The sequence below is a fragment of the Gossypium hirsutum genome, chromosome A01 (assembly GCF_007990345.1).
Source record: "Gossypium hirsutum isolate 1008001.06 chromosome A01, Gossypium_hirsutum_v2.1, whole genome shotgun sequence".
In the NCBI taxonomy this organism is placed as follows: Eukaryota; Viridiplantae; Streptophyta; class Magnoliopsida; order Malvales; family Malvaceae; genus Gossypium; species Gossypium hirsutum.
The window spans coordinates 18,151,229-18,223,317 of record NC_053424.1 but is presented as its reverse complement, the minus strand read 5'-3'; the positions used below and the strand labels follow the sequence as shown (position 1 = coordinate 18,223,317).

The 72,089-nt window shown below is 32.7% G+C and overlaps 1 protein-coding gene, 1 long non-coding RNA gene and 1 other non-coding gene across 6 annotated transcripts; 2 read left to right on the top strand and 1 right to left on the bottom strand.

The window, feature by feature from the left end:
• The first annotated feature begins 33,799 nt into the window (after window positions 1-33,799).
• On the top strand, window positions 33,800-33,906 carry LOC121206707 (small nucleolar RNA R71). Its single transcript, XR_005901867.1, has one exon. It is a non-coding gene; the product is annotated as a small nucleolar RNA R71 (small nucleolar RNA).
• Window positions 33,907-37,085: 3,179 nt separating this feature from the next.
• LOC121229411 (uncharacterized) lies at window positions 37,086-39,276 on the top strand. Its single transcript, XR_005927152.1, has 2 exons — window positions 37,086-37,504; window positions 38,479-39,276. It is a non-coding gene; the product is annotated as an uncharacterized lncRNA (long non-coding RNA).
• A 5,395-nt stretch (window positions 39,277-44,671) lies between these two features.
• Window positions 44,672-50,879, bottom strand: LOC107916812 (ent-kaur-16-ene synthase, chloroplastic). 4 transcript variants are annotated; one of them, XM_016846187.2, is made up of 14 exons: window positions 50,626-50,879; window positions 50,380-50,435; window positions 49,990-50,275; window positions 49,739-49,919; window positions 49,266-49,474; window positions 49,058-49,178; window positions 46,894-46,991; window positions 46,578-46,801; window positions 46,348-46,460; window positions 46,149-46,247; window positions 45,782-45,997; window positions 45,517-45,658; window positions 45,115-45,360; window positions 44,672-45,023 (listed from the first exon to the last, which is right to left on the bottom strand). In XM_016846187.2, the coding sequence occupies exons 1-14, from the start codon at window positions 50,669-50,671 to the stop codon at window positions 44,718-44,720; spliced, it is 2,343 nt and encodes a 780-aa protein (XP_016701676.2). In that variant the 5' UTR covers window positions 50,672-50,879; the 3' UTR covers window positions 44,672-44,717. The 4 variants fall into 4 exon arrangements, with proteins under 4 accessions (XP_016701676.2, XP_040969489.1, XP_040969513.1 ...); XM_041113555.1 differs by having other exon boundaries at window positions 46,578-46,798; window positions 50,626-50,877; XM_041113579.1 differs by having other exon boundaries at window positions 49,314-49,474; window positions 50,626-50,877.
• Between the last annotated feature and the right edge of the window lie 21,210 nt (window positions 50,880-72,089).

Genomic DNA, 72,089 nt, shown 5'->3' with positions numbered 1-72,089 from the left:
TTGATAAGTACAGACATGAGCTAGAAAGATATCGGATTGACCGAAAGATTGTTTAATTTTCGCAACATCACAATTAGCGAAAAAGGTTAATTTTGGTAAAATGATCTATCCTGGTATGATGTCGAGAAATATATTGATTGAAATTCCCTCATGAATTGGTTTTCTTAGTAAAGGGAATATTATGGAATTTGGGACAGCAGAAATAGTTAAAGGAATAATGTTCGAAATATGAAATGTCCAAGCATGGTAATTACAGTGAACAGTTTGTGATTGTCTCTATTGACATGGTATGAGACTATCTGACACCGAAAATATTATTGGGGCTATCTAATCCCTGATGAATTCTTATATTATGAAAATGTTCCCTGATCTTAACGTTAGACAAATGTGTTGTCAGTCTGATTGGATTATAATCTGTATGGTTTTGTTTTTCTCTAGTATTTTGTCATATTCCGCCTGTTGGGAATCGATGAGAAATTGCGTATGGTGCCGTGATTCTATTTCTACCGATCATTGCTCTAATTGATTTTATATATTTGAGAAGCATATAGTTCCGGCCGTATTTGTTGTTAGTGGTTTGGAATGATGTTATTCTGGATTTTTTTTTTGAAAAAAAAATTAGGGTCTTTCATATTTTTATGAGCTTGGTTCTCAGTCTTCTGATGCAGTGCTGTAAATGGGATTTCCTTATCATGGATTTCTCTATCTTGGGTTTTCTGGATATTTTATCTTGTAACTTGTTGATCATGACTTGCACTTAGAGCACAACCTCCAACTTGTGATTAATGTATATAAAGAACAAGTATGACTATACCTCTGATTTGATCCTGATAATGGGGTGAAATTTCAAGTCCCAATGTGTATAGTGGATTTCATTTCTCAAGTAAGTTAATCAAAGTTAATGTATTCAGTTGAGGTATCAGTATTACTTATGTTAATGCATTTTTCTGGTCTTCGATTGGCATGATGAGTGAATTTGGAATGATGCATGTTGAATCGTTCTGTTGACTAGAAGAGAAAATTTCTTGAAATATCAATTACGGATGAATAAGTTCGACTTGATTGTTCAATCTGTATGGAATATATGTCTAGAATTTAATGAGATGTGCATGCTTGAGAATAAGATTTTATTTCTTCACGGGTAAAAAGACAAATAGTTTAATTAAGAAGTGTATGTTTCCTAGAAGAATCGTATGCAATAAGAAGATCTGATATTGATAATATGAAGATAATCTGGGTATTAAAAAAATGCTAAAATGATCATTGTTTATCTTTGAGTACAAATTCTTGAAATGTTGAAAGTTTAAAGATGTATAGCAAGAATCATCAGAATTATTTTTGCTGTTTGGGAATTAGAATGGAAATAGAAAAGGTTAATATGGATTTTTTTGTCTGGATCATTCCTGTCCTTGAAAGAAGAAAGTGATATGTAGCGTTGTTAAACGTTATGAAATGTGTAAATTCTGCTGGTATACCCGAATGTCTGCTCACCAGATTCATAAAATTTCGTGTCTTTATGAATTTTGGATATCATGGAATTTTAGTCTCCTCTAATCAGATTGAGATCTGAGTTTCATATATGATTTCTTTGGAAAGCCAGAAGAGGCTTGAAATAAAAAGTAACTGAGGGTTGCATTGACAAATAATTGGACTGTGTGAAATTATAAAGAGTATGAGGTTGAGATGAACTGACTAGTTTTACTATTTGAATCTGAAAAGATTCGGGTGCGAATGTATATGTAACATGATGGTATGGATCGGACTTTTGAGTACATGAGCTTTCTGGTGGAGATTAAGTTTCAGTAAAAGTATTGTAAAGTGAATACCACTTATGATTTTTGTATGTAAAATTCAAATAGATAGGTAGTAAAAGTTTAGCCTGAGTGAAAGTTCTTTGACATCAATTATAGGATTGAGGAATCCAAGTGAAAAACCAAAACCATTTTTCTGGTGAGATTTTCGGGGACAAAAATCCCTAAAGGGGGGAGAAATGAACATCCTAATTGTGGGCTTAGTCGGAACAGTGGTTCCGGGACCACAAATCTAATGAGGAAAATTTCATTTTTATTATATTTTTATAGTCTATGATTTCACGTAATGATTTCGTGAAAAAATTCGTTCGAAAATTTCGACGTTTGGGCACTTAATTTAGTAAAAAGGACTAAATTGTAAAAAGTACAAAAGTTGAGTTTTACATGTTAGAGGTGTCCAATTTTCATGAAATTTTAAATGGGAGGTCCTTAAATGATAATTAAACCATTGTATAACTTCTTGGACAAAAGTGGCCTTAGTTGGGTAAATTTTGAAAGAATAGTAAAAAGGGTATTTTGGTCATTTAGGGGTAAAATGAACTAAAAGACAAATTTTAAACCCCAAATGTGTCCCTTTCTTCTTGCTACAGTAGAATGTACCAAGAGTAGCCATGGTTAGGGTTTGGCCAAGCTTCCAAGCTTAATAATCAAGGAAATCGAGATTTGGGCTTAAATCGGGAAAATACAAGGTTATGGGCTAGAATGGTAAATTGCCATTTCTGGATCCGAGGTAAGTTCGCGTGATTTAATAAGCCTATTATTCATGTTATTATTGATATACATGAAATATAATTTGTTATAATTGTATTGAATTTGATGTTAATAGAAATTTGATGGAATAAGATATTTAAAAGAAATGGGTGATTACCGAGAATATGAGATCTTGCATATGATTGTCCTGTTTGCATGAGTGGTTGTGCTAAGAGATAGCACAGCTACGTACTCGAAACTCATGAGTACATGTTTGACATGTGAAATGAAATGGACTTGTGAAGAGAGTGCAAATGAAATAAGTTTTAGTATTGTTCAATTAATGGGCACAAGCAGTGATTTGTGGTTGATGAATTGAGATTAAATGAGAAAATCTCGGTTGAACATTCGGAATGAAAAAACGTGGTGCTAAGTGGATATACCACGGTTATACGTGTAACGTGGTGCTAAGTGGATATACCACGATTACACATATTGATACATGTAACGTGGTGCTAAGTGGATATGCCACGGTTACATATATTGATTCATTAACGTGGTGCTCAGTGGATATACCACGGTTAAACATGTAACGTGGTGCTAAGTGGATATGCCACGGTTACATATATTGATTCATTAGCGTGGTGCTAAGTGGATATACCACGGTTAAACATGTAACATGGTGCTAAGTGAATATGCCATGGTTATACATGTTACTTTGAAAAGTGGCACTAAGTGCGTATGCCACAATTACATGTTAGCCCAATAATGTGGATCTATGTGCTAAAATCACCGGTTATACATGTTTCGGATGTTATTTTTAGATGGTTTTGATGGTTAATTTTTGGTGTTTAATGAATAATGGTGGGATTCAGAGTGCTATAGTTGTGAGGGTTATCAAAGCGGCAATCAGGTGTGTGAAAACGACCCTAAAACTCGATAGAAGTTTGATAAATCGTGAAACATGGGGTTGTTTTCCTAAACTGCCTAGTGCCACACGACCATGTGTCAGGCTGTGTGGTAGACCGTGTACACCACACAAAGCTTTTTACGGTAATAAATGTTGAACACCATTGTATTGGATTGAGCTTAGCGAGAATAAGATTCACAGGATCGATTTAATTAAAGAGACTGAACAGAAAGTGAAAGTGATTCACAACAGTTTGAAAGCAGCATCAGATAGACAGAAATCATATGTAGACTTAAGACGGAAAGATATTGAGCTTCAGATCTGGGATAAAGTGTTTTTGAAAGTATCTCCGTGGAAGAAAATACTTCGATTCGTTCGTAAAGGGAAATTGAGCCCAAGGTTCATCGGACCGTATGAGATTATCGAGCGAGTTGGACTAGTTGCTTATCGGCTAGCATTACCGTCTGAGTTAGAAAAGATACATAATGTATTTCATGTATCGATGCTTCGACGATATAGATCTGATCCCTCGCATGTTATTTCCTCGACAGAAGTTGAGATTCAGTCTGATATGGCATACAGTGAAGAACCGATTCGAATTCTAGCTTGTGAAATCAAAGAGCTGAGAAATAAGAAAATTTCGTTAGTGAAAGTATTTTTGCATAGAAATGGGATTGAAGAAGCTACGAAGGAACTCGAGAATGCTATGAGAAAGTAATATCCAAACCTATTCACTGGTAAGATTTTCGAAGATGAAAATCCCTAAGGAGGGAGAGTTGTAACAGCCATATTTTAGCTAAATCAGAAATATGGTTTCGGAACCACAAATCCGAGGTCATAAAATTATTTTAATACTATTTTTGGTGTTTACAACATGTGAATATGTATACGTGAAAATTTTGTGAGCCAGTTTTATCGTTTAAATGGTTAATTTGAGAAAAAGGTCTAAATCGCGTAAAATGCAAAAATTGCATTCCACTTGTTAAAAGTGCTTAATTGCCATGGTTATTAAATGAAAGGTCCATATGTTGTAATTAGACCATGGATAGTGGGAATGGACGTAAATGGGCATTAAATGGATAATATTAAATGTTTTATAATAAGGTTAATTTGGTAATTTAGTTAATAAGTTCTAATAAAATAAAACAAAGTAAAATGTGGCTTCATTATCATCATCTAATTCGACTAGCTTGTTCTTTGATTAAGGTATGTATTGTTCTCGATTTTTGATTATTTCTACGTTTTTGTGATTGTTGCTTCGTGTTCTAGCTAGCCCATGTCTCAAATTTTGAATTGGTTGATGAATTTGTGATTTTCCATTAATGAATGTTTGGGCTTTGTGATAGATGATAATGAAAAATGAATAATTGTTGATAGTTTTACATGTTTTGTAAAGTGATTTTGAGTAAAAATGTCAATTAGGGATTAAATTGAGAAATTATGAAATGCTATGGTTAAAAGTGTGAAAAAAATATGGGCTGTTATGAAGCTATAGAGAATTCGGCTAAGCATGGGCCATATTGAATTTTTGTGAATTTTGTGTTTATTGAAATAGGGACTAAATTGTAAGAAATGTGAAAGTTTAGGGCCAAAGGTAAATAGGCTTAAATATATGTTTTTGGATGAAATTGAATGTGTTGATGAATAAAAGAGTTAATTTTGAATGTATATAGATCAAGAACGAAAGAAAATGGAGTTAGATATGGGAAAATCAAAAGTTGACGAATAGTCGATTCAGTCCATTTATCCCAAATACGAGGTAAGTTCATATGCAAATAAATGTCTTTGCAATGAATTATATATGTTTTATTATGATTGAATTGCTATAAATGTGAACGAGCAAATACGAGCAAGTATCGACAAAGTTACGACATTTGAAAGTCCCATACGCACCTTAGGAATAGCATAGGATACGTATGTCATGACATTAGGCTCATCAAGATATGATTACATGTAAGACCATGTCTGGGACATTGACATTGTATTAAGATTACGTGTAAGACCATGTCTGGGACATTGGCATCGTTAATCGATTTCGTGTAAGACCCTGTCTGGGGCAGTGGCAACGATATATGATTACATGTAAAACCATATTTGGGATATGGCATTATTCGAGCTTATGTGATTTCTGAGTATCCTTAATGATTCCGAATGGTTCAACGGGCAAAGCCAAGTCGAGAATGAATGTGTGAATGAGCTAAGTGACTCAGGTACGTATGAAGTTCATACAAGTATTGAAAACAAAGGAATTGATGAAATTATATGAGAATGTGAATAAGTAATCACTGTGAAAGGTTTGTGTATTCATATGTGCTTATTAATAAATTACTTACTTGATGAATTCAATTATGATATTGAAAATGGGTACAATGAGAAAGGTTTGAGAACTTGAACGTGTTTAGCTATGTTTAGAACATTTGAATTTATATGCATATGTTTATATGATGGCTTTATTGGTATATGGCTTACTAAGCTTTTAAAGCTTACTTTGTGTGTTCTTTCCATGTTTTATAGATTATCGAAGCTAGCTTGGGCTCGGGGATCCTTGAGAAACGTCATCACACTATCAATCAACTCGTTGGTACTTTTGAAGCTTTGTATATATGGTATATGGCATGTATAGGCTAGTGTCATTTTGATATGTCTTGAGTTATGAAAGTAGCCATTAGATTTGGCTTACAAATGATTTAAATGTTGGTGTGGTTATGGCCATTTAAATTGGCTTGAATTATGGGTTTAATATGTGATACATGAGATGTATATAATGCCTTATGTGTCGGCTTGTTTTGGTATGGTATGTGGTTGTTATTTTGGTTTGTTGTAAATTAGAGTATTAAGATTGGAATGATGATATGTAGTGGCTTGATTATGTGATGTTGAAATAGTAAGTTTTGTGGCATGAAATAGGTGATAAGGTGATGATGAAATGCATTTAGAAGTTATGTAAGTTTAATGACTTTGGTATATTGTTTTGTTATGAATTTGATTGAGAATTTAAGTAGTGAAATGGTTGATTATGAAATGGCATGAAATGTTTGTGAATTGGCATGTTTTGGCTGCCTATATATGTATGAAAATGATAACATTTTGTTGGCTTGGTGTGTTTGAGAAAAGGGTGGCAAATTGACTTTACAAATGGCCTATTTTTGTCCACACGGGCAGAGCCAGGGCGTGTGTCTCAGCCGTGTGCGACACATGGTCATGTTACACGGTCGTGTGTCCCCTAGGGTACTCTTTCGAATTAGGGTAGCATACCCTACAAGTTTGACATGGCATAGACACACGAGCGTGTCTACTGGCCGTGTGTGTAGCACACGGGCTGGCATATGGGCATGTGGCTGGCCATGTGGCTAAGTCAGTAACCCCTCCAGTTTTCCCACGGCCATTGCACACGGGCATGTCCTCGGCCGTGTGGTGAAGTCAATATGTATGCATTATTTTCACACGGCCTGTGACACGGGCGTGTCTGATGACCGTGTGAGGCACACGGCCTATTCACACAAGCGTGTGACCCTAGAATGTTTGAAAATTTTCTATGTATCTCAAAGTTTGCTAATGTTATCAGTTTAGTCTCGAACTGCTTCTAAGCATGTTTTAAGGCCTCGTAGAGCCTTACAAGGGATATTGTGATAATGCTTGATTGATATTTATATGATAATGAATTTGTGTATGATTTATGTTGTGATTGATCGGTAATGCATCGTAACCCTATTTCGGTACGGATATGGGCTAGAGTGGTTACATATGCTATGGTCTGATCTAATATGATATACTACAATTCATTATAACATGAAATGCTATGATATGATAAGATACAATCTATATAGATTTTGATACGTTATAAAATATTTGGAAAGATATGATATGAAATGTTTTGTTATACATTTTTATATGTACTATAGAAAAAGACCATAGCACACATTGGGCTTAAAGCTCACGATTTGTATGTCTTGTTTCAGGTAATCCTCAGACCTAGGATAAGATGGCGACCCCGGAGCTCGAGTTTCACAATTTTAGATCTAAGGACTTTTTATTTTGTTCATTATGGACATTTTAGGCTATTTTTGGTTTTTGATTTTTGTATGGACATTTTAATTTTTGGTTAGTTCATTAGCATTATTTTGATACTTCCTACACAAAAGTTTTTAAATGTTTAAGAATGTTTTAACTTATGAAATTTAAAAATGAACCGCGGTTTTATATACAAAAAGTTATAAGGTTTTTCTGCTGCAAATCAAATTGACATTCTTCCAAAATGTTTTAGTTCACAAATGTTTTCAAGTAAATTGGTGTTGATTTTAATAATACAATTAAGTTGTGATTTTGAAAAGTCACTGTGTTTTCAAAAGAGTTGTTCAATTAAATTATCCGTTTGTCAAAATTATCCGTTTGTCAAAATTGGTTTTCTCCAAAGCTAAAGGTTTGTTTCTTTGGCTTGTACAATGTAATCTCCATGATCCGACCGTAACGTCTAGGCCAGATATGGGGTGTTACATTAATAATAATGAGAATTATAATATTTGATATCAATATTTTAATATTTTTTAAACATTAAAATTATAATTTTTTATTAATATAATAATATTAAGCTTGAATCAAGTTAATTTTTATATAAAATTCAAGTTACTTATAAATGAGTTCTTTCTTGAAAATGACTCATGCTTTTCAAAAGGTAAATCGATTTCATGCAAAAAAGGTTTATTTTTTGTTAACTTGTACGCCATTTTCCATTAACCATGTTGTTTTCCATGAAACAAACATGAGAAAATGTAGAAAATATTTCCTGTAAGTCATTTTCCATAAAAGAAACATACCCTGAGTTCTAGTTCAAGCAATAAAAAAGAAAACATTTTAATTTGAATGGAATAATGCATAGAAGTTGGTTTCTAAACCAAATGATTGCAACATTATTGAGACCAAATGGATTTTTAAAATAAGACTGATAAATTGGTCAATATAATTAGAAACAAAGCTAATATTCTTGCACAAGGGTACACACAAGTAAGAGTAGATTTTCATGAAATATTTGCTCCTGTAGCAAGACTTGAATCAATTAGGATTTTGTTAGTTTACGGATTATCATCTCGATATTAAAATCTACCAAATGGATGCCAAAAGTTCTCTCCTCAATTGCATTTTAAAGGTATATGTAGCTCAACCTAGAGGTATTTGTTGATCCTAACCATCATAACTTTGTATACAGGTTATCAAAGGTTCTATATGGATTAAAACAAGTACCCAGAGCTTAGTATGAAAGGCTTGAAATATTTTTATTTGATAAAGGCTTTCGTAAGGGGAGTGCAAACAAAAATATTTTCTCTAAAAGGGTTAAAAAACTAAATGGTTGCTTATATCTATGTGGATGACATGTTTTTTTTTGGATCTACCTCTCCAAAATCTCGTGAAGAATTTATTCAACTCATGAAGTCATTATTTGAAATGAACATGGTAGGTGAGTTAATTTCCTTTCTTGGTTGTTAGGTAAAACAGTTACTCCAAGAAAAATATGCAATGGCATGGTGAAGAAATTTGGGCTTAAAGCAACAAAATCCTTGAGAATTCTAGAAGCTTGTTGTATTGAACTACTAGTAGACTTGACTTATGCCGTAGTGTAGGGATCTGTGCTCGATACCAAGTTGCTGCAAAAGAGTCTCATTTGGAAGTAGTCAAGAGGATCATTTAATATGCCAATGGTTACTTGAAATTAGAAATTTGGTTCACCAAAGGTAAAAATGTCAATTTAGTGGGACATTGTGATGCTAACTGGACTGGTAACTTAGATGACAAGAAGAGTACTTCGAGTAGTTGTTGTTATCTTGGAAACAATTTAATGTCCTAGTAAAGTGAAAAGCTTAATTTTATCTCCTATTTATAGTTGAATTTGAATACATTGTAGTTGGAAAGTGATGTGCATAATTAGCTCAAATGAGACAAATGCTTCTTATGTCATAGTCTACTGTGACAACACAAGTGTTATTAATATTTCAAAAAAATAAAATTCAATCCTAGGTTCTAGAAAAAAACACATAGATATTCATCACTATTTTATAAAAGACCTTATAGAAAAAAAAAAGATAATGGAGTTGAAGTATATACCTATAGAAAAATAACCTATTCACTAAAACATTGGATGGAAACAAGTTTGAGAAGCTTCAAAGTGGGCTAGGAATTTGTAATATTTAAATTTTTAAGTTTAAAGTTTTAGTTTATCTTTTGCATTTAATTTAATTTTCATTACAATTATTTTAAAAGTAAAACTCTTATTTTTGTTGGGAATTAATTATGTGATAAGTTCAGGTTTCATCTTTCAATAGGATAAGTTTTTTATTTGTAATTATCTCTTGTTAAATTTGTTATTCCTGTAGTATCCACTTTGAATCTATCTCTCGTTTCTCTTAAATAGCTTTAACAAATTTTTGTGAGTTTAGTTTGAATCAAGAATGGCCAGAGTAAAGAGAACTAGTTTGAATGATCCTTAAATGAGGATTGAATATGAAGACCTTGTTGTTGAAAAAGGATCGAGGACCACTGTTGAACAAGGGTCCCAAAATCATCTTCTTATACCATTCAGCTAGTCAAGGTTTAGCTAATGAAGAACTGGGTCAAATTTTCGTTGTAACACTTTACTATATTACAATTTGACCCTTATAATTGTGAACACCGTTGCTTTATTATTTATCCTTTTATTGTAGTAGTTCTAGTCTAGACGTTCAAACATTTGGCAGCAGTCATTATGCTAGTGAAACATAAATATGAATATACAATATGATCTAGATAGATCAAAGAGATTGATAGACTCTTAATGTGATAGAGTGAATTTGGGTATTGCAAGCATACTCTACAAATGTTTTAGGTAGAAATAATGTAACATCCCTTATTTGAACTCACAGTTAAACCCAAGGAAGAAATGTTACATTTACAGACCAATCACTTTAATTTTATTTATAATTATACATTCAAGTTTTAGACTGATTTAAGGTCATTTAAGACTTTTTAAACCATTCTAAATTTTACTTATGCTTTGGCTTTGATTGGGAGTCGATCGAGGGCCTTCGAGAGTGTAACACCCCAAACTCGGCCTAGAAGTTTAAGCCGAATCTGGACGAGTTACACCATTTACACCAACATATTGAAAACTGATTTTAGCATTTATCCAAAAACATTCAAAACCATACTTGATTCGTGGTAGAAAATCTTTTCAGATTTTAACATTGAAAACCAAAATTTGTTTTCTCGACTTGAGTGGTTTTATACTTGAGTGGTTTTATAGTTTCACTTTAAAAATTATCAACTACTGATGGATTTAGTAAAAACCAATACGAGCTCAAAAACAAACTACAAACCCAAAAGATCAAAAGCACTTTTACATTATTGTAAAACAATCTGAGCTCCCACACGCCATCCGGTCCTAAGTCAGGGACTTACCTAAACACACAAAGATAAAACCAAAAGATGAGCTATGAAGTCCAGTGTATAATCAACATCAATTACAATTAACAAAACATAGTATATAAATCAGAGTAACACATAAAACTTAATAGCGAGTGTAAAACCATAACAGAACAGACCAGAGTATTACAGAGGTTGTCATCATGCTAATATAACATAACAACACAGACCCACCAGAATAAGACAGAGTAAAATAGAACAGAGCAAAGCATAACATAATAGAACAGAGCTACGTAGAGGATGTATGTTTATGCAGATGCAATATTTTTTAAAACCAATCAGAATGCAGATTTATCAGAAAACATCCTACCCAACTCTGCTACACACCAAAATAAAGTTCCCCCAGAACTCATCCAGCTAAATCACATCAAAAAATAATTGTGGACAGTGCCACCAAAATTTTGTAGTTAAAATTGCCAAATCAGATACATGTGGTCAAGCCACTAAATTGCAGCTAAGTTGTAAGAATAGAAACATGGATAAACCACCAGATAATGCAGATAATCAAACTGCCAGAAACTTCCTCATTTCACATCATCTCAAGTCTCATACAATGTGTCATGGCATGCACATACAGAAGTAGAGTGATAAGCATATAAGTTATGCTATTGTACAGTAACAGAATCAATAGGCATGGGAGTCCATGCGTTATAAAGCTAATTTATCAAAACTTAACAACAGAATCATATTTTCCATGAAGTCACATGCATGGTTATAAATCAGAATCAGTACCAATCAATTCAACATATTCGGATATCACATGTTCTTAAGCAACAGAGTCACGTAAAGGCATACCAACAAACTTAAAAAAATACAGTAGTACTTGGATAATTTGCACACATTAGATAATAGCATATTACATTTTGACAGATCCTACTTACTTAGGTTAAAACATAGCAGATATATGTACAAATCACAAGTTGTTCATCATCAGATCATCAGATGTCAAGTTATATAGCCTAATTCAGATAATATTGACCCTACAGTAGGTCTGCGTTCATTTTGAATGACACTTGTGGCCCGAGGGAAAAATTCCAAACATTGGTCCACACGCCTGTGTCGTTTCACACAGCCTAGATAGCTGGCCCATGTGTCCCACACAGCCTGACACACTCCCGTGTCACTTGTCCATATGGTCCTCATCTGTAATCAGTGAGTTACACGGCTTGGACACACACCTATGTCATTGGCTCGTGTGAACCCTGCATAACACATAACCATACACGGTCAGGGCACACGTCCGTGTGCCTCCAATTTTCATGAACAGTGAGTTACACGGTCGTGTGGCTCACACGGCCTACCACAAGGCCTGGCACATGGTCGTGTGGCATGGACAGTCAATTTTCCAATTACTAAACTCAAAATGAAAGTTGGGTTATTGGTACCTACCTGATACGAATCCAATGCAGAAACAATAAGGATGAATTCCCATCCCTAAACAATATTACAATAACAGATTAGACTTATTCGAAATCAATTGCTAAGATTAGCATCCAAAATCGAAGTTATATTGAAGAACTTTGATGCGCAACTCCAAACCAGATGACGCACTTACCAATAATTGAACTGTAATTTTACAAACCTTATGTTGTTGAAAAAACGTTAAACTCGAGACCTTCGCCTAAATAAAATTACTTAAGTCAACGTATTCGTCACATAGACGAATTACAACCCCTTCCAAGAAAAAACTCACACAGGAACTTGACAGAGAATACTTACATGACTGATTACAGATGAACAGAGAAGGAGTTAGAAGTATAGATGTCTCAAAGATTCAACGGAAAATTGTTGGTGGAAGAATTGACAAATAAAAAGACAAAACGCTGAGATGATAGTAAAAAAAGAGAGGATAAAGCGAATATAACAAGCTAAAAAGAAAGTTGAGAGAACTAGTTAATTTAAAACCAACCAAAACTACCTCATGAGGCAGCAGGATAAAAACATTTCCATATTGCTTTTATAAAGACTTGAAAACAAGACCAAAGAGTATACAAATGCTTAGCCAATGAATCAGTAGGCTCATTCTTGTCATCAATTGATCGGAAATAGAACTTATGCTAAATGATCAATAATAAGGATTTGATAAAATAACAAAATTTTAAGAAAGAGGATTCAAACCCAGAATCTCACACACATAACCAAAATACTTATCCACTGAACCAGATTAACTCACTTGTCAAAATTTCCAAAATCTAACTCAAAATCAATGGATAACCATTCTTGGTTTCAAAACCCAATTTCTTCTAGCCTAGTTTTTAGGATGTTATAGAGAGCAAAATAAGAAAATTTCTTGGTACAAGCTTGTCTGTCTCGAGACAAAGGTCCATATGTCTCGAGACATTACCCTAGAGATACATAATTTTGATTCGATATTGCCTTGTCTCGAGACAAAACTCAATATGTCTCGAGACATTATGTTGGGACTGTAGCATTTTAGTTTTGAAGTTTGCCTGTCTCGAGACATAAGCCCTCATGTCTCGAGACCTGGGATAGGGGACTTAAAAATTCTATTTCCAAACATTTCTCATTCATACCAAATTTGTTCATAATCAATCCAAACACCACCAAAAACTCAGAAACTATGTAATACCTTATATCTTTCAGTCAAAACACACTTAACACGATATTGAAACAACTAGACACTCACTTACTTATTTCATTGTTACACCTATGTACATGTCATTTTCTTAAATCAAAATTAATGGAGATGTCACTCTTCTCCAAGTCCTTGGGATGTAATGAGATGTGTTGCCATTGCTATTTCAATCGAAAGCTTTAATCCAATCTTTCACCTATGCATACACAACAATTCGTTAAGTTACATTATAGCTTAATAAGTACCCGTGAATTCAAATTTTATCATTTCTATAATTTATTCGATATTAACAATATTACTATTATAATCTCGCAACTATATTATAATAATCAGGAGGTTATTTAGTATTTACAAAATTCCAACTATATTACTTTGATTCACTATTTGATCACTTTACTACTTAACAGAAATTATTAAAAAAATCACTTACCACAACTTTTAGCCTATGCTAGATACATTTAAACAAGATGGATACACGAGAGCACACAAGTTCCTATGGCATGGTAACTATGTCCACAAAGTCCAACACTAGTCCACATGGGCACTCGAATATCACTAGACTTACATTATTTATACACAAATGTAATATTTCACGATTTTCACAATTTCACTACACTTTTGCATTTATTCAATTTAGTCCCTATTTTCACAATTTAAAGAATAATTGTAAATTTCAATTACAATAATCACAAGATTTTATTCACTAAATTCTTGGTCCATAATACATCATATATTTTGTACTTTCTACATCATTTTAACTTAACAAATAATAACCCGTAAAATTTCACATATTTTTTAATTTAATCTTTTTTTCCACGAAATTCAACATCCAATACTTGGACACTTTAAATCAATCCTCTTCCATGTAAAACTCCACTTGAATAATTATTTTCAACATTTTTAATACTTATAGTCATTTCTAAACATCTTACAATTTAGTCCTTAACATTATAAAAATTCAATAATTGTTGTAATATCATTCTAGTTTCACCCTTCATTCAAATTCCCTATCACATAACACTTTAATCAAAAAATTCATCATAATATCATATTTCATATATCTATTTTTTATGCACTTCACTTCTCTTTTTTCAATTATAAATTTCACAAAGTTCACAATTTAATTCTGAGCATCATGAAAATTCAATGTTTACTATAATTTCACTTTAACATCCCTTTATGTTTAGTTTACTACCAAATTACACTTCAACTAAGCCTTCTATAATAACATTTTATTTCATATATCATATTACTTTACACTTTATTTTACTAGTTTACCACAAATTTCATAAATTTTACATTTTGATCCTTAGGTAATAAGAGAATTCAATATGGTACTTACCTATCTTCCATTTCAAATAACTTGTTTTCCACTTGTCTTTATCACTCGATTCTCTTTAGCAATTTCTTTCTTCAAAAAAAATTTCAAGAGCATAAAACTTTCCATGAAAAATCTTTACTTTAACATCATTTCTAGAATTTTCTAGCAAAATTAAACTTGAAAACATGATGGAGGTTTGATATTCTTACCTTGCTCTTTCAATTTCAAGCCTTAGCTTCATTTTCTCTCTCCTCCAACATAAACATGCAATCTTTCTTCTTGAAATCTAAGTTCACTAGACTCTTGAAGGCTTGATTTTATTAAAAATTTTAATGGAATTTTAAGGATTTCTCTCTTAATTGAAAGGAAGAGAGAATTCTTTTTTTTTCATCTTTTACTTAATCATTAATTAATATAAAAATATATTAAAATAAAATAATAGTAAAATAATAAATTATTTTAACCAATAATATTTCTACACCATTCATCCTTAATTATTACACTTGATATTTATCCAAATTGAGAAAGGGCCATATTGCTCTTCATAATTCTCTATAATTCCATTCTTGAATCACTATTTATTTTTGAAAAATTATAATTTAGTCCTTCATATTTCTCAACTATTCAATTCATTCCTACTTACCAATTTTGTGCCACAAGAACTTTTAGGTTATTTAAGCTTTTGGTCCTTCAACTTTCCTATATTTAAATTTTAACCTCTCAAATTTCGAATAATTATATTTGGATTTCAAAACTTTTCACATCTTTATAATTTAGTCTCTTCAATCATTTTACCAAGGATTCCACTACGTATGATCTCAACTTAATACCACGTTTTATAGCATAACGATTTTCGGGGTATTACAAAGAACCACTATATATTCCAAATAAATGTGTGGTAGAGGGTATTGGGAATTATCCATATTTATGGAAAATCAAAGATATGGGTATCAAATAATAGAAAGTCAAAGATATGGGTATCAAATATTGGAAAGTCAAAGATATGGGTATCAAATATTGGAAAGTCAAAGATATGGGTATCGAGATATTGGCATAATAAAATCTGAGATATTTGCAATATATGGTCCCTAATTGTAAAGTGACTTTGCAAGTTGATCCCTGAACCTCAACTATAAATAGGCATAACCATCTCTCATTCTGTATCTCAAACTTGCCATTCTCTACTTAAGGCATTGTTTTCTCTCTCTCTCTCTTTGTAAATTCTCACTTGTATTTTGGAGTGAAATATATTTGGTAGTGCCCGAGGACGTAGGCAAAATTTGCTGAACCTCGTTAAATTCTTGTGTTCTTTATTGTATTATTCTGCATGAATTGTGTGTGTGATTGTAGTGATTTATTGTGCTATTAAATTACGATTGAGGGATATTCTGGCTAGGAAAGACCTGGTACTTAAGCGATCCTTGTGATCCACCTCTCTTTCCTGGGAATTGAACTTAGTGTGATTTTTTAGTACAATAATTTTACTCTTTTACACGCTTCCGCACAACAATTGGTATCAGAGCAAGATTCGTACTTGGGGAATACGATCGTTCACGGCACTGTTCACGTACTGTAGTTGGGATTGAGGAGAAAAAAATGGAAAAGTCATCGTCAAAGACTACTGTGACCAATGCGAAATTTGAAGTAGAGAAATTTGATGGTACCAATAATTTTGGTATGTGGCAATGTGAGATCCTGGATGTCTTATGTCAGCAAGAGCTGGATATATCCCTTGAAGAAAAACCTGACAAGATGGATGACAAGGAGTGGGCCAAGATCAATAGACAGGCATGTGGAACAATTCGCCTATGTTTGGCCAAAGAGCAGAAGTACTCTGTCATGAGGGAGACATCAGCGAAGAAGTTGTGGGATACACTGGAAGAAAAGTTTCTAACAAAAAGTCTTGAAAATAGGCTTTATATGAAAAAGAAACTTTATCGATTCACGTATGCACCCGGTATGTCGATGAATGACCATGTGAACTCATTCAATAAAATTTTAGCAGACTTGCTAAATTTGGATGAGAAATTTGAAGATGAAGACAAGGCATTACTGTTGTTGAATTCTCTTCCTGATGAATATGATCATCTTACCACCACATTGCTTCATGGGAAGGATACAATCACATTTGATGCAGTCTGTAGTGTGTTGTATAGATCTGAGACTCGAAAGAAAGATAAAAAAGATCACAGAGATACAACTACAGAAGTCTTAACAGTAAGAAGTCGTTCGCACAGCAACAAATCTGGTAGAAGGAGTAAGTCCAAAGGGAGACCTGCCAAAGATGAATGTGCTTTTTGTCGTGAGAAAGGGCATTGGAAAAAGAATTGTCCTAAGTTACAAAAGGGTAAAGCTATTTCTGATGCATGTGTAGCGGAGCATGATGAGGAGTCAGACTTTAGCTTGGTTGGCATGGCAATGGCATGTCATACAGATGAGTGGATTTTGGATTCGGGATGTACTTACCATATGTGTCCTAATAAGGACTAGTTTTCTAGTCTTAAAGAACTAGAAGGTGGAGTTGTTTTTATGGGCAATGATAGCGCTTGTAAGACAATGGGAGTAGGTACAATCCAATTGAAGAATCACGACGGCTCAATTCAAGTCTTGACAGATGTTCGCTACATACCTAGCTTGAAGAAAAATCTTATCTCATTAGGGGTCCTAGAATCTAAAGGGCTCACAATCACTTTGAAAGATGGATTACTAAAGGTAGTAGCTGGGGTATTGACGGTGATGAAAGGCACAAGAAGGAATAATCTGTACTATTTAAATGGAAGTACAGTTATTGGATCAACATCAACAGCTTTTACGAAAGATGTAGATTCAGAGGCTACCAGGTTATGGCATATGCGATTGGGACATGCTGGTGAAAAAGCTTTGCAGAGTTTGGCGAAGCAAGGCTTGTTGAAAGGTGCAAATTCTTGCAAATTGGAATTCTGTGAACATTGTGTTCTGGGCAAGCAGACGAGGATAAAATTTGGTTCAGCAATTTACAATACAAAAGGAATTCTGGACTACGTTCACAGTGATGTGTGGGGACCTACTAAAGTGGCTTCTTTGGGAGGTATGCACTATTTTGTTACTTTTGTTGATGATTATTCAAGAAAAGTATGGGTGTATCTAATGAAAAGGAAAAATGAAGTTTTGGATGTATTTCTGAAATGGAAGAAGATGGTGGAGACCCAGGCTGGTCGAAAAGTCAAACGACTTCGATCAGACAATGGTACTGAGTACAAGAATGATCCATTTCTACAAGTATGTCACGATGAAGGTATTGTACGACACTTCACTGTTCGAGATACACCACAACAGAATGGGGTGGCAGAACGTATGAGTCGGACTATACTGGAGAAAGTTCGATGTATGTTGTCCAATGCTGGATTGGGCAAAGAATTTTGGGCTGAGGCAGTTACATATGCGTGCCATCTAATTAATCGGTTGCCATCAGCTGCAATAAATGGAAAAACTCCTATGGAGAGGTGGGCTGGTAAACCTGCTATTGATTATGATTCTTTACATATTTTTGGTTCCACTGCATATTATTATGTAAAAGAATCTAAGTTAGACCCAAGAGCAAAGAAAGCATTATTCATGGGTATAACTGGTGGAGTAAAAGGATACCGTCTCTGGTGTCCTGATACAAGGAAAATAATTTTCAGTAGAGATGTGACTTTTGATGAATCAACCATGATGAAGAACAATGATTCACAAAAGGATAACACAACCAGTGGCACTTTGCAGCAGGTGGAGCTTGAAAAGGTTAATGATGATCCAGCTAATATTGAAGGAACAAATGATGAAGAAGTTTCGACCCAAGAACTTCTACAACAACATGATTCAATTGCATATAGAAGGCCAAGAAGAGAGATTCGTATGCCTGCTCGCTTTGATGATATGGTGGCCTATGCACTTCCAATTGCAGATGATGATGTTCCTTCTACTTACACAGAAGCAAGAAGTAACTCTGATAGTGTAAAGTGGAAGCAAGCTATGAATGAAGAAATGCAGTCTCTTCATAAAAATAGGACTTGGGAGTTGGTGACACTACCTAAAGGAAAGAAGGCAATTGGATGCAAATGGGTATATGCAAAGAAAGAAGGATTTCCTGATAAAAATGAAGTTCGATACAAGGCTAGATTGGTAGCAAAGGGTTACGCTCAGAAAGAAGGAATAGACTACAATGAAGTATTTTCTCCAGTTGTGAAGCATTCGTCTATTCGGATTTTGTTAGCCTTGGTTGCGCAATATGATCTTGAACTAGTTCAGCTCGATGTGAAGACCGCATTTTTACACGGTGATTTGGAAGAGGAAATCTATATGACTCAGCCAGATGGATTCAAGGTTGCTGATAAAGAAAATTGGGTTTGCAAACTGACAAAGTCGCTTTATGGATTGAAACAATCTCCAAGGCAGTGGTACAAGCGATTTGATCAGTTCATGAAAGGGCAAAGGTATACAAGAAGTAAATTTGATCATTGCGTGTATTTTCAGAAGCTACAAGAAGGATTTTTCGTATACTTGCTCTTATATGTTGATGATATGTTGATAGCATCTAAGAGTAAAGTTGAAATTGAGAGATTGAAGACTCAACTCAACCTTGAGTTTGAGATGAAAGATCTAGGTGAAGCTAAGAAGATCCTTGGCATGGAAATATGTAGGGATAGAGCTCATGGCAGAGTTAGTTTATCTCAGAAGCAATATTTAAAGAAGATACTACAGAAGTTTGGCATGAACGAGCAGACTAAAGCTGTAAGTACCCCGTTGGCTTCTCATTTCAAGCTTTCTGCACAACTATCTCCTTCGACAAATACGGAACAAGAATACATGTTACAAGTTCCGTATTCTAATGCAGTAGGTAGCTTGATGTATGCAATGGTGTGTACAAAACCCGACATTTCACAGGCAGTTAGTATAGTGAGCAGGTATATGCATAATCCTGGAAAAGGACATTGGCAAGCTGTGAAATGGATTCTACGGTATATTCATAAGACCATGGATATTGGATTACTGTTCAAGCAGGATACTACACTTGGTAAAGGTGTTGTTGGGTACGTTGATTCTGATTATGCCGGTGATTTGGACAAACGAAGATCAACCACTGGTTATGTGTTTACTCTTGCTGGAGGACCAATAAGTTGGAAGTCTACACTGTAGTCTACAGTTGCGTTGTCAACCACAGAAGCTGAATACATGGCTGTAACAGAGGCTGTAAAGGAAGCTATTTGGTTACAAGGTATGGTTAAAACCTTGGGATTGGTCCAGGAGCATATTAATGTGTATTGTGATTGTAGTGATTTATTGTGCTATTAAATTACGATTGAGGGATATTCTGGCTAGGAAAGACCTGGTACTTAAGCGATCCTTGTGATCCACCTCTCTTTCCTGGGAATTGAACTTAGTGTGATTTTTTAGTACAATAATTTTACTCTTTTACACGCTTCCGCACAACAGAGGGTTTTCGATGATCGTTGATATCAAACTTATGATTGAGTATGAACTAATGGGTGGTGTTTTTGTGACAATTTTAAAGTTTTGGATGATGGACTCATATAACCATCACGTGCAAGTGAGAGATGTAAGATTATGTATTTTGGTAGCCATAGAATCGCCTATGATGGGTTAATCTAAATAGATTTATTATGACTCAATTTAGGTGTGAATGATCTATCTACATAAAATAAGACAATATCTCTTAAAAGAATAGATACAAATTATATTCAAATTCTCTAAATAAGGGAATATTCAAGTTTCCGAATTCAAAGGAAGACTAATCAGGTTACCATATCCTCTACTTTATTAAAAAAGAATTTGGTAACAAAAGAAAATCATAAACACTTAGTCATATTCATGGTTGCATCTTTAGTTGGGTGTATCAATCCTCATTGGCTTATTGCTTCCGCCTACATATAACATAATTTTAGAGTTATTATTTTAATAGTTTTGTAATAGTTTTACATTAATCATATTATATATCGATTTATCAAGTGTAATGTTATGCATTAATTTATATGTTTTCTTTTTAAAATTTAAAAGTTCTAAATTTAGATTTCTTCACTTTGATCCTGCATGGTAAGACAACTTTTACATTTAAATTATTTAATAATTTAACACAAATTATTTTAATTTATTAATAATAGAATTTCAATGCTATAATCTGATAAAATTAAAAAAATGATGAATTACATGAAAATGAACGTTAAGCGACCTTACCTCAAATTTGATCAAGTGTAAAAGTTATTTGGCAATTTGATTGACGACATATGTGGCAGCAGGTTATTGTGCTTGTTTTCCTGTTATTAGCATTAGATGTATTTGTAATTTTCTTAAGCCTAGTTGCTTATATAACTGTTGCTTGATATAAAAATTCAAGGGGGAAAAATTCTTAATTTTAGCATCCGCTACTCCCTTTTCCTTTATGTTAATTTAAGCATAATAATAAGTCACGCGGAATTTCAAGCATATTTTTTTCAACTTGAAGCATGTATCTCGGTAGTTGAAAGAATAGGGAAATGTCAAAGAGAAGGGGAAAAAGAATAGATTTGTTTACGTCTCTAGCGCTTCAATTGGAATATCTAATTAGGAGATTAAGGGATTAAGGTACTCCTCATAAATTGAAAATAAATATTGAGTTTTTAATGTTAAATTTAAGGTATGATGATTTATTTGGTTCTTTAGTTTTTTTTTTTTAGTCTTCTATTTAATTTTTCACCTTTTTTAGCTTTTGAACTTATATTTTTTGTCAAATCACCCTAAAATGAATATAAAATTTAATGTCTGTTAACTTTGCTAATGTAGCATACATGTGGATTGCCATGTGTATACTATGTTAACAATTAATTATTTTTTTATAAATATTAAAAATATATTGTATAGTTATAAATTTATTAAATTTTATTTTTTAAAATTTATATTTTTTGATTTTTTTTATAATTAAAAAAAATCATTAGTTGTTGATGTGGCAACCCACATGTACGTCACATTAACAAAGTTAACAAACATTAACTTTTCTATCCATTTTAGGGCGATTTGACAAAGAATACAAGTTCAAAGGCTAAAAAGGATGGAAATTAAAAGGAAGGCTAAAATGACTTTTTTTTTATAAAGTTGGAGAACTAACTAAGTCATTATATCTAAATTTAATAAGTAAAATCTTTTTGGTATTTACTAAAACAATTAAATTTTTGGAGAATACAAAACTTAAGGTGCTTTTCTTGACCCGATCATGAAGAAGAGGTACTCCTAGATAAGTTCCAAGGTTTCAAACTACTTGAAACCTAAAAAGTTGATTAATCAGAGAACAAATATCATCTTCAACTCCTTTAGAGAAGTAAATATTGCTTTTCCTCATACTTATCTTGTGTTCAGAGAATTCACAGAAGTGATTCAAGATACCTACTAATAAGTGAGCTTGATCTAGCTCCACCTTGTAGAAAATTACCAAATTATTTGAGAAAAAAAAAGAGGGATAAAGTAGGCCCCATTCTTGACAGACGAATTGGACACCACTTACCTTCGTCAATATTTGCACGAATAATATGCCCTAACCACTCCATACATAAAACAAAGAGATAGGGTGATAATGGGCATCCCTGTCTGATCCCTCTATATGGCTTGAATTTCTAAGTTAGCACTCTATTCCAAAGAATCTGCATAATCGACAAAGAAATGGTTGTCATAATTACTTAAATAAGAAAATTCGGAATCTCCGCAGCCTGTAATGAGGCACCAATAAAATCCCAACACACTTTGTCATAAGCCTTTCCAAGTCCAACTTGATCGCCATCCAATTTTTGCCTTTTCCTTTTTGTCTGCATGGAATGGATAACTTCCTGAGCTATAATAACATTATCAGAAATACTTCGTCTAGCAATGAAGTAGGCTTGTTCCTATGAAATAAGGTTAGAAAACACCATTTTAAATCTATTAGCAATTACTTTCATTACCAATTTATATATTACCGAGCACAGGCTAATAGGGTGAAACTAGCTGAACTTCTCTAGGCTGTCTTTCTCTGGAGTAAGAGTATTGTTCAATTCTGGGTCAATGTTGTTACCATCAAAAACACCTTGAACCCACTCACACACTGCATTACCAACGATATCCCATTGACTTTGGAAGAAGTGAGTATGAAAACCATTACTTCTCGAAGCTTTTAGAGGGTTTATGTCGAATAAGGCCTTCTTAATTTCTTCATCAGATACTGCATTTTCCAAAAACACAATGTCTTGCTCCTTAAGATGAGGGAATAAATTGGACGGTAATCCTTTCATGGGCTTTGGTATTTAACCATAAAATTTCTTGAAAAATCCAACTGATTTGGTTTTGAGGATATTCTGATTAGAACACCACTCACCATTATCAACACGTAAAGTTGTGATGCGATTAAATTTCCTCATTTGGATCGTTCGACTATGGAAAAAGTTGGTATTACAATCCCTAAGCTGAAGCCAATCACACCTAGCTTTTTCCATGATCAAACAAGTTTTCTAATTCGTCACGAACATCACACTCTAATTGAAGCAATCGACTGGAAGCTGAGTGGTCCAAGGCTCTTTGTATATTAGAGAGTGACTTCATAAGATTCATTTTACAAGTACCTATAAAACTGTAAACAGACATATTCCATTCTATAATGTGATAAGTAAAACCAGAAAGAAGGAATTCCACTTATCTTTTACAAAAGAAGGAAAATTCACATGTTTGGTCCAACCAACAATGAATCTGAAGGCCCTTCCTATAGATGAACAAAAATCCAGATTAGTCTTCAGAACGATCGGCCTGTGATCAAACTTAATGCGTGGAAGGTGACAAACTACACAATGAGGAAAGGCTGATATCCAAGAATCATTAGCCAAAGCTCGATTTAATCTCTCATACGTTCTCGCTCTTTTCTAAGTAAAGGAAGGGCCAACGTATCCCAAGTCCTACAAATTATATGAATCTACAAAATTGCCAAAGAGGCTACATCTCTTTCCAGAGGAATGAATGCTTTTTTTTATTATTAGGTGACAAAACAGCATTAAAATCACCCATAATTTAACAAGGAAAAGGATCATACGGTAAAACATATTTCAACTCTTCCCAAAAAACCTGTCGTTCCCTCTTGTTCAGACTACCATAAACAAAAGATATAAAAATAGAATTAGGAAAATCGTTACCAAATACACAGAGCAGTATGAATTGTAGGTGATTTTGGATAATTTTAATCTGAATCGAATCCTTCTAACCCACCCAAATTCCTTTTGAGAATCCAATAGCTTCAACACGGTAAGAATAACAAAACCTCAATTTGTCAATGATAAAAATTGCATTTTTACCACTAACTCTCAATTCCAATTAGCACACTATGTCCAGTCCAAATTCTAAATCATATTCCCGAAAAACCTTAATAAATTTACTACTTGCACAACTTTGATAATTCCACGAAAAAACAGATTTAAAAACATATAAAAATAATAAAATAAAAGTAAAGTAAATAATGTAAAAATCAAAGGTTTACTGTTTAAGAGGGTCCCGATTATCATGATGCTCCTCCCTCTTGATTGGGTCACCTAAGCCAAAAACTCCATTGGCCTGTGATGAAATGGCCTCAACCAACTAGGTTATTGATTCCCGTAAAAGAACCCGAGAGTTGCCTGCTGCCTTGAATTTGCTCCCCTTCCCTTGAACAACCTTATTAATATTTTTAGAAAATTGAGAGCCTGTCAATCTCTTCCTCAAGCCTTTACCCATAGTTTTTGTCTTCCCTTTCCTTGAAATTACTCCGGTATCCCCTGCTAACATACCGTTGACTGTTGGTTCTTGGCTTTTTAGAAGATAATCACCAAGTGTTTACTCGGATCAAGACAGGTCCCCGATTTGGACGTCGTGACACCCACTGGTTCCTGCGAAAAGGGTTTCGGCTGCGGAGTAAAAATTATTTTATCTGTCATCTTGCAATGCAAGGCCACACGAAGACGACCCAACAAAAACCCTTCCTCAGTCCATCCTTGGCTGTCGGGAGTTTCAGAGCTTGATGGAGTCTTTCCAAAAGCTTTCGTGATCCGACCCTGAAAAACCCAAACACTGTTCACCCCCAACTCAATAGTCGAAACAAGCCCTAACCCGGTTATGGCCTTCTTCACCTGATCCACATTCCCTAGGCCCTTGACAGCTCCCACTTTAGATTAAAGAACATTGAAAGGCCTATCCTTTAGCACAACGGGCCCAACTCCTGCTTCACTTGAAAGTGGCTAACAATAGTGGGGTCTACTGAAGGAATGTTGTTGAATGCATTGCTTGGGCCTCTAATTAAAGGTCCAATAGAGTGAAGGCCTGCACTAAAATGGCCAGTTTTACCATCAAGGTTACCCTCAAGTAAAATGTCTTTACCTTTTTCCACCTATTATTCTATTAATTACCAATTAAAATAGATTTTTATTCAATGTTACCTTTGGTATTTGATAAAAATCTAAATCTCAAACCTTTCTTTTTGTTAGCCATAAATCCAATTCTAGATTGTGTTGAGTCCTTTAATTTGTGACGAGATATCTTCTCCACCAACATCCACGGGCTATAAGTTTCGCTTTTCTCTCTCGTTCCATTAACAACCATATTCACAACCTCCGATAAAGGTTTCGATGATGATGGTTCACTTCTGATAAAGATAGGTTCAATATTCCTACTAGGGCACCCTTCCTTTACATGACCATATCTTCTACAGTGAAAACAGATTGTAGGAAGAAATTCGTATTCAACATTCTACATTTTCCCATTAACTTGGGGTTTATCCAAATTAACATACATAGCCATACGTGTGAATCAATCTCTGACTCTATTATCCGTGTTCATGTCTAGCTTTACGACCTTTCCAATTAGCCCTTCAATTTCTACCAGAATTTTCCTCTTGTAAAAATATCCTGGCAATCCCATAAATATGATCCATGACATCACGATACTCAAAAAATTGTGTTGGATTAAAGGACATCGACCATGGTCGTACTGTCAAATATTGACCGAAAATAATTCAAGGACCTTCCAAGATCACCTTTTCACAGTCGAGTCTGTTCTGAAATTTGGCCAAAAAATAGTCATTCTAGTCATTCTCAATATCCATCAAATGGAATGGTGATGATAGCTTCCATAAACTGTAGACTTTATTTTGAAGAACAAAAAAAACCAATGTTACGTCCTAAAAGTTTTAAGACCACAGTATTTTCCATATCCTTAATAAGGATTTGATAGATCCTATCAGAAAATTCTATAGAAGGAGCTCCATTCACAACTGATATCTGAATATCACCATCTAGCCACTTGTCGTCTTTCTCCTCTAGACCATTTCCCTCTGTACTTGATGATGAGTCACTAAACTAACTAAAATTAGGATAAAGGCAAGCGCACCTATCGAATAGTAGTACAGCTATAGTGAGTCGGGAATATCGTATTCACGAGGACTAAAAGTACTAATAATTACTATCTTTTTATTATCTAGCTGATAAATTGAATGAATAGTTTTTTAATCCAAAATTAACTAAACTAATTATTAAGAATGCAATAGAGAATAGAATGAGGAAATACTTGAATATAACCAAAAATAAAGACAATACCCAGAAAAAAATCCACCTAGACTTCACTTATTATTCTGAATCTGAATTAGGCGATTTATTCACTTGTGCCTTGATCTGTAAAAATCCCTAAATTATGTTAATACCTCTTTCGAAAGTAAGAACAACTGACTCTAGGTTGATTAATTGAAATCTCTTTCTAATTAAAACCCCTATTATCGTATTAACTCGATCTATAGATTCCCCTATTAGATTTGACTCTAATCCGGTAGTTTTATGTCGTCCTATTTCTAGGATTGCATGCAACTTCATTCAATTATGCCATATCTACTCTTAAATAGAGACTTTTGCTCTATTGAAATAAGCACATCATACTTGAATTAATATCCTAAAAATATTAAAGCAAGAAATAAGCATACATAATTGAGAACAAGAACAAGTATTTATCATATAATCCAAAAAAATCAAATAATAAGATCCATTATAGGTTTCATCTTCCCTAGGTATCTAGGGAATTTAGTTCATAATTTGGAAGAAAAACATATCAAAATTAGGAAAATAACAAAACATAAGGAAACCCAAAAACTTCTAGAGAAATTGAATGGAGATCTTCAATCTTGTAGGAGATCCTGCTTCTGAGTTAAGTCCATTGGCGTTCTTCGAGTAAATTCTTTGTTCCACTCTACGTGTCCTCTTTAGTCCTCTTCTCATAGGTATTTATTAACTTTAGAATGCTCAGAAACCCTAAAAATTGGGTTTTTCCATGTAAAAGAGAAGTAGGGTTCAAAATCGACAAGAGCTGACACATGGGCGTGTGGCCAGCCCGTGTGGCTCACATGGGTGTGTACCCAGGCCATATGGTTCCTGAAGAGAGCTCTTTTTGTCTGATTTTAGCCTTTTTTTTGCTCCTTTCACTTCCTTATTTTCACCTAAGTATAGAAACATAAATTTAAAGGATTAGGAGCATCAAATTCACTAATTCACATAATAAATCATCCAAAAACATGCCAAGCATGGGATTAAAATATGTTACTTTTATGGTTTATCAAATATCCCCAAACTTAAGCATTTGCTTGTCCTCAAGTAAAATCCTCAACTCACCTCTTTTAATTCATAATTCTCATCAACAATGTTCTGTCATAATTTACAAATTATCATACATTGATAATTCAGCTAAAAGGTCACTAAAGATTCAAACAATCTAAGTCAAACATTTTAAAGCATGAAAACATAAGTATTTCCCCTTATCTAAGTGGTTACCTTTAATTCAAAATCGACAAGAATCGATATCCTCAATAGGGATCACTCAAACCACTCAAAGTGTTTAAGGTTCAAAAATTAAGCACTCAAAAGTCAAATATGGAAATTTATTACCATAGGCTTGCATGAAAATCAAATCTCCACCACTATAAAATGAGATTATACACAAATCAAGAGGTCTTTAAAAGGTTGTAATGGCGCTTAGTTAAGGGTGTGGAGAAAGGCTAAAAAAGAGGGTTAAAATCGAGATCGAATTGATAAATTACCAAACTAGAAAAATAAAAAATGCTGAATTACAAATAATTACATAAATCGAAACTATTCAAGAATAACACGAGTTTTTTCTCAAAATATGAATTTAACTGTTCAAGCTCAATTAAAAAAGAACTAAATAACTATATATGTATATATATATATTTCATTTTTGTATATGTAAATAAGAAGAAATAATTTAGCAACTTAATCTAAAGGCTTAATCAAGCAATTAACCAAATCAAATCTCGATAAAAATGGGGTCAATTAAATGGGAAAAATTCTCAATAAAAAAAATGAGTTATGGGTTATCATTAATGGGTAAATCAAGAAATGGTGTGTTAGGCTCAAAAGGGGTTCACTAATGGTTAATTATGAATGTAGGCTTTTTATGGGATAAGTGGGCTAAAATCTAAGTGCTTTTATCATCTCAGTATATCAAATCAAATGTGTGGTCTCGACATGCATAAGTGAAGCAAGTTCTAGAATAACAAATCAATATTGACACACTTATAACCAATAATAAAATGAGCAAGAAAAGTGTATGCTCTAAAGGCTCAAAATCTCACAAAAAAATTTATGGTTTTTGATATTAATCTTGTAAATCTCAAACTTCAAGGTAATACCTTAATTCAGGGAAACAACCTAAAATTTTTAATTCTAAAAATAAACTTATCATGCTTGGTTCTCTCACGTCTTAAAGTTTAAACAATCAATGCACAAATATCTATAAATTTAATCTAGAACATATCAATGATAATCACAAATCGATAAGAATTCATTCTAATAGTAATATGAGAGAATCACTTGAACACAAGACATAATTCAAGGATTTTCTAATAATCATATAAATAACCTCCCCACACTTAAGATGTACATTGTCCTCAATGTACAAACAAAAATAATCACAGTAGAAACAGAATATCATAAAAGAGGGAGAGAATTGAAACTGCCCTGAATATTGGATGAAATTCCCAAAATAGTGAAAAGCAGAATTGTAGACAAATCTTAAATGTAGTGCATGATTCTGAGCAACTAATAAGAAAATAAACACAAATGTTGAAGAAGATTAAAGCGTTACTCAATTATAAACAATCATAGTAAATAAAAATATAGTTCAAAATATAAAAACAAAAAAGTCTAAGAAAATAACAATAAACATAAAAATAAAAATAAAAATAAAATAGAATAAAATGAATGGGCACAATGGTCCTCATCATCAGGCATATTTGTATCATGAATCGTCGGCACTGGAGAGGAGATATGAAAATGCTGACAGATCCTTTGTAATGTCGCGTCAAGACTGTCAAACCTCTGAGCACAGTACTGCTCAAAGCGAGTGAGCCAGTCGAAGATGTCTTCTGAAGTAGGAGTCGTAGGAATAGGGTGGTGACTCAAAGGTAGAGGCTATGGTGGGTCCTTGTGATAGGAAGGAACATCATCATCAAGGTCATCGGGTTCATTTTAAGCGTCATAATGAAACAATCGATACTGAGGGGGTCCACTCCACAACGCTGCTTGATCATCCTCATGCGTATCATGCTCGAGATTCTCTGTGGGGACATCTGACTGACAAGTATGAGTGTGGAGGATTGATCCGTGTGTCTAGGAGACCGAAGTGTCGAGCGAGGCGAGTCACAACAGGGCTTAAACAGATGGGGCCCTTCCTGTGGCGATCAGTTTGATGGCGAAAGGCTAGAACAATGAAGTATGCCAAATCAAAAATATGCCTGGTGGCCATGCTCCATAAAAAGTATGCATCATAAGTACTGAAAACTCTGGTGCTCTCTCTCCTACAAGTTAAAGTGTATGCTAAAAGTGTGTGAAGGTACCGTAAAGTTAGAGGAAGAGAAGTCACCTTCGAGCAACTCGCGTCATATGGTGTCTGACTCGCTTTAAAATTGGTCCAAAAACAAGATGGAGCGTAATAGATGTGTCAATGAAGTTGAAAGAAATGCTCGACACTCATAAATTCCTCTGTGTAAAGTCTCATAGCAGCACCAAACTTGGGGACGCTCATATGTCGCACCAAACCACTAAGTCGAAAAGTAATGGTGCCTGCCTCTTCATGAGTCATCATGACCTGTTGTACCAGAAACGTCGTACAGAACTCTAAGGTAAGCTCCATGTAAGTGGGCTCAATAATGGAGAAAAATCTGTCCTACAGAGTGGTAGTAATGAAGGCGCGAACATCGTCAGCGAGATGGACTTGCTCCAACGCGGCCCATTCAATACAGCGACCTAAGCCGAAAGTTTGTACGCGAAGGAGCTGATATAAACCTCTTGGAGGCCCACTGAAAATCGAAGATAAGGGTGACAGGCCTCGGCGAAAGTGCTCAAGGAGGAGATCCCACCATGAGTCTTTTGCTTCTTCGAAGCAGGGACTGCAGTCTTAAACTTACCACAAGTGTTTGTCATGGTTTGCCTGAAAAGGTAAAAAATTTGCATTAATAAATAAATAATCACCTAATATGCAAATAACATCCGAGAAGGCAAAATCCAAGTAGTACTAATAATAAATTACCCCTAAACTAGTATGGATGAAAACTTAAGCATTCCAAAACCATAGAATGAAACTAAATATGAATCTGGTGGTGACAACACTAAGGAATCAAATAACAAATTCATAACTAAAAAAAACAAATCATGATATTCTGAAAACACGAATGAATAATTAAATAAATAACCCTAATACTAAGAACAAATTCCAATAGTGATTGAAACAGTAGCTAGACAGTAAAAAAAAGGATAAATCATAATAGTGATGCTAAACATAAACTAAAATAGTAGCATGAATAATAAAAGGTGAATGAAAGAGTAAAAATAGTAGGCAATAAATATAGTTAGAGAGATAATTCAAATAACTAATAATAATAAGAATAATAAACAATAAACAATAAAGAAATAACATAATATACTAATAATGATAAATAAGGAATAAAGAATAAAGAAATAATTAAATAAGGAAAAGGGAAGGGTAAAAGGGAGAACACGGCGGTGGTCAGAAGGTCAGCCGGCGGTGGTGACGATAGGGTCGGTTGTTCGTGCGGGAATGAGGGTTGAGAGGAGAAGGAAAAAGAAAAAGAAGAGAGAAGCTTAGGTGGCTGGGCCAGGGCCGGGGCTAGGAGAAGGGGCAGTTAGGGGTGGTGTGCGAGCGGCTTGATTGGAGATGGAGGGAAATGTGGCGTGGGGTCTGGGTTGTGCGCGCAAGGGAGAGGGGAAAGAGTGGGGTGATAGTTTGGAGGAAGGAAATAAGGGAAAGGAGAAGCTTGTCAGGGTTTGATCGGTAGGGTAAGACGGTGGTCGGAGAAATAACCGGAAGTAAGAGCGGCGGCTAAGGGGAGGATTAGTTGAAGAAGAAGACAAAAGTAAAAAAGAAAATTAAGGTTTGTTTTTAAAGAGGTGACATAGTGGTGTTAGGCCCGTGTTGGGCCATACGACCGTGTCACACGCACGTATGCATTTTAACATTACACGCCCAGTCTTCATACGGCCTTGGACACGCCCGTGTGTCCAAGCTGTGTGGCATACACAGCCGTGTTGCACGGCCATGTAACTCTCTGACTTATTTTAAATTTGAAAAATTAAGCTCCAGGTTTCACACGGCCTAGGATACGCCCGTGTGTCCAGGCCGCATGGACTATTTTAAGCTGTGCCTCTGTCGATTTTTGGAAAAATTAGGTCTCAGGCTCCACACGGCCAAGGACACACCCGTGTGTCCAGGCCGTGTAACTCACTGTCGATTTATTTAAAAATTTAAAACTAAGTTTGAAAATTCCACATGGCCAAGGACACGCCTGTGTATCCAAGCCGTGTGGGTTAAATTTTTTTTATTTTTTAAAATTAATTAATTTTAAAAATATCATAAAATAAAATTAAGAAAATTAGCAGTGTTAGCACTCGGGTTACCTCCCGAGAAGCGCTTATTTAAAGTCTAAGCTCGACTTACCTCGTATTCGCACGGTCACAGTGGTTTGCGGAGTCGAAACTCCTCTTTCTAACTGTCAATTCTTTCATTAAAATAAGGTTTGAGTCGAGTAATATTTACCTTAAAAGTACCGAATTCAAAATGATTTACCTCGACTGTACCGTATGGGAAGACATTGAGTACCGTAAAAGGAGTCGTTCCACTTGTAATAAGCTCTGAATTAGCAATTCGAGGATCTATTTTATCTAATAATACCTGATCCCCAACCTTAAATTGGTTTGTTCCATCATTATGCTCGTCATGGCGTCGTCTTGGTTTTGCATCGTGTATTCTCGGTTTCTTCTTGACATGTGTTTGCCACTCGTCTAGCTCATCGATCTGTAGCATTCGTTCTTTATTAGTCGTTTTGTTTTTTCATATGGTCTGGAACGTGGCTCCATATCACTTTTCCGTGGAGTTTCCTACAAAGAAGGTTGAGCCACAAGGTTACGTACATTAACAGAACTCATATAATCATCTCGATCACTAGATATCTTAGCAAAATCACGAGCTTGGAGTTTAATCACATCATTATCTACACGTACTATCAGTTCACCTGTATCAACATCAATGATAGTTTTAGCTGTTGCTAAAAAGGGCTGACCTAGAATTAAAGGCACGTTACTATCCTCGTCTATGTCTAAAACAACAAAATCAACTGGGAATATGAATTTATCAATTTTAACAAGTACGTCTTCAACAATGCCCCTAGGAAATCTAATGGTTCTATCTGCCAATTGAATACTCATCCTAGTTTGTTTGGGTTTCCCAACACCTAGTTGCTTAAACATTTTGTAAGGCATGAGATTAATACTGGCCCCTAAATCAGCTAAAGCATTATTAAGGTTTAAACTACCAATTAAGCAATGAATAGTAAAACTCCCTGAATCTTTCAACTTATTGGGTAATTTGTTTTGTAAAATGGCTGAGCACATTACATTTAGCTCCACGTGCGATGAATCATCTAACTTCCGTTTGTTTGCTAAAAGCTCCTTTAAAAATTTAATTAAATTGGGCATCTACGAAAGAGCTTCAATAAATGGTAAGTTGATATGTAACTTTTTCAAAAGTTTAAGAAATTTACTAAATTGCTCGTTAGTATGGTCTTTCTTTGTCGCATTTGGATATGGTACACGAGGTTAATACTCCTTACCTACCAGTTTTTGTTTACTGTGGCTCACCTCAACCTTACCTTGACTTACCACATTTTCTTGCCTGAGTTCTGGTTCAGGTTCAACTAACCCTTCTTTATCTCGAACCATAATTGCATGAAGCTATTCTCTTGGGTTAGTTTCAGTGTTGCTAGGCAAACTACCTTGTGGTCTCTCTGAAATCAGCTTAGCAAGCTAACCTATCTAGTTCTCGAGTCCTTAAATCGACACTTATTGATTTTTAAGTGCAATTTTGATGTTTTGAAAATGAGTTTCTGACACCAAAATAAACTTCATCAGCATCTCCTCAAGGTTTAGCTTCTTCTCTTGTTGGTAAGGTGGTTGAAAGCCAGAAGGGGGTTGTGGTCTCTAATTTCCTTAACCACCCCACGAGAAATTCGGATGGTTCCTCCAACCTGCATTATAAGTGTTACTATAGAGATTATTCTAAGGTCTAGAGTTATTACCCATATAGTTAACTTGTTCGTTTTCTGTGCTAGGGCTATAGGATAAGCATTCTGGATTGTTCATCCTTCCTCCATTTGTATCGCACTGCATCACCGGATGTACCTACGTAAACCATATAAACCATCAATCTTTTTATTCAAAAGTTCTACCTGATTCGACAACATCGTGACCGCATCTACATTAAAAACACCGGTTGTTTTCATCAGCTTCGTTCTCATGACTTGCCACTGATAATTATTCAGTGGCATTTTCCCTATAAACTCATAAGTCACTTCAGGTATTTTGTTGTTCAGAGTCCCACTGGTGGCTGCACCGATTAACTACCTAGTTGAGGGATTCAAACTGTTGTAGAAGATTTGAACCTGTAGCCATAGAGATAATCCATTATGATGGTACCTTCTCAATAAATCCTTATACCTTTCACATTCATCATATAGGGTCTTTAAATCTATTTTCATGAAGGAAGAGATATCATTCCTCAGCTTGGCTATCTTAGCCGGTGGAAAATACTTCAACAAAAAATTTTCGATCATTTGTTCCCATGTAGTGATAGTTACTCATGGTAGGGAGTTCAACCACTGTTTAGCCTTATTTCTCAATGAGAAGGGAAACAATCGTAAGCAAATGGTGCCATCAGAAACGTCATTTATCTTGAAAGTGTCACAGAATTCCAAAAAGTTAGCCAAATGAGTATTTGGATCTTCATCTTGCAAACCATCGAACTAAACAAATTGTTGGATCATCTGAATGGTGTTCGACTTCAGTTCAAAGTTATTTGCAACAATAGCAGGTCTCACAATACTCGATTCAGCCCCACTTAAATTAGGCTTAGCATAATCGTACATAGTACGAAGAGTAGGATTTACGGTAACCATAGGAGGTAGTTGATTATTTTGATTTTCAACCATCTCCTCAGTAATATTAATGATGTCCTCTTGCTCTTCCACTATATTCTGTCGATTCTGCCTTACTTCTTTACGGTTTCTGTGAGCTGTGTTTTCAATCTCACTGTCAGTACTAAAGGTCCTGACGGGTTTCTTCTACTCATATACTAACTCTTAAGAACGCGACAGAGAATAGAATGAGAAAATACTTGAATATAACCAAAGAGAAAGATAATACCCAGAAAAGAATCCACCTAGACTTTACTTATTATTCTGAATCTGAATTAGACTATTTATTCACTTGTGCCTTGATCCGTAGAAATCCCTAAATTATGTTAATATCTGTTTCGAAAGTAAAAACAACTGACTCTAGGTTGATTAATTGAAATCTCTTTCTAATTAAAACCCCTATTGTCGCATTAACTCGATCTATGGATTCCTCTATTAGATTTGACTCTAATCGGGTAGATTTATGTTGTCCTATTTCTAGGATTGCATGCAACTCCACTCAATTATGCCATATCTACTCCTAAACAGAGACTTTTGCTCCACTGAAATAAGCACATCATACTTGAATTAATATCCTGAAAATATTAAAGCAAGAAATAAGCATACATAATTGAGAACAAGAACAAGTATTTATCATATAATCTAGAAAATCAAATAATAAGATTCATTATAGGTTTCATCTTCCCTAGGTATCTAGGGAATTTAGTTCATAATTTGGAAGGAAAACATCTCAAAATCAGGAAAACAACAAAACATAAAGAAACCCAAAAACTTCTAGAGAAATTGAATAGAGATCTTCAATCTTGCAGGAGATCTTACTTCTGAGTTGAATTCTTTGGCGTTCTTATAGTAAATTCTTCGTTCCACTCTGCGTGCCCTCTTTAGTCCTCTTCTCATAGGTATTTATAAACTTTAGAATGCTCAGAGACCCTAAAAATTGGGTTTTTCTGCGTAAAAGAGAAGCAGGGTTCGAAATTGACACGGGCTGGCACATGGACGTGTGGCCAGCCCGTTTGGCTCATAGGGGCCTGTGCCCAGCCCGTGTGGCTCACACAGGTGTGTACCCAACCCGTGTGGAAGTGCCTAAGCTGTGTGGTTCCTGAAGATAGCTCTTTTTGTCCGATTTTGGCCCGTTTTTCACTCCTTTCACTTCCCTATGCTCACCTAAGTATAGAAACATAAATTTAAAGGATTAAGAGCATCAAATTCACTAATTCACATAATAAATCATCCAAAAACATGCCAAGCATGAGATTAAAATATGTTACTTTTATGGTTTATCACTTGTTGTTTTACCAACTAGCTTGTCCTTTCAGGAAACTCTTGGTTCAATAGGTAGCTCAGCCAACACATCTCCACCTTCGTTCTCACCTTCTTCCTTAAATTGAACTTTCTTAAGGGTTAAATCTTCTATAGAGACATCTCCAGATCGAGGGATTTCACAGAGAATCCATTTTACTTTGCAAAAATTTAATAAAAGTTGCATTATTTATAGGATATTGTATTTTTTTAAGTCACAACTATATAACAATTCCAATAAAAATTAACCATTATAAGTATTGAATTAAATAATTAAATCAAACAAGTAACTTAACTCAAACTATAACTAATTAATCATAATAAATTTGAAGGAAAACAGAGTACAAAAGTTGAATGTTGAAGACCATTTCCAACTAAGGCCTCATTGGGAAAGGATATTGTAATGTTAAGATAAATAAAAAGTAAATTAATGATTAATTAAACATTTTCTCCATTTATTAATAAATAACCCTAATTGTTATTATTATTTGATTGTTAACAATTATTAACATACTCGTTTATGAATTGTTAAAAAAATATTTGATTATATTTTTGTAATATAATTGTGAAAAAATTCATTTACTTTAAACAAATAAATAATTTAAAACCAACGGACTTTAACAAATTTTAGAACTTTTAACAAAGATAATGATATCTTTAATTTAAATGGCATAAAATAGAATTAAAATATAATCATACGAGAAATAAAATAAAAATAAAAATAAAATCATATGAAGAAATTGCTTCGGCCTGTACAAATTTCTCTTCAAATAGCTAGACTCTTTTCTCCCTTTATCCAAAAACTTAAACTTGATGGCTGCTATTCATTGGACAAGCCACCCCCGTTTACTATTTATGGGACACTTGATTTGGGCCTTATCATTAAGGAACCCACTTTAATTCAAGTCCTACACCCATTCATACCACACCCAACAATATTATGTTTAAGCATACACAAACTTAGAGGCTCATCTATATGGTTTATGTAATGAATTGAGTTTTACCTGTTCTCTCAATTTCATCAGCTTTTACTAACAAAAGCCCAAACTAAGAATGTTTACATTTTCTCACCAAGGAAATGCTATTTGGTTTTAATATTCTAGAAAATACATTTAAAGAAAACGACACTCAGATCCAACTTTAACTTTAATACTACAGTGGTCACATCTATCAAATATATCAACACATAATTTCGTCCAATGTAAATAGTAACATTTAACTATGACAATAATTGCATCAAACTTGATGCAAGACTTTCAACAATCGTAAGTATAAATATTGCACTGACATGAATTTCAAGATATGATAAAGTGTAGTATGATTAACATTTGTGATCCCATAATAAAATAATATATTAATATTATATTTAGTATCTCATATGGAAGTAGGTCTCTTTTATACTTCGATGAAGCTTATATATTTACAGCATGTTTGGTTGGGTGTATTGGTATAGCCATTACACCCCTAATCGGTGGGCCCCACTTAATCCCCATTTAATCCTTTGTTTGGTTCAGTGTATTACTATTACGGGTCTAATACATTACAGATCTAATCCTCAAAATCCACCGATTTCTATTCCGGAAGGAAAGCTCAGTTTTGCTGCGTATTAAGTTCTCCCGATTTCTTCTACCCTGTTTTACCCTTCTAACTGCTTCTTCTGATTTCTTCTGATTCCATAACTTTTTCCTTCCTTTCGGCCACCACAACTGCTTCTTCATCATCACTCATCAGCAGACTGCTTCTTCTTCTTCATCCGCTCGCCGATCGCCAGTCATCCGTGTCCATTTTCAGACAACGGTGTCTTGACAGTTCGTATTCCGTTGACACCAGTACGAGAGGGGAAGATCTGTGTCGGTGCTTCTCCATTGCCTGACATCCTTATACAAGAAAGGTTTTTATTTGCTAACATTTTACATTTCATTCTGTTCTCTGAAAAAAATTGAATTTTGACCACACGCCAAGCAGCCCGAGCCCTTCTAGTTTTTAGTGATTACACTTCTCGGCTCTGGGCACTTAGCTCCTTATGGTTAGCCCGACCTAGAAACTGATATTATTTTATTTCATGAAAGCTCAACTTGACTGCATTAATGCTTTGCATAGAGTGTTCTCCCTATTTCACCTTTTGGTACCCATTGACGATTCTTGGATGGTGAAGCATAATGTGAAATGTAAATTTTGGTTGCTGTGGTTTACACTCACTAGCCTATGGAAATGGCAGTAATTTAGACAATTGCTGTATATTATAAGTAGGATCTGAGCAAAATGTGTTTGTGATTGTGTGTAGTAATCTCACATGTGAGGCAAATCTTCCAAAACTTTGACCATCTTGTAATCACCTTAAGTGCAATGCTAACTTAGATAGTTCAATGCTTCCAAGTATTTAACCATCCACATATAATATTAGCATCAATTTTTCTCTGAATTGGCTATCTCTCTATATTACAATGTCTAATGTAATCAATGATGGAAATGATCCACAAAAGTTATTTACAAGTAACAAGATATTATGAACCACGATGTTGAACTCCTAGGCAGTTGATTTTGCATCTTGCTTGTTCATGAATGTTTGGTCTCCACTGGCCTGTAAAATTTTCGCCTATCCTTCCTTCCTGCAAGCATGAATGTTTGTTCATGAATTCTCAAATAAAAATAACAACTAGCTTGAGGTTAACTAATTGTTAATAATGGCTGATATTAATCAGATAGCTACTGTCTATCATGCTGAAAACTTCTGTAACCTTAACGATGAAGAAATCCGAAAAAAGAAAAGGCTAGAAAAGTATATAGAATTATGCAGTTTGTTCAATTTGGTGTTTTAATGATGTTGTACCTTACATTTGTTCCAAAATCTTATTTCTTTTACAGATGTCTGAGTTACTTAATCAGAAGTCTTCTATACAAGGAAAAGTTCATTCAGGGTATCTTAACAGTATCTTCGATTTGAGTGGAAATTGGCTTCATGATGCTACAGACACCAAAACTCTCGCTTTCGATGGTTACTTTATTTCGTTGTACTATTTACACCTTACAGCATTTCCACTTGTTCTAAACGACAGAGTTAAGAAGTCTGTTCCACCTCATTGGGATCCAGCAGCCTTGTCTAGGTAACTTTTCCACATATTGTTTGCACATTTTTGGCATTAAGAATCATATGGATTATGCGGATGCTTTTTGAATGAATGAAGAAATAGTACTGGTGACCCTACTTTATAAACGCTTGCCTATGTTAAAGAAAATATATTATTGTTATGCTGAATTAAAGTGGTAAGCACTGATATTTTTACTAAATGTCGTATATTTATGTAGGTGCCCGACATCTTTAACCGTATTTTGCAATCAAGCACCATGCAGTTGGCCAGCATTGCAGAAACATCGAGCGTTCGGCACATTGAGGTACTAAGCCATTGAGGGCTTGGTGGTGATTGGCAAAACCCCTTTGCATTCAAACCCCTTGTCCTCTGTCTCTACGGTTTTCTGATTCCAGTTCTTTATTCTTAAAAATTATATCTAAATTTGTTTATTGTGATCGCGATTCTGTTCGTTCTAAATAACTTTCTCATTGACAAAGAAAGTATGTGTCCCATAAAGAACTGCAAAAAGTTCAAAAACAAAGAAAGTAGTGTTAAACCACTAATGAACATGTCTAGAAGTGTGTATATGGTATATGCCCCATGTTTTGAAGTCTTTACTCTTTAGCATGTCTAAGAGAATGTGTATAGTATTTGCATGTTGAATTTTATATAAGCAAATTAAGTGATCAGTTTACTAATGCAGGGAAGAAGCAGATGATTTGTGCCAAACGCTGGAGGAGAAAGAGGACAGTTCATGTACTGCCTCAGATCAGTTTTCTTGTATCACAATATAATGAACCTTGCTAAACAAGTTATGCGTGCAATTTAGTTGGAGAGGTTTTTTGTTAGGTCATGTAAGACTTTTGTTGGTTAAACTATTAGAAATTCAAGAGCAAATTGGGTCCTCTAATATAAAAATGAGCAATTTAGTCATTATATAATTCGTTTTGAAGCAAACAAGTAACTTTTGAATAGTTTTAATATTTTCTTATCTAAATGCTTGTGGAAAAAATTGAAAATAAACATGTCTAAAAGTTTAATCATAAAAAATCCATCTTTCTACAGAAAATATAACAAAAAAAAGAAGTTAAAATGAACGAAGAAAACAACATTGAAGACCAAAATTGCTTCAAGTCAAATCTAGAAACAAAAATGAAATTGAGAAAATAAAATTTACGTTCTAAATTTTAGAATTCGAAATTGTTGATGCACGAACAATAGAATCCTAATTTGTCAATGGACAGAAAATCACTGATGAGATGAGTTGAAAGGTGCTTTACGGTCGGAAATGGAATACATAATTGGGAATATGAAGAAAAACCCTAATTCATTATGTTGATACAATCATAAGAATATTTAATACTAAGAATTTTATTAAATTATATATTTTTGTTAAATTATATTTAATAATAATTATTTTAAATTATATTTTATAGTATTATATATTATGATTTTAGTAAATTCATATAAGAATATTGATTATTAAGAATTTTATTAAATTATATATTTTAATTATAATATATTTAATAATAATTATGTTTAAATATGATTAAATTATTTATTATTGATATTAATAATCTTATTAAAATTTAAATAACAATAACAATAATCATTTACCAAAACAAATTTATGCTAAGGGTATTCTAGTCATTTTAGTTTTTTCCATTATGCTATTACACCTCTATTCCATTCAACCAAACACAAGATTACTATTACGCCTCTATTCCATTACATTCAACCAAACAGTTGATTTGCTATTACACCTCTATTCCAATACACCTCTAATCCATTACACCTCTAATCCAATACACCTCTAATCCAATACAGCGAACCAAACGTGCCCTTATGGTTATAGAGAAACTCTATAAATAATTATTGAGTTTTATTATATTTTTGAAGTTCATTTGTTAATAATTTTTTTGGATATTAAAATTTAGGTAGGGTAAATAAAATGTTAAAAATAGTGGTATGGTTATATACCTTGAAACATTTAATTAATTTTTTATAAATTTATTTTTTATCTCTACACGCCAATAATCAGAATGTACATATTTGGATTGTTATATTTATGGATTTGCTCTTAATATAGGTTGATTGAATCTTTTATTTGCAATCTTTGTTATAATTAATGCATTCACATGCATAAACATTGGCACTGGATTCCATAACCTTGAAACCCACTAATTCTCAAATGCTGTAATCTTTGATTGTTGTCTGCACAACATCTTTCGATAGAAAAAGTTGACCACCATTGTCGTTGAACGGAAGGTGATTTAAATCTATCAATTCATTGGCATATTTAGAAAATTCATTCCCACAAGTGCAAACACCCAATGTTTGATAGTAGCTTGAGGTCCCATACATATTGTAGACACTCAATTTTGTCTGGGCCCAGAAATAAGTCAAAAAATAAAATTAATAAATAAAAAAAAAACGAAGTTCAAGTTCAGTCCAGAATTACAAATATAATTTAGCCCGATTGGAATGGTCCATTACTTGAAAAGATTTAAGGTCCATCTACAAGCTTGACTCATATGGAAATATAATCTTCAATGATATGCAATCTTAGATATGATACAATCTTAGATATGATTGCAATCTTAGATATGATATACAATCTTAGAAGATATGATTTTGTAATCTTAGAGATTTAATTTGTAGATACCTTTTAATCTTAACTGTTGATATAATTGATCTGTACCGTTGGATTTGAGGAGGTTCAACTATAAATAGAGGCATCTCCCTTCATTGTAAACACATTGGAGTTTTGGGAAACAATAAAAATTTTTGAGAGCTTTCACTCAAATTTCTCTCCCTCTTACGTTCTTATTTTCTACGGTTTGTTCTTATTTTATTTTGTTCATCTTCGTTTTTCAACCCTTTTTATTTTGATTTAATCCATGTTTCCTTGATTTTTTTTATATATTTTAATTTTTAATAATTTTAGTATCATATCAAACTCTTTTATTTTTTAATAATTTTTTTTAGTAATACTCTTAGTAAATTATTTTTTAAATTTTATTCAAATCATTATTTTAAAAAAAATATATATTTAATTTAATTGTCATATTTTATCCAAAAGTTTTTCTAAAATGAGGTAATGTTTTTTGTATTTAGGAATTCGGGGAATAGTGCCCTAACATGCTGGGTTGCGATTTTCCGTTTGTCTAAATGCCTAAAGTATCCTTCTAAATAGGTTTTATAAATCACGAGATGATTTCAGTTACGAGAGTTTAAGAATATTGTGTCCTATCATGCTGGATGTGATGTTTGTATTCTTTCGGAGCTAAGGAATCTCGATTTTTGAACTTAAATAATTCCGATTTTAAAAAAGGGATCCTATTTTTAAATCCTTTCAAATTTTTGACATTAAGATAGGAAACTATTCAATTTGGTACCAATTTTGGGCGTTGCGAGGGTGCTAATCCTTCCTCGTACGTAACTGACTCCCAAACCTATTTTCTTAATTTTCGTAGACCAAAACGTTTTATAAGGTGTTCCAATCACACCTAAAAAGGTTTGTGGCGACTCCCGTTTTTGTTTTTCAAAAAGTTGATCCCCATTTTTCAAATATCCCTTTAAAAAATAGTTTCGACACATATAATTACTGCAACTCTTTCAAGCAAGAACTATTGATTTGTGTTGCCGCTCTAGACCATTGGCAACAACGACTTCAACATCTACTTTTCCGCATGCTTAGGCCTAGGCTTTAACTTTGACTTCAATGAACTCACCAATATCATCATCAATAGCACCTTCTTTTTTGGTTCGTATCTTTTAAGTTGTTAAGATAAAACTTCAACCATTTACTTTTATAAGTTGTTGAAGAATGCTTATTCTTTCATGTTTGTAAATTTAAATAGTAAAGTTTTAAGGCGTTTTAAAGTAAAAGAATCTGATTTTTTTTTTAATTCTGTATAACTTCAAAAATTTTGGATTTAAAATATTACTTCATTGATTAAAAAATATATAAAAAAAACCCACATTATTCTAAAATTGTTAGCCTGTTTTGAGTACACAAATCTTAGCAATCGCTACCTAATATAAATACAATAGTTAAAATGAGTAGTATTTCATTTAATTATTTTTCCGAAGCTCAAGCTAATCAAAAGAAACATTTTTTTTATTGATAAAATTAACAATTTTTTTCCTTAACAAAAATAAAACAAATATTTATAATTCATACAATTAGATTTAATTTATTACAAATACATACAATTAAACCATTCAATACAAGTTTAATTTAGTTGTTACATTACATTGTTAAATATAAGGGCGAAGTTAGAAAATTCTTTTAAGGGGAGTCGAAATTAAATTTTAATTTTTAATAGTCTATATTTTTATAATTTTTAAAATATTAAATCAATTTTTTATTATTTTTAAGGGGACCAAAGTGTAGTTTTACCTTTACTAATTTAAAATTTTTAAAAGACTTAAATGGATAATTTTCTATTTTAAGGGGCTGGGCCGGCCACTAGTTAAATATTCAAAATTCATACTATCGTGTATATATATAGTTAATATGTTGTTATGTTAAATGAAAAAATTATTTATAATTAATAAAAATAGGTTTGATTTATTGCTAATAAATATAATTAGAGCATTTAATACAAATTCACTTTAGTTGTTACAATAACTCATAATACCAATCTTTAATTTTGAAATAATGAACCACTGTTTTTTATAATTACAAACATATATAATTACTTTTTATCTCATGTTATAGTATTAAATCTTTTTATCACCACTATTTTTACACGATAAACACATTGCTTATTTAAACTCACCCTTAATTTTTTACCCCTCAACTTAAAAAGTCTACATAACATACAATTTAAGAAAAATTTTAAACTACAGAAAGATAATAAAATTATCCGTGCAATATTACTATGATTACCTACTATTGTCTTTATCAAGGTGTAGAATAATTTATTATAAATCATACCATACAAAATATGGGGATTAGAGAAAAAAAAACCCATTTTATATCATCTTCAATTGATTTAGTTATATACTCAAAATTTTTGAAACTGAAACTGAAGGCTTTGAATCTACAATGTAAAATACAAAAAATAAATTTATTATAAGTTTTAATTATATTTAATTTTTTTGATATAATATCTAAAATTATTTATAATATATTTTCAATTATAAATAAGATAATAATATGATTCAAGACATTCATCTCACGTCTTCCTACATTAATAAATAATTTTTAATGTTATTAACTTGTTAGGCTTTACATATCATAGAAATTGTCAAAATATATGTATATAAATATTATTAAAATTGTGGTTACAATTATTTTTGTGTATTAATGTAACGCCTATCTTTTCTATTCTAAAACACTTGTCTTTTAATCGAGAGAGCGTTTCTTCTTTCTCATTTTACAATATATTTTCTTTTAAATATCTCATTTTATAGTTCTATAAGAAAGTCTATTATTATTATATATAATAACATAAGTGTCCTATCACTTAATCAGATTAACAAATACTTTCAAAAAAAATGTTAAATATTATCTCACATTTAATAAAATAAAATAAAAAGAGATCTAGATTTCATTTTAAATTAATAAAAAAAGTTAAATATCAATGTTAAATATTATTTCAAAACATTGAAAGAAAAACTAATTTTAAATGTAGAAAGCAATTGAAGAAGATTTTTAAGTAAATAATTTGCTAATATAAATAAATCATTGGAAATGATATATTTATTGATACAGTAAAAAGGAAAAAAAATGCGTTAAATTTATCTATTTTGACGTTTCTTTTAATTCAATATGTCTGTTTTTTTAGAATATTTAAAACATGAGGGTTATCCTATGAAATCCACTAAAATACCAAAATAACTATAATGCCCCTATTTATTTCTAGTGATTCCTAAAGGAGCTGATTTTATTATATATATTGAAGATGTGAATTAAAAATTAAAAAAAATAAATAAAGGAAAAGCAAACACTATTTCAGTTGTTGATAGGCTTAAGATATGATAAGATTGAATACTACCATAACTTCCCTAACCTTGCAATAATTAGAGTTGATCAACAAGTATAGGCTCATGTATTACTGCCTTTACAGCGTTCGCCATTTCATGTGAGGTAAAACCATCATCTTTCATGTAAAAGAGATGTAATACTTTGCTCATTTTCCAGAATAATTCCTTGCATTGTCTTGGGACAATGCTATCATTTTTCTGCAGCACTAATCTATGCATTTCTCTCCTCCTTTCCTCGATTAAATGCTTCAGTTCTTGATTTACATGATCTTCGGTTACTGAATTGGTACCATGAATTATGTGCAAAGATACGGCATTCAGTTTTCCCTCCATAGATTCCCTCTGCAACCATATGGGACATTAATTACTAAATATTTCCAAACTTCCATTCACATGAGACTAGCCATGTTATTGGTCCACAGAGAAGCCATACCTTAAAGCTATGAATATCATTGAGAAGACGCCCGCAAGTGCTTACATGCCTAAATAGAAGACTATATTCCCCGCTTTTAACAACCGCCTCTGAAAGCCTAGGGCCAACAAAATAGAGAGCCGGGAGGATGATTGGTCCCAAGGCAAACGAAATGTAACCATTTCTCATGTATTCATTCACAGTTGGGACTGCCTTCTCCTTCGACCACTGAGCTTCCTGCAACATGGACCTAAGCAAATCCAGCCACTGCAACGTAAACATTGTCCGTTTAAACACTGGTTCATTCCAAATTTTCTTCAATACTAATAATGTCATATTTTCAGATTTAGTTCACACAAGTTACTCTTCAGGATTCTACTATTCATTGTTAATATGGAGAGTAAAATAAATATTGGATCTCACAATCTCAGAAACATGAGTCTTTATGTTACGTCCTTGCCATGCAATTGCTTTCTCCCCAATCTCAGAAATTGTGTTGTCAAGTGCTGAATATATGATTTCAACTTCCTCAGAACAACAAGCAATGCTGACATCTAAATCATGCCTGTGTTTCATTTTCTCATAAGCCATTACTTTGTTATAGGCAAGATTAGTTAAAAGAACTACAGAAAGTTATACACCAAAAGTGGTTAGATATAAATGAACAAGAAAAGGAAAAAGAGCCTACTTTTCAACCAATTGAATTAGGTTTAACAGTTCATCTTCAGAACCTCCAACATCGAAAAAGTCATCAACCACAGTAGTAAGCACGCCATTTTTAGCCCATGTTAAGCGAGCATCAGATAATTGAGGAGAGCATAGTGTTGCAGCTGCAGAAAAGTAACAGTATGCCAGTTTCTGCCTGGCAAACTTCAGCTTGTCCAATCGCTTTTCTCGAACCCACCTGTTTCACAGAAGGGATATCATGCAATAATTTCAAAAGCATTTCTCACTGATGTCTACCGTAGCGAACGAAATGTAACTCCCATGAGTTGGGAACTCCATAAGAATTCTTGTCACTGCATCATGGTTTCTATCTTTGTAAATAAATTTACCTCTCGAGTTGTTTGAGTTCTTCATGATATACAGATTGACAGGCATTGAAGTCCTCCACTGCTAGTCTTAGGAAATCTTTGTTGCCAATACTCAAAGAACTAGCATGCAAAGACAGTAAAATAAGATGCAAATCAGGTATACATTATTATTTATTTAAAGGAAATATGTTAGTAGAAGAATAAAATACCAAAGGAGTACCTATATGAAGATTTAAGCATCCGTGTATCATCTACATCATAGTTCACTATGTTTCTCCTGTATACTAAGCGCTCCAAACTTGCATAATGGGGAAACTCAAGGGCATCATTCACCTGAAAATTATAGAAGGCGACCATTCTACAGTAAGTACCTGAATCAAATATGGAAAAGAAAAGAACTTGACAATTTCCTTCAAAACTAACTGATTATCAATCCAAAAAGAAAAAAACCTTCTGCATAATATTTTGTTTATGTTTATATGCACATTTAGAAGTGTTGGATAATTCCTGTTTCAAGAAATGACTTGTCCATGAGATGTGTTTCTCCAGGAGTTGTTCATTTGGATGTATGATCATCTGTGAAGCCCTAAATAGCTCAATGACAGCATCCAAATCCTTCAAATATCCTCCAAGTGAATTGAAGAAGTGTTCTTCAGCAAATCCTGCTAAGGCTTCTACACCACAAGATAGTGCAGAAAAAAGGCTTTAACTAGAAGGATCCTATCCCTTATCAACATCATCTGAATACCAATAAGCATAAACATACCTGAGGAAACATCATAACCATTTACACGTAGTATTCGGAAAGCCAATGCACATGTGGGCAGATCCAAGAATATCTCCTCCTCCCCCTGTAGCCAGCATCTGTTTAAGACATGATCGATGAAGTTAAAGAGAAGTTTTTAAATACATTTGTCTTTCACAGATTGAACATAAGATCCTGTCAACCTATTACAATAAAACAGCCTTCTAAACACATTTTATGCTATATTACCCAGACTTAGGATGAATGTGTTATGCGCCTTGGCGTAGGATCTAGTCACAGGTCTAGACGAGAAAGCAAGAACTATGGTTACTCAAAAGGCAGATTTGTCCTTGACTGATCTCCCTCTCAAAATAACGTTTCTTTTGATAGAATAATTGCTTACCTCTCTATATTAAAAGACTGTTAATAACAAAAGAAAGAGTCTTAATTGACATAAAATAGAATTCCTAACTTAGAGTTTATGAAGGAAACAAAAACCTAATATAATAGATAAAATAAGTAAAACTAAAATTCTTAGTAAAACCTGATATAATAAATAAATAAAACTAAAAACTCCTATTGCAATTAAAGCGTCCATATCATTACTCCCCTTTTCGGAATTGAGCTTGTCCTCAAGCTCAAATTTAGAATAAACTTTAGAACTTATCCAAAATCATCTATCTCATCATCATCTTGCTTGCCTTCAACATCTGGTACTTCTATCCAAAATAAGGTTTTACATTTGTGTCTCATGGAATAAGACTCGTCACAATTATAACACAGCCCTTTAGCTCTTCTTTCCGCCATTTCTATCTGTGTCAATCTCTTAATAAATGGTGCAGAAGAACCTATTTTGCCGTTGTTCCCTGTTGGTTCTATTGTTTGTCCCCCTCCCTTTGCAATGTTCTTAGTTGTTGGAATGATTGAATTGCTATTAGTGCTTTGGGAAGTTGGCCAATTCAGGATGGCTCGAGATGACAGTTTGGAAGAGGCATTTTGTTTACATTCCAATGTTCGAGCCATATTCATTGCAACTCCAAGGTTTTCTGGTTGTTGCATCTCAATATCAATTCTAAGTTCCTCTATCAACCCAGCAATAAAGAGGTTTACTTGTTGTTGAGGTTTAAGATCAATAGTCCTAGCCAATAGTGATTGAAATTGACATTGATATACCTCTACAATCCCAGTTTGTTTCAAGTTGGCAAGTTCTCCCAAGGGCTTATTCCTCATAGGTGGCCCAAATCTTACATGACAACACTCTTTGAAGCGCCCCCAATTAAGATTTGCCTCCTTTTCTTCCATTTGATCAAACCACAATTGTCTCTCTCCTAAAAGATGGAATGATGCTAAGCTTACTTTGTCTTCTTCATTAGTTCGTTGATTGCCAAAAAAAATTTCACATCTTTTCAACCACCCTAAAGGATCTCCAACACCATCATAAGTGGGACACTCCATCTTAGAGTATCATGGCACTATGCACCCACCGTGTTGCAAGTCTAAATTCCTTTTCCTGCCTCCGCTACTGCCCTGTTCTTCATTATTCTTCTCTGAATCTCCTTTCATTATCTTTTGGACCGAAAGAGATAATATCGCCATTTGTTCCATGAAAGCCTCCAGCTTGGTTGTCAAAGTCTTTTCGTCACCTATGATAGCTGGCTCGGATACCAAGTTGTTATGCGCCTTGGCGTAGGATCTAGTCACAGGTCTAGACGAGAAAGAATTCTTGCTTCGACCAATGGTTACCCAAAAGGCAGATTAGTCCTTAACTAAACCCCCTCTCAAAATAACGTTTCTTTTGATAGAATAATTGCTTACCTCTTCATTTTATATTGGCAGCCTCTTATAGACTGTTAATAATAAAGGAAAGAGTCCTAATTGACATAAAATAGAATTCTTAACTTAGAGTTTATGAAGGAAACAAAAACCTAATATAATAGATAAAATAAAAACCTAATATAATATATAAAAAAAAGTAAAACTAAAACTCTTAGTAAAACCTGATATAATAAATAAATAAAACTAAAAACTCCTATTGCAGTTAAAGCGTCCATATGAGAATGTTGGATAAAAGTACTTGTCTGACATGGCTATATTCAATATTTCTTCAAATGTCAAAAAATGAAAAAAGGTAGAGTCCGAGTTACATAGATTATATACATTAACTATCTTTGTAGAAGAAGATTACCGATATGTTTCATCTAATACACTTGTAATTTCCTCCCTGAAATGCTGACCAATTCCCAAACTTTCCACAGTCTCCACCATACAAAGTCGGGGAAAAACATGGAACGGATGAAGTGTGGGCACTGAAGTGAACATGAACATTAGTAATATAGAAATAGATAATGTTGCAGAATACATTGAAATTTGTGAAGTAGCATTGGCATACTAGCCTGCATTCTCAAACTTGTCTAAGAGTGCAGTGAGATAATGAAGACAACCGGAATTTGGAAGGTGAGAAAGAGTGGCTGCTGTTGCAGATGGTGAATTGAACAATGATCCATTCTTCCGCTGATACTTCATGACCATTTCCCAGTCTTGGTGTTTGCCAATTCCTTCCGAAACATATGCTAAATAGGCTTCCCTCCCTTTAGAGTTTTCTCTGTGGCAATTAAATCAAGACATGACGTCAAGGCCAAAATTTATTCGTTTCTTCAAAGTGCTTCCATGATTTCAAAAAGGCGTTCAAAATTTACTAATGAAGCAATAGTTAGACAACAAAACCAGGTCCGACAAAGACAAAGGCTGGTCAAAATGATCAGCCCAACAATTTGGTTTGGCTAATGGTATGCTTATTATATGCCTAATGGTTGACACCACATTTACACTAAAAATAATAGGAAAAAAAGAGAGACCAAAAGTATACCTTCTGAGCTGTAAATCTCTTTTATGAAATAAAGCATCTATATCTGTTGATCTCAAAGGGAGGTTCAAATTCAAATCCTTAGCATATTCAACCATACCAGAAAATATGATATCAAATCCAATAGGTGTAAGTTGGCTTTCATCAGACGCCGAACCAAAATGTGACTCAATAAACCGAAGCCCTGCAGAAGAAAAGAATAATGTTAATCCAAGAAACACTAATGAGGGAAAAATGGGTGATTGAAAATATACCCTTTGTCATGTGTTCTTCACCAACACCCCATCGTCTCAGCGCAAGGACACATGCCAACGTGGAGGAAAGAGTGTCTTTAATTAGCAAGGGATGGGGACGGCAAGGACCCCAAGAACCATTAGGGAGTTGATTATCCAACAGCCAGTTTAAGCAGGCAGGGAAACATGGATTGCGGTGGGAAGTGGGAGATGGAACCATTGCAACCCAAGCAGTATCATAAGAAGAAACAGAAAGTTCAATCTGATTAAACATCTTCTTAATCCTTTGTTTAGAATCCTTAAAGCACTGCATAATCAAGAATATTATAATCTCTTCTACAATGTCAACTCCATTAGAAAATAGATAAAAGCAAAATTGATAGATAACAATACGAGGCTGGATTGTTATACCAAATCATTACTACTGTTGGTGTCTGCTGTTGGGTTTGCTCCACAGTCCGTGGAAACTGCTCGGATAATCCGGATTAATCGAGGTGAAGATTAAGATAAGAAAATAAGTCTTAAAAGAAATATATATACTTATATTGATAGTGATGAAAGTAGAGACGAGAAACAATGTGTGCAACTCGATGGTTGCAAATCCACATGCATCATTATGTAATTCAGATGAGAAACAAAAGCTGAGACAGAACGAACCTGAAATGAAAGAATTGGAGCAGCTATGAGGGTGGAAGAGAGACATGGCGATGGCGATGCCGATGCCGATGGAGGAAGGAAGTTTTGCCTAAGCGACAGCCTGCATATAGGAAGGAAACAGAACAGAACACAGTGTTGAAAGGGTAAAGGTCAGCTTTGAAACTTGAACCAATGAAAGGACAGTGTTACTGTGTCCACCAAGACAAAGAAATGCTCCACTGCCAAGTTCCGATCCTCATGTCACCTCATTCAACTTTTTGTTATTAAAATGCTAAAGTTTTTATTTTAACGGAAAAATAGTTTTTGAAATTGTAATTATTGTTGCTACTTTTTCTTTATATTTGTTTACATATAGTAAGCATCATTACCTTATTAAAATATTCTTTTTACCATAAAATGATTCTTTTAAATATATACTTTTTGGAAGAGGTAGGTAGATTTTCAGGAAAAAAAACAAACAGTAGTTTAATTTTAGGCATAATGAGAAATTATGCTTTATATTTTTTATCAATTTAATTTTTATTTTTTTAGTTAAATTTGATGGTCAATCTTAAAAAAAGAAAAAAAATCAAATTTAACTATTATCCTTTCAAAAAATAAATTTGTTGTTTCTTTAACATTAATATAGACCAAAATATTAATTTTTTTAACATGAAAGCCCGTATGATAGTCTAATTATACTTTATGCTAATTTTTTTGAATTTTATATTTTATATAATTTTATTTTTATTTTTATTGTTTGAATATTTTATAATTTTTACATTTTTTGTTGACGTGCATATAATTCAAGTAGTGACATGTTAGCATAAAGTGCACGTGGACTATTATTCAGATTACCATGCTAATATTGTAAAATTTTAATATTTTAGTCAATAATTGCATTAAAAAAAGCAATTTAACTGTTGAAAGGTAAAATTTAACTAAAAAATAAGAATCAAATTAACAAAATATATAAATATTAAAGGCTAAATTTATGTTTATCCGATAATTTCATACAAGAATTTTGTTATATTTTTTACTAAGTTATAAATTCGTCCTCGTCACTTTGAAAATTTGTATCATTTTATTTATGATTCACTGGCTTCTAAATATAATAGATTTTTAAAATATTAAAATTTATGTAAGTGTAATCTTCAAATATATTATTTATAGTAATATATTGATACAAATAATGAAAATTAGTTTTTGAGTAATGAAATTGTTGACAATTGTCACACTTAATTTTTGAGACATAGCAGTAAGTTAGTTGAATATTTAAGTACAAATTAATTACGTAATTTAAAAAAGTAAAAAAAAAAAGTCAAACTTGGATAAAATAATATGAATATGGGAAATTTATAGATATTCCTTTAATGAAATAAGTTGGAAAACATTAAAGCACTAAAAACCATTTCCATAGATGCTAATTTGGATTAAGGTTAAATTTTGGTCAAGATTTATTCAAATAAATTAATTACTAATAATATATATAATCTTTATAAATTAGAGGTTTAATTTTAAAAAAATAAAAGTATAAAATTTGCATTCTTCTTATAACGTTTTTCAAAATGTCTTAAAAAGTTTTTCTAGGAAAATAATGTAAAATATGTCTAGTTTTTTTAAAATAGTTGGATTTAAATCTGTTTATGGGTTGGGTTATTTACCTTTAAGTCCCTCAAAATTTGGGAAGGTTTAGGTGCTTAAAAAATGGGCTTGGATAAAAAAATTTAATTCATTTTAAAATATAGGTCACGCTCAAGCTTGAATATTTAAGGCCAGAGTTCGATCTGACTCGACCCTCTTTTAAGTTTATAATATTTTATATTATGTTATTTTTATATATTATGTAATTTATAACACATTTAAAAAATAAACTTATACTAAATATATAATACTACTCTAATATAAACATTAAAATAATATTAAGATCACTATATAAAAATTTTCAATAAAATAAAATAAAAATTATTGATGTTAAAATAATAAAATATAAATATTTTAAAAAATATTTGAAATATAATATCGATGGGTGTAAAATGTGTTTAGATTAATCATTTACAAATATGAATAGATTTGGACAAAATTTTAAGTTCATATTTCAAGTCGGACTAGGCTTGGACAAGTCCTTCTTCATAATACACACAATAATATATTATAAAGTAATTTATAAATAATAATATATTATTTTTAAATCTGAATTTTTTTTTTAAAATTCAAACAACCAACAAGTGCATCACATGATAAAAAATTAATTTTAAATATATTAATAAATAATGTTAAAAGATTTAAATCAAAGATCAAAACTTCTATATTTTTTCATTTTAGTTAATTGATTTGATTGGAGATGAGTAAAACTTTATTCGATTCAAAAAAATTGAAAAAAATTGAATTTCGAGTTAATGAATCAAGTTAATTGAATTATTCGAGTAAACTCGAATAAGTTATTCAAGTTTCGAGTTTGAATTCAATTGAATTTTACAATTCAATTAACTCAAATAATTCAAATAATAAATTTGTGTAAATATTTTTTTGATGTTTGTGAAATTTAAAAATGAGTAAATGATCTCTTTTGCAATAAAAATTACAAAATAATTCAAAATAATTTTCAAAAATTTAAAATAGTGTTTAAAATTGAAAATGTTTATAAAAATTCCAAAATTTATATTTTTTAAAAGAATATTAAAAATTCTAAAAATATATATAGAAAGTTAAAAAATTAAAAATTTTCTAAAATAATAATTTTGGGACCTAAATAAGGTAAATTAATGATTCAAGATTATCATGCTAAAGTATTTTTTTTATTTAGCTTTAAAAAATTTTCAAATATATATGATTTCAAATTTATATGCTATAACACGAAATTAATTATATTGTAATAAGATTTTAATTAGACATGTTTAATTTTTTTAATTTAACTCGAACAATTTCACTTGATTCTTCTCGACTCAAATTTCATTTTACTTGACTCGATCCAAAAAAATTTTAAATTGAGTTAGGATGATAAAATAGGACTCGTCAACTCCATTAACTCGAAATTTTTTCACTTGATTTAACTCGATTAGATTGAATGCTCACCCCTAAATTTGATATGGTAGATTGATATTTGATAGACTTCTTTTTGTTTGGAATTAAGCATTCATTAAGAAATGAATCAAAGTACAATTAAGTAAAAAAGAACTCAAGAAAAGATACAAGAATAACCTTTTTTTATAAAAATAATATTAAAAATTAATAAATCACAGAAATGGGATGGGGGAACTTTTTTTTTCTTTTACGAAAATTAGTTATTTGCTACAGTACTTGTCGGTTTTATCTAACACAGTGTGTAACAACATGTTTTCAGTGAAATCAGAACAGTGGTTTTGGGACCACGAATCTGAGTTAGAAAGAAAATTTATTTTATAAAGAAAATTTATTTTAAAATTATTGCATGGTCTGCATCATGATAGGAAAAATGTATGAAAATTTCAATAAGAAAATTTTATCGATTTTGTGTTTAATTATAGAAAGGACCAAATTGCATGAAATGCAAAAGTTGAATTCTAGTAGCTAGAAGGATCAAATAACTATGGAATTCAAAACTTGAGGTCCTTATATCTCAATTATACCATAAAATAATTTCATATCATCATCTTCCCCAAAATTTCTATGGAAACCCTAGGAAAGAGAAAGAAAATCAAGCAAGCCTAATTGTGTAAGTAATCTTGTCTCGTTTTTAGTAATTTTTATAATTTTGAGTTCGGAATAACCTAATCTAGTTATTTTGGGGATCAATTTGTAAAGTTATCAAAGTATTAAATTTTTTCCATGGATGAATATGCTAAAATTTTGAAATTTGTGATAGAAATTGAAAGGTTGTTGATAGATAAACAACTTTTGTAAAGTGAATTTTTATGAAATTGTGATTTAGGGACTAAATTGTAAAAATATAAAATTCATGGAAGTTTTTTTTATTTTTATGAAATATATGTGCTGTAAATGTTATATGTAAAAATTGGTTAGGCTTGGAATATAAGAATTAAATTGCACGAATTTCATTTTCCGAGCCTAGGAACGAAAACGTAATTTATGGAAAGTATAGGGGCAAAATGGTAATTTTGCCTAAGACGTGAATTGAATTAAATTGAGTATGAAATGAATTAAATTGATGTTAAATTCATTTATATAGATCCGGAAAGACCTAGTACTGTGTTGGATCGAGGAAAACAAAAAGTGTCGGATTAGTAGATTCTTAAAACGAACAAGTATCGAGGTAAGTTCGTGTAACTAAATTGTGTATATTTATATGCTTGAATTGAATGTGTTTATGTGAATTGTAAATTGTATAAATGTCATAAATATACGAAATGATCACATATCCGACAATGCCCGAAAAGTGTCAAATCCTGTTTAAATATATAAAAGTCGATGGATACAAAATTTCCTGTATTGCTTGTGGTCCAACATATGTTGCAGACACACCATAGTTCTTATGAACATCCTGTTATAAGCCCTATTGAGCTTCCTGTTACATGGTTCCTACGAGTATCCTGATTGGTAGTAATCTTACATGTGTTGCGGACTATCGCAGCTCTTTGTGAACATCCTGTTATATGATCAGTTGTGATCCTGCATATATTGCGGACACAAACGCAGCTCTTTATGAGCATCTTGATATAGAATTTTTATGAGCATCCTGATATAGGCTCTTTGTGAGCTTCCTGATATGGCTCGCTTGAACATCATGTTATATGGATATTTGGAGCTTCTTGATAATACTCTTCGGAGTTACCTGTTAAGTAATGAGCTTCATATTTTAAACTCTTATAAGTTTCTTGATTTAGCCCAGATAAGCTTTCTATTACATGGCTCACACGAGCAACTTGTTATATGGCTCGAGAGCGTGCTTCCTGATTATGTGTCTTAATGGGTACCCCTGGATATGAATTGACGGGTTTTCAATTTTGTACACTTTAAGTGTACTACATGAGCGTATCCATCGATATTTTAAATAAATTCAATGGGTAAAGTTCTGACATGGTCAAATTGAACTTGAAATGATTTGTCATGGAAATGTACATGGAATATGGAAAGCATATCATTATGAAAGTTACTATATGATGAGTCCATTTGATATTTGAAATTTATGTGGAATAGTGACTAACATGTTTGATGAAGTTGCGTGTTTTAGGTTACTAGCCAAATTGTTTGGATATATCTTTATATACTTACCTTAAATGTAAATATATGGTAAGTTAAATTCCCGTTATGCGAACTTACTAAGCATAATATGTTTACTTTGTTTTATTTTCCCCTGTTTTATAGTATTCGGAGGCTTGTGAAGGTTGGAACTTGGTCGGAGTCACATCACACTATCCCTTGGACCTCTTGGTATATGAAACAAGCTAACTTTTGATATAATGACATGTATAGGTTAAATAGATTAAATGATAAAAATATTTTGGTTGTAACTAGCCATTGCAATGAATAGTGTTAAGCATACTTTGATATAATTATATGAAGCCCTATCATGTTTGATGGGTGTTGAAAATGGTTTTATGGTGAAGGTATATAAACCATATGATGAATGGGTTTGAATTAGTATAATTGATAAAATTTGCATTTAAACATAAATGCAAATTTGGTAAGTTTAATCACTTGAACATATGTAATAATATGTTATACACAATACTTGTATTTGGTTTGATTTAAATGACTTGAATGGGTTTGGAAATGTATTAAAATGTTAATGTAGGTACAAGGTAAAATTTTGGTGAGAAATAAGGCTTGGAAATGACATTATTTTGTCCACACAGGTAAACACATAGGCGTGTGTCACAGCCGTGTGTGACACACGACCATGCGCACGGGCGTGTGGTTTGGCTGTGTGTCCCTTACATCTTAAAAATTGAGAAACAGAATGTTCAGAATTGGACACACGAGCAGAGACACGGCCGTGTGTCTCTGCCATGTGAAACACACGGACCAACACACAGGTGTGTGACTTGGTTGTGTGAATCCTGCACTTAATTTTTGAAAATTATATTGTCCATATGACCTAGCACATGCATGTGGTTAGTTGTGTGACCTAAGTTAGAGAGTTACACGGGTATGGACACAGGCTGGGCCACAGCCATGTGCTTCACATTGAATGCCCACACGGCTTGATCACACGAGCGTGTGTCCCTTACATATAAGGAAAATTTGAAAATTTTACGAAAAATTTTCTAAGTTCTCAATTTAGTCCCGACTTGTTTCTAATGTATAAATTGAGCCTCGAGGGTCCAATTAAGGTACAATACGATTGAATATGATTGGTTTCGGATATGAATAGTAAATAACATAAATTAACTATATTTTTCTGAAAACTCCAATAATACTCTGTAACCCTGTTCTGGCAACGGATATGTTGGTGGTACCATCCTAATTTTTGACCAATCATACAACAATTATTATGTTTTTTTTAAATTATAGTGCAGATTTTTCAGAAAACTTCTTACCCAACTCTGCAACAAACCAAAATAGAATTCCCTAAAACTCATCCATCCAAAATCACACCAATAGATATTTGTGGACAAAGCCACCAGAATTTGGAGTTAAAATTATTAGATCATATATATGTGGTCAAGCCATTATATCGCAACAAAACTGCCAGAACAAATATAAGTGGTCAAGCCACCATGATTGCAGCTAAGCTGTTTGAACTTCCTCCTTACCATATTATCCCAACCCTATACAATGTGACATGGCATGCATATACAAAATCAATATGATAAGCATGTTAAACATGCATCCATAATCTTAACAAAATCCAATAAGCATGGTTTACATGTTTTGTAGACAGATATGCTAGATAACTAATCACTTTGACCAGAAAAACCGCAATGTCACATGCATGGTCATAAAGAAAATTCAGAGATTTACAATTCAACATATTCAAAATATTATACTCATACACAACATTGCAACATAGAGACATGCCATCAGATTTGATAGAACACAGATCATACACATATATTTTACATTTCAATACATCGCATATAGTAGCACACAAACAAATACCTTGTTTTCAAGTCATATTTAAGCAATATGAACCCTACAGAAGATTTAATTACACATCGTACATCATAAACGGGCTTAGAGTAAAATTTCAGAAAATGGGAACACGGTCCAATTAGCCAACCCATATGGACCACACAGCCAAAATAGCTTAAATTGTGTGACACATATGGCCTGGCACACGACCATGTGACGTCGATAGTGGCTTTTTCAACATCACGTCATTCACTATTTTTCAAGTTCTTCGTTATACACCTAGTTGTTTTTCAATGTCGATTTAACAGTCGTAATACTAGAACCCTGAACAACGGAGAGATTAACGCACTTACAAAATCGGAGAAAAATTCATCTCAAGATTTTCACCCCCCACGATAAAAAACTGGATAGAATGAACAATATCACTAATCTACACCAAAACAAAATGGAAATGAAGGGTTTAGCAAAGTGGACAACAATGATGTAGAAGCAAAAAAGAGGAAAACCAAATATGGGATGATTGGGAAAAGTGGAAATTGGAACCAAAGAAAAAAACAAAAGAAATTGGGAAAGATAAAAAGATGAGAAGTCTGACTAGGGAAAGAAAGAAAGTGTGTGTGTGAGAAATTTTAGGAGACACACTCTCTTTTTATTTGTTTTTAAAAACCACCCACTAACTCCTATAATTATCCATATTATATTATTTTCTTTAGAGTCTAAAACAAAAATAAACCCCGCTTTACACACATGGGGATTCAAACACAGGACCGAAAGGTAAGTTGAGGCCTTACCATTGAACCAGCAAACTCTTTCTTCTCATCAATTGAACGAAAATAATATATAAATCAGACGTTCAAAGATAGGGGTTTAAACAAAAATAACAAAAATATAAGAAAAAGTAATAAAATTCATTACCTCAACACATAAGTAACACGCTTAACCACTGAACTAGATTAATTTACTTAACAAAATTTTCACAATCTTAACTAAAAATCAGGATGTGACCACTCTTGGTTTCATTAACCCAATTTCTTCTAATCCGATTTTTGGGATGTGACAATAAGTGTTTGTAATAGCAAGGTGTGAATGATGTTATATAAAGAATGTTTACTTGTTGACATTTTGGTATGTTGATTATGGTTTTGATATGGTAACTTGAATGTGATTATTAAATATGGAATCTGATGGAACAACATGAAGTTTGGTAGGTTTGATTATGATATAGAATGTTTGAATATGTAAGATTTTGTTGGAAATCATGGTATAACATTTTGATGATTGAATTGGATGTTAAAAGTATGATATGTGAAATGGTTTTTAGTGTTATAGACTGTTGGTCAGAAAATATGGTCAAATTTTAGATGATAGAAACTTGGTATTTTGATTGTTTATAAGGCATATGCATGGTTATGTTCGAGTTTGTCATGAAATGGAAAAGTATCTTGAAGTTGATTCATGTATGTGATGAGGCCTTGAGGCATATTCGTTAGAAATAGGAAATTTTATGTTTTTGTATGATTGTTGTGCATTTTGGACAAGTTTAAAAAATGATTATATGCAAATTCATAACATAGATAAAGGTTTGGGTTGATAGCTTGCATAGTAAGGTACATTTTTGGGTCACACGATTTACCACACGGTTGTGTGTCACACACAGGTGGTTGACACAGACTTGTGAAATTTGTTTTTTTTTGTTACTTTTAGATCAGACAGACAGAATTAGTTATACGGTCCAGTCATACGGCCATGTGACATTTTTTAAAATTTTACATTTGGACCCACACGGCCTTAGTGAGTTACATGGCCTGGACACACGACCATGTGAGCCAAGGCCGCACGGTCTCAGTCTGTTACACGACCGTGTGACTCCTATTTTAGGCTTTTGACCATTTTTTTTAAATGTTTCAATTTAGTCCTTGATTGTTTCTGGGTTGATTTTAGAGCTTCTGTAAGCTCGATTTAAGCTCGAAATTATATGCAAAACATGTTTTTTTGAATGATTGAGATATGATAAATGTTTTGTTGAATTTTTTTAATTAAATTCACATGTTCCTGTTCTGTTTATTATTGTAGCATCCCGTAATTCGATTCCGAGACAAAGACGAGTGAGGGGTGTTACAAATAGATGCTACTACTGTGCATTATTTTATGTAGAATCCTACTAACCGAAATCTTATGTTATCTTCTTTGATTGATGAATGCAGGACGTTCCACCGTTATATGAGTTATAGCTATTGGATACATCTTTTTCTGGAAGGGAACAAATGTGCAAATGCTTTTAGCCCACTTTAGTAGTAGTTTTCATTTGTCCTTGTATTTAGATAAACTTTCTGCTTATTGTGTACTTTATGTTTGTTCTATTCCCCTTGACTACTTACATCGCCTTCTCTTAGATAAGATAATGCTGAAAGGTAACTATGTGTCCAACCTTATGTTAGTGTTTTATTAATAAATTATGTTCATTTTCCAAAAACAAAACACAAAACCTTTAAACTTCAATCGTATTATTAAACTAAAACTCATTTACTTTAACAATAATTTAATTTGAGAACCAAAAAGTTTATTCCCTTATTGTATCTTATTTTTATTTGTATGATAATAAGTTTAGAAACTTGAGTCCATTAAGTTACAAGTTGGTTACAACTATATGAATTAATTATTAGCTTAAGACCTTTTTTTTTCTTTTTTTTTTTGTGAATGAAAATGACATTGAAATAACACTACTTAGAAAAAACAACTAAGCTATCATTCCAACTCTACTAAGCAGTTCTAGTAATCTGGTGCTTGCTATTCGAAATCGCCATAACTTTATTAGGCTCGGTATCAATCTGGGAATTTATTAAAGCCACCATAGAGTTCATCAAATCTGAAAGAGAGACCTTGGTGTTTTTAACAGTCTTAAAATGCTCGCCACAATCCTTGATGGTTTTATTAAGAACTTGACATTTCCTAATAACAATGTCTTTCCTAACTTTCCCACGCAGTTTTGAAATTGAAATACCAGATTCAGAATTTGTCGGGTCACCAACCTCCAAAGAATCATTATCATTAATCCTAATATGATCCCTAAAAACCACTACTGAATGCTTCATAGGATCAAGCACATTTGAAATTAGAGTTAACTTCATTACAATCGGACCTTCGAAAGTTGGATTATAGTGAGAAGTGGCATTATAGTGAGAATTAGACTCTTTTCTATAATTTTCCAACTTATTTCCAACATGTGATAAACCTGCTATATTTTTAGCAGGCTTTTTATTTGCTCCAACGCCAATTTAATTTTCAGCTAGGCTTGACTCACTTTTATCCACTATATTAGTTCTAACATATGACCCAGAAAAGAGAGAAACCAACCCATCAGTGCCTAAGGCTCGTTTCCCAACTAAATTATTTCCACTAGCAGCTCCCAAATAATTCAATGAGTCTAATTCTAGTCTAGCAACTTTAGACAACCCAACTCCATTAGAAGTGTCATCCAAATATTCGACCTGTAACACCCCTAACCCATATTCATTACCGAAATAGGGTTACGAAGCATTACCGGACTTATTACTTAAACGAACATACATTTCTCATACATCTTCCATTACAATATAAAAAAAATCATTCACATTCATTCATATCGTCCCTAATACGAGCCTACAATGCCCAAATTATGCAATTAGAAATGGTTCGGGATTAAACCGATAACTCAAAATTTTTTTGGAAAACTTAGAAAATTTTTCAAAATACAGGGGACACACGCCCATGTGGCTCGGCCGTGTGTCTCACACGGCCAAAGACACGCCCGTGTCACAGGCCGTGTGGACATTCAAAATGGGATCACATGGCCGTGTCTCAGCCTGTGTTTGACCCCGTGTAACTCCCTGACTTGGGTCAAGCGGCCAACCACATGCCCGTGTGACCAGCCCGTGTGCCAGGCTATGTGCCAGGCCGTGCCAAAACTGTAAGGTATACTGACTTATGCCACACGGCCAAGTCATACACTTGTGTGCTGCACTACGTGGAGCATACTGACTTGGTTTCTAATTAAACACCAGGGAACACATGGCTGTGTCACCTAACCGTGTGTCACACACAGCTGAGACACACACTTGTGTCTCTGCTCGTGTCGAAAAAATAGGCTATTTACCAAGCCATCTTACTCACCCAAATTTGCATTCACCTACACAAATCAAATGGCACATAACATGGCATAAATATGCATTCAAACCAATCTCAACCAGGCTTAATTCATGCTAATTCCATACCAACAACCACAAAACACTTAAATATCACAAGAAACCATTCAATTCATACCAATTTCACATTCTCAAATCACCTAAATGGTCACTTTCAATTATGCACTATTTTTCTTCAAACCACAAGCATACCAATCTCAACTTTCAACTATTTGATGCCCAAAATATCAATCCACAACAAGCATTACATAGCCATTATCAACCACATAACAAAAGGCCATTTGCACATATATATATACATCACAAAATAAACCAAAATAACCCAAATCACATGGCTATACACATAACCAAACATTCATCATTTACAAGCCAAATCAAATGGCTAAATCCATTACCAACATAAATACCATATAACTATAACTTCTATACATGCCATATAACCAAATACATAAGTTCAAAAGTACCAAAACGATAGCTTGATAGTGTGATGAGATCTCCGACGACTCCCAAATCCGAGCAAGCTTCGATAATCACTATAAAATATGGAAAAGTAAATAGAGTAAGGTATAAAGTTTAGAAAACTCGTATGTTTAAAGTAAAACTTACCATATATACACAATTTAAGCAATTAACATATCATAACATAACTCATATTGATCTACAAACCTATCACATATTCATTCACAAGGTTAGATATTAATTTCACAAGTTTCTTCGATTCAATACTAACTCATATCAATCTCATACTCATCCATATACTTGATATACCTGTTGAACCATTTGGAATAATATTGGATACTCAGGAATCTTGCACCCTAAGTGCCAACACATAGCTCTAACTATCTCAATATCATATATCATATAATGCTCACTCTCGAGCTATCAACGGGTCTGCTCACACAAGCTGACAGTCAAGACGTAACTATACGGTGCTGCTCACACAAGCTGACGAGGATTCGTAACACATGCTGGATAACTTGGCCACCGGTAGAACGTACGGACCAGCACCCAAATCACATAACCCCTAATGACATGTCATTTGTATCCTAATCTATTCCTAAGGTTCAACCGAGATTTCACATTACCAAATCTTCGTCGAACATTTCTATAAGGTTGTATTCGCAAATAATTCAATATTAAATCATTTAAAACACAATTAATTTAGTACTTATTAACATACGAACTTACCTCGATCACAAAAACGACGAAATGGATCGACTAGTCCAATACTTTGTTTTTCCCCCAATCTAGATCCGAACTTCATTTTTCCTGATCTATATAATATCAAATTTAACTTATTCAATTATCATTCTATTCAATTTAGCCCAAAAATCACATTATGACAAAATTACACTTTTGCCCATAATAGTTTAACATCTTTACAATTTAGTCCCTAGCTCATAAAAATACAAATTCATGCAATTAAGTCCCTACCCATGCTAGCCGAATTTTCCTTATTATCATAGCAACCTATTTTTTCATTATTTCACACATTTACCACATAATTTCATTTTTCATAAATAAATCCCTAATTTGCAATTTTGCCCAAAATCACTTAACAATTGTTGTTTATTTAACAACAACCATTCATTTTCTATCATGAATCATCAAAATACACACATATTCATCAATGGTAAAACCCTAAACCTTTGACAATTTTGCAAATTAGTCCCTAGGTTAGCTAGATTAAGCTACAACGACTCGGAAAATATAGAAATCATTAAAAACGAGACAAAAATTACTTACCAATCAAGCCTCAAAGTGATCGAACCCTAGATGAACAAAAAGTGGCTTTCTTTCCCTTGAATATTTGGTTGGAGAAGATGATAAGAGATAAAAATTGATTTTGTTTTATTTATTTTAACATTAATTTACTAATTTACTTAATTAACCTTTTAATTTCAATAAAATTTCAACAATACCAATCTCATAAATGTCCACTAATGACCTCTACTTTAAGGTTCCATAGCTATTAGACAGCTTTAGCTATTAGAACACCACTTTTGCGCTTTACGCGATTTAGTCTTTTTTATCAAATTGAGCATTCAGACGATAAAATTTCTTAACAAAATTTTCACACAATCATACTACATGTTGTAGTCATTAAATTAATAATAAAATAATTATTTTGACCTCGAATTTGTGGTCCTGAAACCACTGTTCCAATTTGACTAAAAACAGGTTGTTACATGACTTGTTTTCCAAGCACAACTTTGCTTTCATGACCTATCTTGCCTACTCCCATTTCATCTTTCTCTGGCCCGACTGCGCTATCCCTTATTTTTCCATCGGCTTCTCGTTCAACTTTTTAAATAAAATCTCCCCTCCTAAAATGAATCCCCAAAATATTAGCCTCTATATCTTTCTTTTCCCCTTTTTCATTAACACTTGAAATTAAAGCCCTAAATCTAGACCTTCCTTCAATACTAACAAGATTTTTAGTCGCCGTTTTGCGAGATCCCTTTGGACTCTGGTAGGAACGCCTTTCTATAACCATCCAAGGACCAAACTTAGCCGTGTTTTCCACTGTAACTCCAACTATCGATTCTGCCATTTTTGCCCTCTTATTTTCTCCAGTTAAATCCTTGTCACCCGTGGATATTGGGCAAAGTTCCTTAACATGACCGTACTGCCCACAAGAGAAGCAAATAGACAATAAAGATTCATACACAATTCTTTGTAGATTGCCATTGATCAGAATTTTGGAGGTTAATGGCTTATCCAAATTTACAAATATGACCATTCTAGCAAATTGTCCCCTCAATCCACTATCAATATTGAAGTCGAGTTTTGCAACCTTCCCTATTAGCCCACCAGTCTCCTCTAGAATCCTTTTATTGTATAGATACTTGGGAAGGCCTAGTAGTCGGATCCATGCCTTAACAACCGACGAAAAGGATTGACATGGGTTAAATTCCAATGTCCACGACTAAACCATAAAATATTGGCCGAATACAATCCAAGATCCTTGGGTAAGAACTTTTTCATAATCTTCTATGCAACTAAATTTTATGAAATAATACCCATTTTCCACATCTATAAGTTGGAACTGTTTTAAGGGCCGCCACAAACTCGAGACCCTATTTTGCAGAATATTATAACTGATGTTGCATCCTAGAAGCTTAACCACAATCGTGGTTTCCATGCCCTTCAAAAAATAATTCTGAACCTGATTTGAAAAAGCAATTGTGGGAATTCCCTTAACGGATGATTTAGTGAAGTCCCCTTCGATAAAATAAAAAATTCCCCCATCTTTCTCCCCAAATTCCTTCGCAGATTCAACGAAGTTACCCAATAACATATTTTTCCACGAGACAATAGTGGTCAGCTCCGAGTCAATTAGCATTTCTGCGCTATCCCCCCTTTATCCTTAAACTAGACTTTTTTAGTATTCTGGCTATCCGACGAATAATCGCCATCGTCCTCGATGTTACCAGAAGCCATTATACATTAAAATCATTTTCAGTCATAAAGAAAGACAATTTTTATATGACAGTTTTTTAAGACCACTTAGCTTAAGACTTTTTTAAGATGATGACTAATGCAACTTGCAACTTGCAACTTGCAACTTGCAACTTGCAACTTGCTTTTTTAATAATGAGTCAAAACAATATATAAGACCAAATAGACAATAAGACAAGCTGTGCTTTTAAGGAATCTAATGAACAAACTATTATGTAGTCTTTTAAACTGACTGACAAAGACGAATTTTGGGAATCTAATGCACACCAAGCAGGGGCTCGCCCTTTCAATTTTTTAATATATTTTAATTATATTTATTTGAAGAAAATAGTAAATTCATATTTGACCTTAACTTTTTTTTAAATAAATTACCATATTTTATTTGTATGAGAAAGGTTAGATCTACATTATTGTAAAATTAAAATATTCTTACATACTTTCATAATATTTTATATAATTAATAATAATTTAAGCATCATATTTTATATCAGGTTTGAAGAAAATTAAAATTTCTTATCTATTTCTTTTATGGAAAAATTTTCAACTATTAGATATATATTTATATGGATACTATTTTAAGTTACAATTTTACCTGCATGATAAGTAAAATTATATTGATAAGTTCAACAGTTGGATTGATAATATATATATATTTAATTATTGATTAAATTTTATTTAAAATATATATATAAACTTTTTTTCACACAATCTAATATTATATTTTATATATTTTAAACAAATTTTTATTTATATTCAATCAAATAAAATTATATATTATTATGTTTTAATTTTGTAAACATATTATATTAATGATACGTGGCAAAATTTATGAAAAATTTAAGAAATAATTAGATCTAATTTAATTAATATATACAATTAACCCATTTATTATACGGGTAGGAAACTAGTGTAATATATTTATTAAAAAATCACATAAGAATTAGATATTATTTTGGTTTAAATGATAAATTTGAAAGAGGGTATGTTTGGTATTTTGGATTCAAATCTCTTATAAGCATGTATATTTTATAGATTTTATATAAAAAGATAAAAATACACTTAAATTAATATTTATTGCTTTGTTAAAACAATGGCCTTTTGGTAGTTTAACAATTGAGTTGGGATCCGATTATGAGTGACACCCCACTTAGTTAAAATCTTTATATACAACACTAGAAATTCTATCACACTTAGTTAAAATCTTTATATACAACACTAGAAATTCTATCACACGTATATACGTATTGAAACCACGAAATCAGAACATAGAGGTGTGTTTAAAAATAACATACAATAAATAATGAAACATATGAGTTGAAACTAATTAATAATAACATATGAAATATGTACAATATTAAAATGAAAAAAATTAGATTAAATTGTAAGAAACAAAATTTAAACATATAAATACATTAGGTTAAGAATGCTAAATGAATATAATTGCTCATCATGTTATTGCCATCAATCTTAAGTTGGTGTCGAATGAACTTGTGATGTTGAGTTAACTTGTAACACAAACTCAACCAACACCATTATTAATATTATTAATATATACAGTTGACAAACCTAATAAAATATGCATAATAAAATTGAAATGTATAAAAACTATTAAAATAAAATTTGGTTAAATGAAAAATTTACGGTTTTACTAATGCAATTGGCATGCGTCCAAATCAATGTAGTCAATTTCGGTTTCATATGCCATTGCCCACTATTCTAGTAATAAATTGAAACCACCACTACTTTTCTCCACACCGGTGTCAATTCTACTCTGTACCGATTACACCTGCTCGTTCCAACCAATTTCGGTTGCACCGACTAAAACATTACACACCAACCGGTGCATAAATAATATTAAAAAATAGATCAAATTATCATTTTCTTAACCAACATTAAAAAATTTTATTAACCAAAATTAAACTTTAAACTTTAATAAAAGTAATGGAGAAACTTTAAAATTTAAATTAATAAATAAAAAAATAAAAAATTTACATAACAAACAAACTAAAAAAAGATAATTTTTAAAAGTTCCATGAACACAACATTTATTAAAATTTTATTTTATATATTTAGTATGGAATGAATTTATTGTAGATTTTTTAATATAATTTTGTGCATAATTTTATTGTTTAATGTGTGAGATATAAATTTTTTTAATTTAGATTTGTTAAATGATGAAATTTAATTTGTAAAGTTTATTGATGAGCATTTTATATAATCAATAAATATTTTTATATTCGAAATTATTTAATCTAATTTATTTGATATATATATTTTTTAAATTAAATATTTTTTAAACATATCGATAATTTCGAAACAGTAAACTAAAACAGACCGATTATGGTATGTATTGGTTCTAGTAGAAAAACAGTGCACCTACCAGTGCGATACTAACTACCTTGGTCTAAATACCACCCTATGCATTTTTTTATTTTTTTAAATAAAATGTCTAACACCCTCAAATAATATAACTTGTTTTAAATATGAAAGGACATCAAAATAATTTCTCTAACTAAGTTGGTGTCCGGTTGACTTATAACACTAACTTAGTCAAGGGTTTAAATAATAGTATAAACTAGAAATTCTATCGCATGCGTATATGCGTGGACATTACGTATCTAAAACACAAAAGTTAATTTAAAAATAACATACAACAAACAATGAAACATATAATTTGAAACTAATTAATAATAACACATTAAATATGTACATCAATAAAAAATTGCATAAATAATAGTATAGATATACAACTGGTGAAGGGAATGAAGTATGCATAGTACAATAAAAATGTAATTATTATATTATTATAAAGTTTTGGTTCAATGGTAAATTTATTGTTTTATTGATTTAAATAGCATGGGTTCAAATTCCACCATTTATAAATTTTGTATTAGTTTTTTTTTGAAAGGACTAAAGTACCTTCAAATAATATAACTTATTTAATTACAGAAGGACATTTTGTTGTTTCCTTAATCAAGTTGGTACCCGATTGACTCGTGACACCAACTTAGTAAGGGGTTTATATATAAAGATTTTGACTGAGTTGGTGTCATGCATAACCAAGAACCAACTCCATTGTTAAATTACCAAAAGATCCTCATTTTACGCATATGAAAACTAAGTAATTAAAATTAGGAGGTTACTTTAAAAATAACATAAAATAAATAATGAAACGTATGGTTTGAAACTAAATAATAATACATGAAATATGTACATCAATAAAAAATTTTGTGTGACACCCCACACCAGACCAAATTGTCAGGTCTGAATATGAGACATGACATTCGTTATCGAATCAACTTGAACTAACTTATATTTCAAATTCAATACAACCATCAAAGAAACTATACAAAACATTCATATTTATTAAAAACATTTTCAAGTCATTTTAAACATTTTAGAAACATTTTTGAATGAGTTCTAGGTGTTCAAGATGATCGTGACCAAGTTCGGGTCTCCAGAAGTCAAAACAATTCAAAACAACAGAATGACCCCTTTTAGACTTAGTTATATCGGTACAAGTGGGCACTTGTGTCGATACTTCTGGGTGTTATTGTTCATTTATGGCTACTAACTTACTTGTTCCGATATATCTGACCACTTCTACTGAAACAAGTTTGCCAAGACCCAAAAATAACCCTAAAACTCACCTAATTTAGTCCAAAACTGTACCAATTCAATTCTAAACATTATGGGACATCAAAATCAAGTTCTAAAGCCATTCAAACTTAGTTTAACACATTCAACAACATACCTACAATCATTATCACAATATTTCCTATTTCAACCAATAATTTTACTTACTTGGAATGCAAGTAAAACATGAAACATGGCATTAACTTACCATTATGGTCAAGTCTACTATCATACTTATATAATTACACATTTGCATAACTTCATACTTGCTTAAACATGCCCAAGCTACTATTCTGAGCATTCAGAATACTGAAACATATAAGAGTAATTTTAAAGTCTAGTTTGACACTAGGTACATGCCAACCTTAATAAAACATATAAAACAACTTTACACACTTTGATGAGACGAGGATTGAGTTCTAGATGTTGTCAATTTCTTCAAATTCTCAAGTCCTAATTAATACCTACGCACGAGAATAAACAAAATCGTACGCTGAGCAATAGAGTTCAGTGGTGTTAACATAATTTGAAAAAAATATAAACAAGTATAATTAAGTTAAGCATGTGCACTATATATATAAACCATATCAACATTTCTTGTCTCATGCCTTTTATTAACATGCTTTAATGCTTGTTTAACATGTCATTTATAACACTTAATTTCGACTATCATGCTATTACAATATCATCTCAATTACATGAATCATAAGGCATTTCATATAAATGTATTATAGGGGATAAACTTGATTAAGCAACAAACAAGTAAAATAACAAAGAAATTGAAAAGATCAAACAAAAATATTTTACGTGGAAAAACCTCCCCCAAGAGGATAAAAAATCACAGGTAAAGATAATTTCACTATAAAAACAAAAAAAAAGAGTACAACGATGGAGATAAAAACTAAACTCCTGAAACTCGAAATACAAACCCTCAAAATGTAAACAAAAAATTCTTTGAAATCTTGTCAAAGCTAATACCTAAATGTGTAATGGGTTCAAAAATTCTAGGGTAGAAAAGTGTCTATTTATAGGCTAAATTTGCACGCCAAATAATATTAAAATAATATACACTAATTAGAGTTCGACTGCAACAAATATTTAATGTTTAACTAGGAGAAGAAAACCAAAAAAATTACATGACACGTCATGTAACATCCTAAAAACTGGGTTATCTCTCAAATTTGAGTCTAGATTTTGGAAAAAATTTATAAGTAAATTGATCTGGTTCAGTGATTAAGTGTTCTAGTTATAAATGCGAGGTTCTGGGTTTGAATCCTGTCTTGAAATTTTTCTATTTTTAATTAAAACTCTATCTTTGGACATGTGATTTATAAGTTGATTTCGATCAATTGATGACAATAATGAGCTTAGTGGTTCAATGGTTAAGTTTCTGTGTACTCTTTGGTTGGGTGTTTGAATCCATTTGAAAGTAATAGGGAAGCATTTTATTTTGACTTGCTTTGTGTGGTAGTTTATTGTTGTAACACCCCTTACCCGTACCCGAGATCAGGACAAGGTATAGGGCATTACTGAGCATGAACATGACATTTCTAGAAAATTTCAGGCTATAAAATTTTGTTCCAAATTAAAACCAATCAATCATATTCATAATGTCCCTATTATGGATCTACAATGCCCCAAACATACATTGAGAATGGTTCGAGACTAAACCGAGAATTTAAGAAAGTTTTTGGAAAATTTTCTAGGTTAAGCCTCACACGCCCGTGTGGAGGCAATGCACATGCCCGTGTGTTTTGGGACACGCCCGTGTTGTCGCCCGTGCCTAAAAACTCGAGCATTTTGTTTATGATGTCGTCATGCATTTAGGGATACACAGCCAAGACACACGCTTGTGTGTTGGGCCGTGTCCTCCATACGGTTGAGAGACACGGCCGTGTCTCTACCCATGTGTTTACTACCATGCATTCAGACCTAAAAATTTTAGGTGCAGGGGACACATGGCCATACCACACGCCTGTTGGGTTTACCGTGTGTCACACACAACTTAGACACACGCCCGTGTGTCTATCCGTGTGGACCTTTTTAGAGGCTACAATCTAAGCCAATGGTCACCCTCAACAACCACTTATATTCGTGAACCTTAATGAGGTTTCACATGTCCTAAATAGGTCCAAGTACTACCATAAATGATCTATTGCATGTTAACCTCATCTCATCTGTTATGTACATGCTAATTTATCCTCTTTGTATTTAAGATTTCCATCTCATTCAAAAACTTATTCAAACTTGGCTCATTATTATAACTCTTTGCTAATTACGACTTAACCATCCCAAACGATTTGGCCATATTTCATATGTCTATTTATAATATACCACATTTAATCATCACTAGAACATTTAACCACAAACAAGTACAATTAGTAGGTCATAGCCTATATCAAAATGAGCTATGTCTTATAGCCATATACAAAAAGAATAAGTTTAATATTTAAGCCTTTACATAGGCTAACCAATGACACATATCACAAAATAACCAAAACCTATACATGCCATTTAAAATAAAATAAAGTCTTTATATACCAAAGCAAGACAACTTGATAGTGTTGACAATGCTCCAATCATCTTCCAATCTTCACGAGTCCAAGAGCTCTGTAAAACAGGGAAATGAGAGGGGGTAAGCATTAATATGCTTAGTAAGTCCGGATAATGGAAAAGTAAACTTACCGGTTATTTAGCGTGCAATCATATAAGACATTCAGGCCAAACATTCGTAGTAAAATTTCCTATCATATGTACTCAACCATCAAGTTAGTCTCATACCAGTACAATGTAACGTCCTTCATAGATGAGCTCATCAATTCAAACATGTCTATTTCCATTTAACATTTTAATCCCGTCGAATTTCTTGAAATCTCGATGGATATCTCGTTACCATCAAATCATGCAAGTGATCCTTTAAATACGCACTCCCGTGAACCTCACTTTTATGGTGGGATTACCGGTCCAGGCTAAATCCTCTACAATGACATATACTCCTGCGAGTTCAGGTCTGAATTACCAGTCTAGGCTAAATTTAGATCCTATTCGGATTACCTATCCGGGCTAAATCCGTCAAAGCACACATATTCTTTGAGATGCTAGATCACTATAGGATCACCCGTCCGGGCTAAATCCTTTATACCCTTATTTCATTTTCGAGTAATCCATCAGACACCCTTTTTTATTCAACCG

Bases quoted from the DNA above. Each gene is read 5' to 3' on its own strand.
- LOC107916812 (XM_016846187.2), bottom strand. From the start codon at position 50,671: ATGTCTCTCTTCCACCCTCATAGCTGCTCCAATTCTTTCATTTCAG. The intron at 50,276-50,379 runs GTATAACAATCC...TTGATTATGCAG, and splicing joins CCAACAGTAGTAATGATTTG to TGCTTTAAGGATTCTAAACA. The intron at 45,998-46,148 runs GTAAATTTATTT...TCTGTGAAACAG, and splicing joins GAACTCAAACAACTCGAGAG to GTGGGTTCGAGAAAAGCGAT.